The following is a 58174-nucleotide window of genomic DNA, read 5'->3' as shown; positions in this document are numbered from 1 at the left end:
AAACCTCCAGTAAACTCTGGAATTTGTGAAGTAGACGAGAGGACAACACTGAAAGAGAGGCTACTAGTAGTGGAGTCAGCAAAAGAAGTCTGGAATATTGAAAAAAAAATGAGAGGGTGAGTACAACTACTCAGGGAGCAGATAAATAAATAACAAAGGAGAACGGATAAGGTTTTGGTATTTAATAGTACAAATTTTGCTATATTAGAGTAGGTCAGCTGAATAAATATAATTTAATCCAAATCATGTAGCAGAGTTGAAATAATATTCATGTTGTAATAATATTGCTGAAATAAATATATTAAAATCATAAAATCTGCAATATCCTCATAAACTCGCAATATGTTTCCTATAGATAATGCAGGCATCTCAGGTGCAATAATAAACTCTGACAGTCTGAGAGCAATACTGACATCTTTGGCTCTGCAATGACATAACAATAACCCAAGAGCAAAAAAAAAATATTGGTCATACACATGTGCAGAGCTACCCCCAAAGGGTTATCACCTGATATACGCCCCAAAAGCTATGTGTATATCAAGTGTTGTACTAAAGATAGTATAAATATAAGTTGAGCGGAAAGTAATTCACTCGTCATCAATATGCTATCTATTCGGTGTATATATTGAGTGTATTCAGCCATTTATTCAGCTGTAATTATAAATCTCGTTCTAGTCAATGATAAAACATAAAATTACCATTCTTTATTCCCATTTTCATACTTAGAAATAATAATATAAATAATTTACATTTAATAAAATAATAGTATTATATATTTATCCACTCACCTGTACTGGAGATAAACTGAATCCTAGACTGTTGGAGCACCCCTAGTATCTATTACAGGAGCTGGATTCTCGCCTAAAGTTAAAAAGATAACAGTGCATCAAAAAAGAAATTTAAATCCTATATGAAATTGTAAAATATAGAATGCATGATTTATATACGAAAATTTTAAAAGAGAGCCGATAGTATCTCTTCATAACCTGATTGTTTCCCAAAATTTCAACAATCAAACTAATTCTAAACAAGTCACAACATATTACAAATAAATTTCAAATGTCCATTTGTGGCCTACACAAAATAATATAACAAATTTCACATTCTCTTTATTTATTTCTCCTTCTCCATTCAACATGTTTTTCTTTTCCTCTAGCATTTCATGCTTAAATTCCTTCCCCTTATTACATCAAAATTCTTCTTAGTTTAAATGCAATTAATATACACCAATAGTCCCAAAAATTAACCACATCCTATTTATTTTCTTCATTCTCAACCTAGCATTTAAGATATAAAACCTTGAATTCAATTCTCCCTTGTAACACCAACCTCCAATTTCACCCTTTTAAAGAAAGCACACTACTAGGTAGGAATTTTTTTTTCTTTCTTTTATTTTATTATTATTATTTTTTTTTTGCTATCATAAATAAAATAAATATTCATTAATAGCTCTAAAATCAACCTCATGGTACTTTAATTTTTTTTTTTAAACATTTAACTTAGAGGACTTAAATCAAATTCTCACAATCTTTTAATTTTCATCTCCTTAAAGAAACTTACCTAGCCAGAATCACCTCTTTACTAACCCAAGGAAATCTACTATTTCAAAATAAGACCCATCCTCTAATCTAATGTAAAACTTGTCTCTCTTATATCTTTATGCCACATAAATCACAATAAGGAAAATAGAATACCAACTTGAACTTTAATAAATACAAAAAAGAATAGAGGGAAAAACTTACCCATTTGAAGTAAAAGAAAAATTACAAGCTCTTTAGGTGAAAATAATGGGTTTGAGGTGAGAATTTTGGTTGAACTTGGTTTTTTAACTAAGTTTAAAAAAAAAAAAAAACTTAACATTCAACAACACAAAATCATGTTGTTGTTGAATGTGTGGTACCAAAAGTTAAAATAAAAAAAAAAAAAAAAACTCAACATTCAACAACATCACCATTTCTACTCCGAGAAGTCACAACACAAAACACAACCTTGTCATATTTGTCTTGTTTTTCTTTTTCCCCATCTCATCTCTTATGATATATTAATTATTCAAATAGTTGTTACTTATTTTAGTAACTGTTAACTATTTTATTAACGGTTAGTCGTAAATAGTTAAATGTAAAAATAATGATATCATCTTGTTAACCTTAATCAACACGCTCTATCAACTTATAAAAGATAAGAGTAACTTTTCATAAATTACTCCCTCAATTTGTAAATACTTATATAAATACTGTGTCACTTAATAAATAAAAGAATAATGTATTGACTGTAACTAAAACACTTGAAAAGCTATTAACAAACTAGACTTATACCTATCCATTTTTATGTGGATGTGCTCTTCCAACAGTGATATTGTTGAAGACAGCTCAAGATTTCACATTTTCTATAAAATTGATATATTTTAGTTTCTTCTATCTTGCTTTAAAAAAAATAATAATAAATAATGTAATTTTACCAAACCATATCCAATTTAAAAATTTGAAAGGATTTAAAAATTGATATGTGTTTACACTAATGGCGTGTTTATGGGTAGGATTATGTAGTATACAAGAATACTGCTGCCTAGTTTGGCACTATATATGTTTAATTAACCATTGACAACAGACAAAATGGATAATTCTATGAATGTTTGGTGCTGGATTTATCTCATAGTTAGATCATATATATGTTAATTATAATATTTTAATGTATTGAGATATGTGAGGCATCAAGTTTTCTTCCCCTAAAAATCTAGGTAATCTGGTTTTTTTTAGCAAATGTTAAGTTATATCTTTTGCACTTCTGACAGTCATAAATGTTCTTCTGTCTCAGGATTTGTTCTTTGCTGGATGGTCTTGAGCTAGGTGGTGAAGCTTTACCAAGGTTAAATTTTGGTGAAGAAGCAAATTTTTGAAATTCTTAATTTTAAAATCAGTAAAATAATTGAGTCTAAACTTTTAGGGTTTAATTGGATATGTGAAACCATTAATTGAGTCTAAACTTTTTTTAAAAGTTCTATTAATTACTATAATATATTTTAGAGGCTAATTTGAACCTTTAGTTAAAAAGAAAAATGCCACTAATTTTTTTTGCTATTTTAAATGCTAATTTTATTTATTTATTACTATTCCTCTCAATTCGACGCTGCCTAACACAACTGCTTTATGTCCACCCCTACTCAACTTGCCAACTTGCATATGCCCAGCATAACCTTTTTTCCTTCCTTGGACAATTTTTTTTTTTTTTATGGTTTTCTTTTCATATTTTCAATTAGAAATGAGAATGAGTAGAATTTTTTTAAATATTTAATTTAATTAAATTTTAATAAAATAAATTTAAATATTATATAATTAGATTTGAAATTTATTTAAATTTAAAAAATAATATTTATGATGAGTTCGAGTTTTACATATTTAATATTACTTGAATCTATTTATATAAATATTTAATTAAATATAAAATATATATTTTATAATAATATTTATAAATTTTTATATATTTTATTTTATATTTAGTGAAATTTAAATATTTTATAAAATTATTAAAATTTTAAAATGTAAATTATTAATTAAAATAATTTTTTATGTAAAATATTAATAAAAATATATAAAATTATATATATTTAAAATCTTTTTAAATAATAATAATTAAATTTAAATAATTAAGAATACATTTTAATTAAATTTAAAATAAATTTAAATTTTAATAATATTAATTAAAATAAAATTTAAATAAAAATAATTTTCGCGATTATCTCCCACTATCCTATGTATTTTCGATATATATCTTTTTTTTTTTTAAGGGAAATTTCAACATATCGATATAAAGAAACAAAGGATTGAAATCGGGCTGTCATTCATGCGATTTGACAGAACTTTTGTGCTGTCAATGTTGGACTAGCCGGGGAAAGAAGCTTCTTGATCTGCTTCCAAAATCCAAAATGGCTCGATTCTTATTCTTTTCTTGTTTTGGATAGTTTGTGAAGCTTCTTCTTAGTCGAATTATGAAGGATTAATTGTTAAAAAAAAATGTAAAAATAAAAATTATTTATAAATTTAACGTGAATGTAAAATTATTTATAAAAAATAATATTGATTTAAAAAAATGCTATCAAAAAATGTTTTTTTTAGTTAAATTAATTATTAAAAGAAAGAATACAAGTAATGAAGGAAATGATTGTGTATTTGTCTGTGTATTATTTACAGAGATATTACATCTATTTATACATGAGAATATGAGTTAATTTAGATAAGAATAGTAATTGCTATAATTATGCTATAAATATTTTTATAGATATTACATCTATTTATACATGAGAATATGAGCTAATTTAGACAAAAATAATAATTACTATAATTATGCTATAAATCTCCTATAATCATGCTAATTGTTGTAATTATGCTAACATTAATAATTTTTTTTAAGAAGTATAGTCATAGACCTTTAAAAAATAATATTTTCAGTGATATTTTCTTAACTATTTAGCTTATGTTTTTAAAAATATCACTTCTAATAAAATTTTTTTATTATTTAAAGATAACATTATTTCAAGATATGTAATTATTTTTTATAATTATATTTTTTATTTATTTTTATTTAATCATTTTCTTTTTTAATGAGAGCAAAATATATAATATGTTTATAATTAGTCTTAATGATATTTTCAGAAGCACTTTTGAAAGCGCTACTCTTGATGGAATTTTCAAAAGTATGTTATATATATATAATATCATTATTTAAATATAAATTTTAAATTTAAGATGTTATTTTTTTAATAAAACAAAACATCAAAACCTAATTGTTTCACGCTAAAATTAGAATTAAGAACATTTTGATTATTTTTAGCAAATCTACCAATTTATCAACAAAATAATGAGTGACAAAATAATTTATTTAATTTTTAAAATATAATGATTAAATTATTAATTTTATCAAATTTTAAATATTATATTAAAATTTACACTAAAAAAACATAAAACACATTATAAAAAGAATAAAAATTTCAATTTGTCCATTAGTTAGAGTTATTGCGATATTATAATTGCTTTTTTTATTTGATTTTAATTTTAAATAATTTTAAAATTGTAAAAATTATTTTATTTAAAGAATTTTAAAATATATTTTTATTATACACTTATTAAAAAAATAATCAAATAAAATAAAAAATATAAACAGAAATAATAATTATATATTTTTAAATATTTTTATTTTTTATATCACTTACTTCTCACAATGTCATTAAATGTGGAGCTTTCAAAAGTATATATTATATACTTTTAAAAATATCATTAAAAGTAATATTTTTATAAATATAAAACTACTTATTTTTAAAAATATAATTAAAAATAACATTTTTAAAATTATATAATTATACTTTTTAATAAAAAATAACTGATTTGACATATTAAAAAATTTCATTCTTAATAATATTTTTTTAAGTAAATATTATTTTTATAAATAATTTTAAAATTATATTATATTTACAAATATTTTTTATTTTTATATATTTTTAATAATTAATCCAATTAAGGAGACGAAAAAATTTCTGAATTTCGTCTCATTCTTAAATTACATTAACAACAATCAAAATAATTAATTAAGAATTAAACCACACAAATAATATACAAAAATGTGTACCTTTTCTTTTTTTTTTTTACTATGTTATTGTTTTACATATTTAATTTTTATTATTTAATCGAGCAGATCTCGAAATCAAGACTTGCCAGGCTTTAATTTCTCCGTCTAGACTGCCACTGTAGACTGAAACGACACCGTCGGTTTCTCCTTCCCATGCCGCGGCTAATGACTTCACCGGCTTGTTGTGCCCCTCCAAAACCGCCAAACAACAGTACTTTTCATCGGGGCACCGTTGCCAAATTCTCACCGTCCGATTGGCTGATCCACTCAATAGCAAATCGGAGACGTTGACTAAACTTAGAATGGCCTTGCCATGCCCTCTCAATGCTTCGGTCACTGCCATGTGATTGGTGCTATCTTCTCTCTCCCATACCAAAATGGAACGATCGCATGCCCCTGAAAACAATACCGACCCGTCGTCGTTCAGGGCCAAAGCATTTACCGCTGATTTGTGCTTCTCTAAGGTCGCTATCAGCACATGCCGCTTCTCGTTAAACGGTTTACCCCATACCCGGATTTTACAATCCCCTGACCCGGTGTAAACGGTTCCGTGACGGCGTTAACTGCGTCCTCGTGTGCTTTTATAGACTCTAAACACCGGAGATCAGATGCTCTCCGTATCTTCAAGTAACTGTCCCAAGAAACCGAATAGATTAAACCATTGTTAACGGCGAGGCCAGTTACTGCGTCGGCGTGTTCGATCCAGACAGCTTCTTGTGACGCCGGATTTTAACGTAGTTCTTCGGGAAAATGAAACGGCGTAAACGATCGTTAAGGGTGGGGAGAACGGTTACCAACTTATACTCTTTACTCGGAGACAGTTTCCAAATGCAGATCCTTGAGTCCTGATGAGCAGTGAAGATTTTTCCGTCCTAGAAGGAGACGGACTTTACAAAGCCGTAAGATGAATCATCGTCATTGAACGCATGGAGATGCGTGCAGCTGCTTCGATCGTCGACATTGATTTCATGAGAGGAAGCAGCGCAGAGGAGGTTACCGTGGACGGCGAGGCAAGTGACTGGGAGCTGTGGACGCGGCTGAGGAGAATTTGTACAGATAAAAGAGGTGAAAACGTTTAGAGTTTCGGAGGTTAGCCTTTGAAGGGAAGGGACAGAGGGAAGCGTCTGGAGGGAGAAGTTGCTCTGGAGGCTAACACAGTAACTGGCAGCGTCGCTCGTGGTTAAAGAAGAAGCGGCACTGCCAGGAGTATCGGCGACGCTACTGGTGTCGGAAACAAGATGTTTGGGAGAAGTTGTTTGTTCATCGGAGAAGAAAACGGCGACAGTGGAGCAGGTAGCCAGCAAGAAAGGAACTCTCATTTTTACCAGTTGGGCGTTTGGTAGGGAGGGAAATTATATAGACATGTCACAGTAGTGCCACGTGGAGGAAAGAATCGATATGATACGATGGATTAAGAAATTACATGGGAAAAAAAGCAGATCCTACGGCTATTAGTTGTGCGGTTTTTTCTAAGTTATATTTCAATTCCGAACCAACGCCTTACCGAATGTAGGATAGTATACGCGTGCAATGAGGTTGACTCTTTGATGGTAATGTCTGTTCGGAACATAGATCGGAGCAGGCAATTAGGTTGACAAAGGCAAGCATTTAAGAATGTATGAAGCCGACAATAAGGAAAATTCAACAATTAATATCCATTTTCTTCTTTTCTTGTATACGTATTTATATGACTGGTCTGATAAAACACATAAAAAATGCATCAAGAAACCATTTAGAGATAGAGGAACCCACTAGTAGGAGTGTGCATTCTGTTCAAATTGAATTGAATTGAATTAAATTATGAAAATTAAATTACATATTTTAAAAATCGAACTGAATCGAAATGGATAAAAATCGAATTGAATTGAATCATTTTATTTCAGTTCGGTTCGGTTCAAATCAATTGGTTTTGATTTTTTATTATTTTTTAATTTAGACTTAATTTTTAAGTTATTTGATCTAATTTTGACATTGATTTGAACATAATAATCATTAATCAATGAAATTAAATAATTTATATATATATAATTATATATAATTTATAAATTCCTCATAAAAACAAATCAATTCAAAAATAAATAAAACTATTCGGTTTGATTCGGTTTAATAGATTTTTTTTTCTTCGAAACTGAATCGAACTAAAATAATCAAAATTTTTATAATATAAAACCGAACAGAACCGAATTACAAAATTAAGGTAATTTCATTCGATTTAAATCGAATAATGCTCACCCCTACCAACTAGTACCGAACAAGGAAAGGAATGGACCACTTTCTATTTTAATCACACAAGGATCCAACTACTTCTTTAATTTACACATAGTGATCATTCCCTATCCATGAAAGGGATCAAACGAAATATCAGCATCAGTTAATCTTAATCATGAAGAGAAAATTAAATGCTTTCACCAAATCAGAATATTCAAAAATTTATATAATTTAGTAATTGAACCTAATATTTTCTTAAAAAATATTTTTTATGAAAAATAATTTTTACGTAAAACAAAACAAAGCCTCAATAATAAAATGTAAATTATAATCAAATTTAGGATTGATGCTAATTATATATTATATGAAATTAAATTCAAGTATCTTCAATTTCATCTTAACAAGTTGGGCACTGAAGCACAAGATCCTGTGCAATTTGTACACCAACATTTATAAAATTACAGGGGATTATGCCCACCTTGTAGCGTAATGAGAGAGTAGTAGGAGCCATGGCGTCCAATAGCTAGTAGTTCAGAATGTGATCCTCTTTCTACAATCTTTCCATTCTTTATCACAGCTATGGAGTCTGCTTTCTGTGTTGTAGACAACCGATGCGCGATTACAACACACGTTCTCCCAACCATCATCTTGTCTAACGCTTCTTGGACTAAATTTTCTGATACACTATCAAGTGCACTTGTTGCCTCATCCAAGAGAAGGATTTCTGGGTTCTTTAATATTGCCCTAGCCAGTGCTACTCTTTGCTTCTGCCCTCCTGATAGCTGCACTCCCCTTTCTCCACAATAGGTGTCATATCCATCTTTCATGGAACTGCAACATAAAGAAAAAAAAATAGTTTATTGAGTGGTCTTGCTGCAATTTCTTGAGTGAAATGGTTGATATAGTGTTATATGTATACCTGATAAATTCATGGGCATTGGCTAGCATTGCAGCTTTTCTTATTTCAGCTTCTGTAGCATCTTCTTTACCATAAACGATGTTTTGGTAGATAGTTCCTGCAAAAAGAGTGGGTTCCTGACTCACTAATGCAATATGTGACCTCAGTCTTCTCAAGTTGTAACTCTTGATGTCGCGTTCATCTATCAGTATTACTCCATTTTGCGGATCATAAAATCTTTCAATCAGTCCAATGATGGTGGATTTTCCTGAACCACTTTGTCCTACAAGTGCAAATGTTTTTCCTGCTTCAATTTTGAGGCTTAAGTCCTTGAAGATCATGTGATTAGGCCTGGCAGGGTAGGAGAAGAATATGTTCTTTAATTCTATGCAGCCGTTAATACTCCTTTTCACTTTAATTCCATTCGGATCATCTGGATCAATTTCACTTTCCCTGTCAAGAATTGCAAAAAGTGATCTGATTGCATTGTTGCCTTTAGCTAAATCAGAACTCATGCTTCCTGCGTCTGCAATGTTTTTACCTGTGCTCATCAAGAGGAAGAATACTTGAAAAAGGCGCTTCGATTCTATTTTTCCTTCAGACATTAACCTACCCCCATACCAAAATATCAAAGCTACAGATGCTGTTGTCAGGAGCTGAGAACTGAATAGACCAAATCCTGAAATCCATGATTGCTTTACTGTTTCCTTCTTGGGGCCTTTCATTGTTTGTCTGAAGAATCCCAATATCCTCTTTTGTGATGAAAATGCAGTGATAGTCCTGTGGTTAATGATAGCTTCACTAGCTAGTTGGCTTCCCTTACTTTGTGCTTTCTGAGCTCTTTCAGACAAAGTTTTCATTAGAATAGTTCTTGAATAGAAGCTCCCTATAATTAGTGGCTGGATGGCAATCATAACAATTGCTACTCTCCAAGAGACCAACAGAGCTAGCGCAAAGGCAATGGAAGCACTAAAGAAAACCTGAACCAGGAATGACATACGATCTGCAATCAGGGATCGAACCAGTTGGGCTTCGGTTGCCAGCCGTGCGCAAATGGCAGCGCTCGTATTCTCCTCTTCATCAAACCATCCAACCTCAAAGCTGAACACCTTATCAAGCATTTTTTCCCGCACCCTTTTGGTTAAGCGTTCTCCCATGATTGCAAAATTGTAATGCTGAAGGAGATTAGTAATGAAACTGAGAATTGCTAGTCCTAAAAAGATGAAGCAATAGGTTCTGGATTCTGATTTGATTTTGGAGTTGTCTGCAAGGAAGTACACTGAGACAATTGATCCTAGACAATAGGCATGACCAGGCTGAACTGCTCCAAAACCAGCAGCACCAAGGCAACCAAGTAATGCTCTCTTCCACTCAGGAGCATTCATTCTTAGCAAGCGCCTTTGAGAAGGGGAAGGATGGAGAGATTTCTTTAAGCTCTCACCATTTTGGTCATCATGTGAATGCACTTGGACTGAGGATGTCATACTGATGGAAAACACAGGGCTGAAGGCATAGGCTGGACTGCCTTGATAACTTGATCTCACACTGGTATGTACAGGAGTTTGGGCGCTTTGCATTATAAGGCGGCTTGTTCGGTGTGTTGGGTAATTGGGAGAGTACACAGCTCCTTCTTGTACTGCCGATTGCTGCAATTGCACCATTTTATAGTAAGCCCCAGCCCTACCTTCTCCATTGTTCACTTGCATCAGCTCATAGTGAGAACCTGATTCAACCACTCTCCCTGATTGAAGGACAGCTATCAAATCAGCCTCACGAATTGTCGACAGGCGATGTGCAACAATAATTGTTGTTCTTCCTACTGAAGCCTTGTCCAGGGCTTCTTGTACTATTCTTTCAGACTTTGCATCCAAAGCACTTGTGGCTTCATCAAGCAAAAGGATCTTCGGATCTCTGATTAAAGCCCTCGCTATGGCAATCCTTTGCTTCTGACCTCCAGACAACTGAACTCCAAATTGCCCTACCTGAGACATGTATAGAACTTTGCCAAGTTAAAATCCTGTGAAGATAAAACTTTCTAATTTAGTAAAGAAAGGAAATTCCTTACTTGTGTTTCATATCCATCAGGCAACTTAAGGATGAAGTCATGTGCATTTGCAGCTTTAGCTGCTCTCTCAACAAGTTCCATAGAAGCATCTTCCTTACCAAATAGAATGTTCTCCTTTATGGATGTTGCAAAGAGAACTGGTTCCTGATTAACCAGTCCCATGTGGGATCTCAACCATCGAAGCTGAAGTCTCTTTATTTTGTAGCCATCAAGGAGAATATTTCCGCTAATAGGATCATAGAATCTTTCAAGCAAAGCAATGACCGTGGACTTGCCAGAACCACTGCCTCCAACAAGACCTACTGTCTTACCTGCTTTCACTTTAAGATTGAATCCTTGCAGAATTGGGGTATCTGGTCTTGATGGGTAGCTGAAGTCTACCTCCTTAAATTCGATTTCTCCTCTCAAATATGAGAGTGTTCTCCCTTTTTCATCTTCAGAATCTATAACTGGAATCTGGTCAATCATCTCTTGAATTCTCGTGGCAGCAATTTTTGCTTCTGAGAGAAATGAAATATTTGGAAGTGCACTCATGATGGACCTGATGATACAAGATTTTGCAGTGGGTTAAGCATATTCTCAAGATCCTTTCAATTAGAAAATATTATTTGTTCTGCAAGTAAATAATGAATCTCATAGATTTCTAGTAGCACAAAAGGTTATTGTTCTATCAAGAAAATTTATACTCAATCTTAAAGTACATAAAGTTTCTTGACCAGAGCTGGGTTACATTTTTTTTATCCCTCAACTAAGATTTTTTTTTTTTTTTATGGTATCTTGAAGTTACTATTTTTTTTTCAGTTGAAACTATCAATGATTTAACTTACAAATGAATATATCCAAATGTATGATCTAAATAAGAGAAGAGTGAGAAAGGAAAAGCAGAATGAAGTACTTACACTCCTCCCAAGATGGTACAGATTCCAGACACAAAAACAGCACCACCTTTTTCTCCTTTTTCGGTAACAAGAACACTGCCAGCCCAAGCCAGAAAGCCCCAAACTGCAAAAATCATTCCCATGCTCCCTATCAACAATCCCTTTGCAAGCCCTTGCTTTATGCCAAGCTCCATACTCTTTTGGAGTGCATTTCCAAATCTTTCCAGAGTTTGATGCTCCCCCACATACGAGTAAACAGTACGAATCGATGAGATTGCCTGTTCTGCAATTCCTCCTGCCACTGCATAGGCTTCTTTCCCCATTGTCCCTATGTGCATTAGTAGCTTCCCAAAAACAACTCCAGGAATGATGAACATGAATGTGAATGGCAAGGTCGTCAATGCCAATCGCCAAGAAAGTTTAAAGGCTACTACTAAGGTAAAGATGAATGATGAGAGGTGAGCCAGACAATTGGGTATCTGCAGCAAAAAGAAAACTGAATAACTTCAGTGCACGAAAAACAAGAAGACGCCATGGTACTAAATCCAGCTTCAAAATAACCTTCTCAGCTATGGTGTCTTGAATTGAATTAGCATCAGAAGAGATGGCAGAGATGACTTGGAAGGTGCTGTTGGAAGTAGCTTGCTTGTCAAAGAAACCAACTTCTTGCCTTAGGACTGATTTTAGGTACTCCATTCTAATTCTAGATGCCTGTCTCTCTGCTGTTCGCGTCCAACAAATTCCTTCTGCATAAAAATGGATAGAGAGTTAAAACTTTGAAGTACTTAACTATAACAAAATTATTATCAACTTCTGTTCACCTAAAACGTTTTCATTTAAGTAGTATCAAGATTCTTCTTTAGTTCCCTTCTGATTTACCAAATTAGTGCTTGCAGACTCAAACAACCGATTTGCCTATGACATAAATCTAAAGCAAGAAAAATAAGATGTATTATGTGTACCTCCACCTAAACACAATCCAATCTAGTCGAGCAAATGAATTTTCATGAGTCACAGATATAACAAAACTTTGCATACCTAGGAAAGCAGAAGTTCCAACAAAAGTAGCAACATAGAGGAGCCTCAGAGAATACTGTTACAGGAAATGCAGGGTAAATCGTTAGCCATTTAGGAAATGAGAACCATGACCAAATGTGTTACAGGAGAAAAGAGTCTCACTATAAAACATAACCATGCATACCTTATCTACTACTTCAATGGAGAGAGATATACCAGTATCAGATTCAGAAGTTGCATAGTCATTAATTACACCACTTAAAGTGTACATGGTAAGTGGCGTCGATAACCCATCTCCCATGCTGCCCAAAATTCCAAAGAACATTAGCAGTTTGTCTATCCAATCAGCATAATGGAAGAGGCCGCCTTTAGTCTCCATATCAGTAGCTTCATGCAATGCCGACTCTGCTTCAGATCCTTTTCAACTTCAAGTTCTTCATTTTAAAATGTTATTCATTGCTAGAGGCTCACTAGAGGTTACCTCTCCTTTTATCGTCTGTCTTTCACTAGTTACTGATGCGAAATGAATAAGACCACATTTCAGATTGAGCCGGCATTTGGTAGGATACTAAATTCCTGTCTGGATGTTGTTTTCCATAATGCCAACTTGTCTTTGGATTTTTTTTTTTTTTTTTGTTTCAAGAATCCTTCATTTCAACATGGAAATGACTAATTCAAAGATCATGAATAATTAGTTCAGCAGAACATTCTTGAATTTGAATAATTAGCTAGAAACAGCTTAAGAATGAATTGGAGATGAGAAATAAATGAAAGAGAGCTTGTTGTGTTGTTTACTTTGCATCATCCTAGGGTAAATTATACAAATGGTATCTCAATTTAAGAGTGTGTAATAACAAGATACTTAAACTTTAATTTATAACACTCATAATCTTTAATTCAAGTAACATTAAAATTCCTATCAATATGTACAATTTAAATTGTTGAGACTGTGGATAGATAAAGAACAAAATTAAAATTTTTTTCCTAGATAAATATCAAGTTAACATAGATAAAATATTATTTTCAATTTGACAAGTATCATATCAACAAAAATAACCTAGAAATAGAATATTGAATACCATAAAAGTTTTATATTGCTTAAATTAAAGATTATGAGATTTTGTATTGTGAATTAAAGTTTAGTACTTTATTGTCACATACCCATAAGTTGATGTAATTTAACCTTACAACCCTAAGTTAAAGAAGTTGTAGAGATTGAGCTTCAACAAAATCCCTTCGCAATTCAGGCAATCTGTTTGTTAATAAGACAACATTGTTTAGGTCTTGAGGAGGTTTCAGGAGTCTGCCACCCTTTATTGTCGTTCCCCTTACAGATTTACTACAAGAACCAAAATTAGACTAATCACTCTATTTGTTTTATACGTTTTATCCTCCGGCTCAATGACAGAGCCAGCAATTGTTTTTAGCAATTTTATATATGTTTAAAAAATTTTTCATAAAAATAAGTGGGCCAAAAAAAATTTTTCACCAAGTTAGGGACATGGCACCCCTCAGACCCCCTTGGCTCCGTCAGTTCTCCGGCCATTTTTCAGGTTTTGCTGTTGTCCTAATCTTGGCGGAGGAGACAAAAATAGAATAACAAATACACCCTTGATTCAGCAGGGCTTAGAGAATCCAAGGTTGAACTTATTCCAAGCCAATGTGTGAGAAGGTGAAACAGGGAGCGCGTAAAAGCACTTGTATGAAACTTATCAGCATCTAATTTATGAATCTTCTGTGCATTCCTTGTTAATCTTAATATCTTGGCTTTTTTCTGTTGATTTAACGCCGTCGAGACTTTACAGCCTTGAAACGATTTTAATATCATTTAGTTAAAAGCCAAATCTTAGCCTTTTTAATTAAACTGTTTAAGCTGTAACCATGGAGTTCTCTTCTGGTTTATACTTCACTTTCAGTATCTTTTTTCTTCTATTGAAACTGTCATATTTCCATATTCCAAAATTTGTTGCTTGTACTTGGAATTTTTTCTTTTCTATGTGTTTGCTTGATTGAGTCAGTGTGACTGTTCTTGAAGTTGGGTCCAAAAAGATACTGAAAATAATTTCAGATGAATGAAAGAATATGATATTGACAAATAACGTAGCTTTTCTCTCAATATGCAGTTGGTTTTAGGCCATGTAATAATGTATTAAAGGTGTTGAAAATGCTCATCTTATACATATAAATTTTTAAATAAAAAAGAGTTCTGTCAAAATTTAAATTATGATTTCTTATATTATAAAATCTGCACTCAACTTATTAACCATGAAAAAAATATAAATATATATTTGATCATTTATACTTGTGTTAATTATTTTCTTAATTAAAGACTTGATGGGCAATATTAGCTATTTTAATTACTATTACTTAACAAATTAATGTCATGAACAGTAATATTAGTAGTTATCGATGGTTAGCTATTAGTATTTAGTTACTTACATAGTAATTTTAAATAAAAATATTCAGTAAAAATAGTTATTAGATTATTAACTGTTAAATGTAAAAATAATATATCATTTTATTGATAATAATCAAAACGCTCTTCTAATCTCTAAAAGTTATAAGGAATAAATTTTTATAAATTATTCTCTCAACTTTTAAATACAAGTACAAATACTATACCATTAAACAACATAAAAAAGAAAAATAATATTTTAATTAAGATTAAAACACTAAACACTAGTTTAAAAGATTTTACCGAACTGGGCTTAAATCCTAAATCTATAGTAAAAAAAACAAGAAAGAGGAGGATTATAATTTTTTTATAACTGAAATATTGAGTTAAAAAGACAAATGGGCATCAAGATTATAATAATTTCCTAAGGCATTATTACATAATTCTAATTGCAGCTATTTTTATTATATTTTACTACGGGTGTTCAGTTAGACTTGGTCTAAGGCAAAATTTGTTTATGATTTTAATTCAATAAATAGAAATTAAGTAAAATTTAATGAATTTTTCTGATAAATTTAATGAATTTCAGTAAAATCAAACCTTCCATACATTTTATGCATCATTATGAATAAAAATATTAATTTTTTCCATTTTTAATCAATAAAAATTATTTTATATTTAACAAATTCTCAATCAAAATTAAAAATAAATAATTTCATTATTAAACACAAATCCTCATCCCAGAGGATATAAGAAATCAAAATATTTATTTTCTAAAAGAAATAAAAATATTTCCTCTCCAAATCAATTATCTAGATAGAGGTAATAACTTTAGTTTCCCATACTCTGGTTTGGGACCAAATCATACCGAAATCGACCCGTTCAAAATCAAAACTGAAACTGATTAATAGTTTTTAAAATTGGACCAAATTGAAATTGAGAAGAGAGAGGGTCAATTTCATTTAAAAATTTTCCTTTTTCTCAGAATAAGTTTAAAATTTTCTTAAACCTTAGATCAGATCAGAAGTGTCAGTCCGATTATGCTTGAGTTCTATAAAAAAAGAAATACTTTTTTTAATAATTTTAATTTTTTTTAATTTTATTACAATAAATTTAATAGCATAAAAATATGCTATTAAAAATATATGAGAAATAACAGTCAACACCGAGTAATGTGTATAAATCCTGTATCCTACAATTTTTAATAAAGTAAAATACCTATTTAGACCGTTTAAGCACACCAAATAATTGTATAAGTTTTTTAAATGTTTTAAGATCTAATTAAACCATTCAAATTTAAAAGCAAAAAAAATTAAATAAGTCTTTTAAATTTTTAAAATAGATCAAATAAGTAATTGGACATAAATAAACTTTTTAATTTTTAAAATAGATAAAAAAAGATTAAAACATAATTTATCTCTAATATAAATATAGTCAAGTCTATACACGAAGGGCTTCTAGTACACAGAGTCTTCATAAATAATTATACATATCTAATTTACAATATTACTATAAATACCTGCTGCATACTAGAGTATATTAATGAGTTGTTTTTCATTGGATAATTAAAAAAGTTTTTATATAGAAATTAAGATGAAAATAACGAAACTAAAGAGAATTTCTTGAACCATCCAAAAAAAATTTATCAATTAGTTTCAAGATGCCGCAAATATTTATTGAAATATTGTAAATATGATTATCGATGAGATCCATGCATTAGAATATTTTCGTGCATAATTTTAGTTAGATTTATATTAAAAGTAAATTATAGTTCAATATTTTTTAATCTATTTATAAAAAAATTAACAAGTTTATTTATCTCAAAATAATAAAATGCTTATTTGATTTATTTTTAAAATTTGAAAATTTTATTTAATCTTTTTTAAATTTAAAGTACTTATTTGGAAAACTTATACTTTAAAAGTCAAAATAGGTCTTTTGCCTTTTAATAATATTTTCACACTAATTTACATAATTATGCATGATTTTGTATTATATTATTTATTATTTTATATGTCATCTTAATGTTTATATATCATTTTGATATTATTTATTAATTTAACATTATGTACAAAATGATGTTAAAAAAATTATTAAATCTTAAATTTATTGCAGTATTTTAATCAATTAAGGCAATTATCTCTCTTTAAATTAAGAACATTATTTAATTATTTTTCATTTAGAAATGCATATGTTAGTTGACTTTTTTAAAAAATAAAAATATTAAATAAATTTAAGTTTTAATGGGATGAGTGAATTAGGATTTCTATAGTGTATTTTGAAAATTTGAAATTTTGTTTAGTTGTTGGATATTGGGTTTTAAGTTGCAGATTTTATACAGTTTGTTTAATATGCTATTAGAGCTTTTTTTAAAAAAATATATATTATTGCTATTATTTAGAAACGTATTTTTTAAAAATATATTAAAAATTAATTATAAAAAAATATTAAATCAATAAGTTAATTTTTTAAATTAATTTTTTTTACACTTGAATTTCATTGTCAAAGAGGTTGGAGGATTTTTTTTATTATTTTAATTAATTATATAAATATTAGAAAATAATATTTAATTTTTAATAAAAAAAGATTTAAATAACTTTAAAATAAAGGTTATGGATTTATTGGAAATAATATTTTAATTTCAGTTTAATTAAACTTTCTCTAAAAGTTCAGGGTAAATAATTGACAAATCAGTAAATTCCAAAATTTCAACAGGCTGTAGTCAAAGGAAGAAGATTAAGAAGAAGAGGAAAATGGAGAAGGAAGGAGAGATCAATAGATTCAGAGAAGAGCTGCTCTTATATATATAGTTTCAATTAAAATTTAAATTTAAAATCTCACAGCTCTATAAATAACTATAATACTTTTAAACTAAAGCTCATTAGTATAAAAATTATTATTATTATTATCATAATAATGTGTTTGACATAACATTAATACCTCTCTCGATCTTATTACTATAATTTTCATTAGTTTATATTTTCTTTTAACCCCTTACTTGGAATGTAAAATTTTATAAGAATTTAATTCAATTAATTTTTTTTATTAATTCTTATATTTTGATGAAAAAATTTAATTTTTTTTAATTTAAAAAATTTTTCATTTTAAAAAATTTAAAATATATGTATTTATGAAATTTTTTTTAATTTTTTTTCTTACAAATAATTTATTAGAGATACTATATAATGCTATATCATTGTAATTAGAACAAGAAGTTGGCCCTCAAAATAAAATAATAGACTTTTGTTTTTAGGATTTCCACAAACACACAACAAAGGAAATTAATAAAAAAAATTTAAAAAAACATATAAACACGCATTTGTAAATTTAAATTATAATTTTGTCTTTGTGTTTAGGCAATATTAACTTAAGTAATTAATTCATCTAATTTCATAGTTAGTAGAATTTTTTTTTTATTAAATGCACACGACAAGTTATTATAATTAAATAAACATGAAAAAATATATTTATCTTTAATTAAATTATTATTTAGTTTGAAGTTTGACAAAATTAGTAAGTAAATCATTATTTTTTTTTCAACGATTTTTTTAATAAAAAAAATTTCAAATAAAAGTTTTTCAAGGAAAAAGAAAAATTTGGAAAAGAAAAAAAAATGCATTTAAAATGTCACGATGCGTATTTATATTTCAAACAAAATATTTTTCTTTGAAATTTTTTATGAAAGTCTTTTCTTGAAAATAATTTTTTAATTTTTTTCTTTCAAAATGTTATTTATGTGAAAATGAATTTCAAAAATATTTTTGGGAAGAATTTTTTTTTTTAGAAAAGAATATTTTTATTAATAGATAATATTTTAAAAAAATACTTTTGTAAACTTTAACTACTAAAAAAGTATAAAAATCAAACGGATGAACTAAAATGACAATAGAATTACATATTAAAAATTAATTAATTAATTTATTTTTTTATAAAAAAATTATTCATTAGAAAAAGAGTATTGAAAAAGTACAATTATATTTTTGTATAAAATTAACTATTTATATAAAAAATAATATAAAAAATTTAAAAATTTTATTAATATTGATGAAGTATGTACGATAGATTGATTCATAAACAAGTTATGTACTTCACTTTTTGATTCCATAATCATTTTATGCTTATTATCATATAATAGTTAAAGTTAGATCTCTCTGCACCGTATATAATATTGTTCTTTAAAAAAAATCACAAAAATACATAATAATTCCATAAAAGTATGGAAAACACTCAAAAAACTCAGTATCAAAGGATTAATTATGTGGTTGAATTATATATATATATATATTATATGGATGAATCGAATTATTGTAAGCTGTAAATCGATTCACCGCTTTCAATTGTTTGGTTATGATTTTGAAAATTTTCATACTTATCCTGTGTTAGAAAAAATGGCAAATCAGTTAGTTATTACATATCCTCAAACCTCAATGACACTGTTTACTACATAATCAGTTATCATCTTCTTCTTAAAAAAAACTACCAATTCGTCACCTTCTTGGCTTTGAACAAACAAGTTATAGCACAAGCAACGTGGGCTGGCATGTTGATTCTTGAATGGACCCAAGATTAGCAACCCTCATCTCTGGAAACAGACAAGTAACCATCAAAAAGACTACCTCCTTTTCTCTTCTTTTCTTTATTAAAGCTGTAAATGACTTCCTCACACTCCACCACTTCATCACCTTGATTATGTATAGACACGTTTTCTTTCTGTTGATGCCTGCAAAGATGATTCTTATAGCGGCTCTTATCCTTGACCTTTTCTGCTTTATTCTATGAGCCTACAACTTCACTATGAGTGTATAAATAGGATCAAGCAACTTCGCCAATAGCACCCACAAGATAATTAATCTCATGATAACCCTTTTCTTTTCTTGATTAATTTATATTATCTTGTTTCGTATCTATGGGTTCAAGAAAGTTCATCCTGGTTGCACTTTCACTAGCGCTGGTTTTGAAGGTGTCTCAGTGTTTTGAATACCGCGAGGAGGACCTCATTGCAGAAGAGAGTCTCTGGAATTTATATGAGCGATGGAGGAGCCACCACACAGTTTCTCGCAGCTTGACCGATAAACAGCAGCGTTTCAATGTGTTCAAGGAAAACTTGAGGCATATCCACGAGGTGAACCAAAAGGATAAGCCTTACAAACTGAAATTGAATAAGTATGCTGATATGACTAACCATGAATTCATGAAACACTATGGAGGCTCGAAGGTTAGCCACTACAGGTCACTCCATGGATCCAGGCTACAAACTGGGTTCAGATATGAGAACACTGATCTCCCACCATCAGTTGATTGGAGGAAGAAAGGAGCAGTCACTGGCGTCAAGGACCAAGGCCATTGTGGTAAGTCATTGATTAATATCATGTTAATATCCCATTGGTTATTGCTGAATATTCTCTCAAAAAGATTTATTATGTTACTGCAGGTAGCTGTTGGGCATTTTCAAGTGTAGCTGCAGTGGAGGGTATTAACAAAATCAAAACAGGAGAATTAGTGTCTCTATCTGAGCAGGAGCTAGTTGATTGCAACTCTGTTAACCATGGTTGTAACGGAGGATTAATGGAAGTGGCATTCAAGTTTATTGAGAAAAATGGTGGCTTAACAACGGAGAATAACTATCCTTACATCGCAAGAAATGGATCTTGTGACTCAAACAAGGTTAGTTATATTTTACTAAATATGATTCATATGCAACTTAACCATTAGCAATAGCATACATGTGTTTATGCACATTGGATCAAATGAGTATATACCTTTTCTGGTGCTCCTGCAGATGAATAGTCCTATGGTGACCATTGATGGGTATGAAATGGTACCGGAAAACGATGAGAATGCATTGATGAAAGCTGTTGCAAACCAACCTATAGCAATTGCAATGGATGCTGATGGCAACGATATTCAGTTCTATTCTGAGGCAAGTTTCTTGTTATTAACCATAAACCTATTTAACACTTAGTAATACAAAAGTTATCTTCAAAATCATGAAGTCACAAGTTTAAACTCCAGTTGAATTCAAACAAAAGAAAAAAAATTCGTACTTAGAAATTGATATTCTTGTTATTATAGGGAGTATTCACTGGACACTGTGGGAGGGAGCTAAACCATGGAGTGGCACTTGTGGGATATGGAGCAACTCGAGATGGGACAAAGTACTGGATAGTGAAGAATTCATGGGGACCTGAATGGGGAGAAAATGGATACATCAGGATGCAACGAGGGATTGAAGCAGAGGAGGGATTGTGTGGTATAACATTGGAGGCCTCCTACCCTATCAAGCAGCAGTCAGACAATAAACAGAAAGCAACCTCTCATCGTAGGGATGAACTTTAGTTCATCAGCATAGATACATGTCCAAATAATAATAGATCACAAAAACATAAGTTTCTTAAATTATATTATGTTTGTTTTTAAGTTGAGAGTTGGAGTTGGATTTGTTTGTCATGTTTGTGTCTTAGCTAAGATCAAAGTGCTCTTAAACTAGGGATGAACTTTAGTTCATCAGCGTAGCTAGATACATGTCCAAATAATAGATCAACAAAACATAAGTTTCTTAAATTATTTTATGTTTGCTTTTAAGTTGAGAGTTGAAGTTGGATTTCTTTGTCATGTTTGTGTGTTAGCTAAGATCAAAGTGCTCATATACATGAGAAGATCAAAGTGCTCATATATATGAGAACCTCTAATGTTCGAATCATAATAAAAGTTTCTTTTTTTTTTCTATCTATTAATTATTGCAGTAAACAATCATTGCAATTAATATATATGTCTAGCCTAACTTGATTTAGTAGATGAACACATATCACACATTAGATAGTGTCACGACCCAAAATTTTGTATCTTGACCAGTGCATAATTTAAGTATTCTTAAATCATGCAAGCCTGAGGAGGATCCGATCATCATGGCTCATCAAGGTCCAATAACTAGAGTAATGGCTAAGAAGCTTCAAGGCTTGATACATGAGCACATCACAAAGTCCAACCTGTTGCAAGCATTCGATTTGGACTTGGAGGAGAAAAGCCAACCTTGCTATACATTCATCAGTATATTTGAGGAGCTAAGAGACCAAGTGGCATTCGTCCAAGGTGGCATACATGTGGCAGCCATGCCAACAGCCACGTAAGCATGTTCATCCTAGTTGGCATCTGATGTGGCATCAAGGTGGAGTGCCTAAGTGGAGGCACAATTGGCAGCAACTCCACCAACCTTTTGAAGATGTTTTTATCCATTTTGCAAAAATCGGGAACCATAACTTTGCACAAGAGTCCCAGCCATGCTCCAACCATTTATAGGAAAAGCAAAGTTTCTACTTTCAACTTCAAGACAAAACACTTCTTTTCACTCCTTTTCAGCTTGTCTTTCATGTGTGTCTTGCTTAATCAGAACATACTATTTATGTTTGAATTTTATATACATTAAAGGGAGAGTGTGGGGTATTAACCAAGCTTGCAATTGTCCTTTGCCCATTAAGGAAGCTTGGCCAAATACTCACTCCAGCAGATATAGCTGCTCTTGTTTTCATTTTTTGGCTTTAGATTTCATATTGTAATTGAGAGGTAGAGAGAGCCTTCCATGGCTGTAATGCTCTAAGGAGCTTTGTTCTTGTATGAACTTTATTTACAACTTTTGCAAGGTTTGTTCTCTTGTAAGTTTTAAATGAAATTCAAGGGTATTTCTTCTGGAAAGAATTGTTCTTGGATTAAACAGCATCTTGCAATTATCTTCTGGTTCTCTTCACATTGGATATTGAGGGTCGGGAAAGAGTGGAAGATCACTTAGTCTTGATTAGAGGGACAGTCCAATAGCTGCCAAAACAAGAGTGACTATTTCTTTGAAATTTATCAAGGGAGCTTGTATCATTTGGTATCAGAGCCTGGTTCTCCAAATTAGGTCACTATCATTTTCTTCTTGTGTTTTCTTTGTATTATCTTTGTGTTTGAGTTGAGTTCTCTTTTTCTATTTTTCTGTTGTTTTCTTCACACTTTCCTTGCATATAAGGTTTAGTAGTAAGGTTAACACCAGGAACTACTAACCCTCATATGTGTTTGTGTCTTTTCCCCCTTTGTATTTGTTTGAGTTTTTTTTTTTTTTTATAATGTGGTTCCATTTCTGCTGTGTGCTTTCCTTGTGAAACTGAAAAATTTTCTTGCTTCTTTTCCACATTTGGAGCGTATTTGGAGTTTTTGTGTTGTTGGAAGAGTAGTCAAAGTGTTGGAACTATTTACAAGTTAGTGTATGTGTGTTGGAGTGCTTGAGTTTCATTATTGTTGACTTGAATAAAAATCTGCCTATTTGAACCTTAGGATTTTGGCCAGCAAAAAAAAAAAAACGAAAAAAAGAAAAGAAAATAAAAGAAAGGAAAAAGAGAAGAGAAAAAAAAAACCAAAGAAAAGAACAAAATTTGTATAGTTGGCCAAGTGTTGTGAATTTTCTGATTTTTGTTGTTCTAGGGCCTGGGTTGAAGCACCCTTGAGCAAACCAACCCAGAACTTGTTCAAACTTTTTGGGTCTGTTATTGACCTTATATTCAGCCAACATATCAAATTTGGTACATAGATTCTACCATTTACTTGGTGATTAAAGGACTACACTCAATAGAATCAAAAAGGCTATGGATGAGATGTTCGAAAAGGAAGCCATAATAAGGAAAGAAAGAGAGGAGAAGAGAGGGAAAAAATAGAGAAAGCAAAAAGATTTCAAGTAATTGAGGGAAGTTCAAGTACAAAAGAAAGTGAGGAAAAGAAGAGTGAAAAACCATTGACTAGCTAGAGTAAGACATGTCAGGAGTGCTTTTTATGCCAATAGGTATATGCTTCTCCTTGTTGACAAGAGAGCCTATTCAGCCTTAACTGACCATGACACTTCTATTCCTTCTAGTGCTATACCTCTTTTGCAGGAGTACCAAGATTTCTTCCCAGAAGAGATTCCTAGTGGGTTGCCACCCATTAGAGGAATTGAGCACCAAATTGACTTTGTTCCAGGAGTCATGATCCCAAATTGACTTGCCTATAGGACAAGCTCGGAGGAGGCTAAGGAACTTCAAAAGCAAGTGGAAGAGTTGCTTGCAAAGGACCATATTCGGGAGAGTATGAGTCCATGTGCTGTGCCAGTTTTTTTGGTGCCAAAGAAGGATGGTTCCATGCGCATATGTGTGGATTGTTGTGCCATAAACAAAGTCACTGTAAAGTATAGACATCCTATCCCTCGACTTGATGACATGCTTGATGAGTTACATGGCTCATGCATATTTTCCAAGATTGATCTAAAAAGTGGTTATCATCAAATTAGAATGAAATTAGGGGATGAATTGGAAAACTGCTTTTAAGACCAAATATGGATTGTATGAATGGTTGGTTATGCCATTTGGGTTGACTAACGCACCTAGTACATTTATGAGGTTGATGAACCATGTCTTGGGTGTATACTTAAGAAAATTTATTGTTGTGTACTTTGATGACATTCTAGTGTATAGTAGGAACATGGGAGATCATTTGCACCATTTGAAATTGGTATTTGATGTGCTTAGAAAGGAGCAATTATATGCTAACTTGAGAAAGTGTGCATTTTGCATGGATACAGTTATCTTTTTGGGGTATGTTGTGAGTGGAAATGGTATTGAAGTAGATGAGGAAAAGATTAAGGCTATTCAAGATTGGCCTACACCTAGGACTGTGAGTGAGGTTAGGAGCTTTCATGGTTTGGCCAGTTTTCTATAGGAGGTTTGTGAGAGACTTCAGTACCATAGCTGCACCTCTTAATGAAGTAGTTAAGAAAAATGTGGGTTTTAAGTGGGTGGTTGAGCAAGAGCATGCATTTAATTTGTTGAAAGAAAAGTTATGTTCTGCTCCTTTACTTGCATTGCCTAATTTTTCTAAAACATTTGAAGTTGAATATGATGCCCCTGGAGTGGGTATAAGTGCTGCTTTGATGCAGGAAAGGAGACCTATTGCCTATTTCAGTGAGAAGTTGAGTGGTGCCTCCTTGAATTACTCCACCTATGACAAAGAAATGTATGCATTGGTGAGAGCATTGGAGACTTGGCAACACTACTTGTGGCCGAAGGAATTTGTAATCCATAGTGACCGTGAGTCACGCAAGTATTTGAAGGGCCAAAACAAGTTGAGCAAGCGCCATGTTAGATGGGGCGAGTTCATTGAAAGCTTTCCGTATGTGATTCAATACAAACAAGGTAAAGAAAATGTTGTTGCAGATGCCTTATCTAGGAGGTACACACTTCTTTCCCTACTTGATGCCAAAATGTTAGGATTTGAGCTTGTGAAAGAACTATAAGCAAATGATGTTGATTTTGCCGAATTGTATGCTAAATGTGAGAATTTTGCATATGAGAAATTCTATAAGCATGATGGATTCTTGTTTAGAGATAAAAGGTTGTGTGTGCCTAGGTGTTCCATTAGAGACTTGTTAGTTAAAAAATCACATCGGGGAGGTTTAATGGGGCATTTTGGTGTAACAAAAATGTTAGACATTTTGAAAGAGAATTTGTATTGGCCACACATGAGCAAGGATGTAGAAAAAGTGTGTGCCAAATGTGTGCTGTGCATGCAAGCAAAATCCAAACTGAAACCGCCTGGGTTATACATGCCCTTGAGTGTGCCTAGTGAGCCTTGGGTAGATTTGTCTATGGATTTTGTGTTGGGGTTGCCTAAGACTAAAACAGGGTATGATTGCATTTTTGTGGTGGTTGACCGATTTTCCAAGATGGCTCATTTTATTCCTTGTCACAAAATTGATGATGCATCTTACATTGCAAGTTTATTTTTCAAAGAAGTAGTACGATTGCATGGCATTCCAAGAATAATTGTTAGTGATAGGGATATTAAATTTTTGAGTCATTTTTGGAAGGTACTTTGGGCCAAGTTAGGCACCAAGTTGTGTTTCTCCACTACTTGCCATCCACAATCAGATGGCCAAACTGAAGTGGTCAATAGGACTTTAGGAACTATGTTGAGGGCCATGATCAAACAAAATCTTAAGGCTTGGGAAGATTGCGTACCATTTGTAGAATTTGCATATAATAGGTCATTACATTCTTCTACTGGTTATTCTCCATTTGAATTGGTTTATGGTTTTAATCCTCTCACTCCACTTGATTTGCTTCCATTGTGTACTAATGAGTTGTCAAGTGTAGATGGAAAGAAGAAGGCCGAACTTGTAAAATCCATGCATCAAAGGGCCAAACAAAACATGGAGAGGATCAATGCAAGGAGAGCCAACCAAGTCAATAAAGGCCGAAAACATATTGAGTTCCAACCAGGTGATTTGGTATGGGTGCACTTTAGGAAAGAACAGTTTCCTTCCAAACGAAAATCAAAGATTCAACCAAGAGGAGAGGGACCATTTGAGGTTCTTGAGAAGATAAATGACAATGCATACCGCATTGATCTACTCGGTGAGTATAATGTAAGTGCTATGTTTAATGTCACTGATCTTTCTCCTTATTATGCAGATCATGAAAATTCGAGGTCGAATTCTTTTGAAGAGGGAGAGGATGATGAGGATCCAGTCATCATGGCTCATTAAGATCCAATAACTAGAGCAATGGCTAAGAAGCTTCAAGACTTGGTACATGAGCACATCACAAAGTCCAACCTATTGCAAGCATTCGATTTGGACTTGGAGGAGGAAAGCCAACCTTACTGTACATTCTTCAGTATATTTGAAGAGCTAAGAGATCAAGTGGCATTCGTCCAAGGTGGCATACATATGGCAGCCACGTCAGCAAGTCCATCCTAGTTGGCGTCCAATGTGGCATTAAGGTGGAGTGCCTATGTGGAGGCACAATTGGCTGCAACTCCACCAACCTTTTAAAGATGAATAGTCCAAGGTTAGTTATATTTTACTAAAACAATATAATTCATATGCAACTTAACCATTAGCAATAGCATACATGTGTTTATGCACATTGGATCAAATGAGTATATACCTTTTCTAGTGCTACTGTAGATGAATAGTCCTATGGTGACCATTGATGGGTATGAAATGGTACCGGAAAACGATGAGAATGCATTGATGAAAGCTGTTGCAAACCAACCTGTAGCAATTGCAATGGATGCTGATGGCAATGATATTCAGTTCTATTATGAGGCAAGTTTCTTGTTATTAACCGTAAACCTATTTAACACTTAGTAATACAAAAGTTATCTTCAAAATCATGAAGTCACAAGTTTAAACTCCAGTTGAATTCAAACAAAAGAAAAAAAATTCGTACTTAGAAATTGATATTCTTGTTATTGTAGGGAGTATTCACTGGACACTGTGGGAGGGAGCTAAACCATGGAGTGGCACTTGTGGGATATGGAGCAACTCGAGATGGGACAAAGTACTGGATAGTGAAGAATTCATGGGGACCTGAATGGGGAGAAAATGGATACATCAGGATGCAACGAGGGATTGAAGCAGATGAGGGATTGTGTGGTATAACATTGGAGGCCTCCTACCCTATCAAGCAGCAGTCATACTACAAACAGAAAGCAATCTCTCATCGTAGGGATGAACTTTAGTTCATCAGCATAGATACATGTCCAAATAATAATAGATCACAAAACATAAGTTTCTTAAATTATATTATGTTTGTTTTTAAGTTGAGAGTTGGAGTTGGATTTGTTTGTCATGTTTGTGTCTTAGCTAATATCAAAGTGCTCATAAACTAGGGATGAACTTTAGTTCATCAGCGTAGCTAGATACATGTCCAAATAATAGATCAATAAAACATAAGTTTCTTAAATTATTTTATGTTTGCTTTTAAGTTGAGAGTTGAAGTTGGATTTCTTTATCATGTTTGTGTGTTAGCTAAGATCAAAGTGCTCATATACATGAGAAGATCAAAGTGCTCATATATATGAGAACCTCCAATGTTCGAATCATAATAAAAGCTTCCTTTTTTTCTATCTATTAATTATTGCAGTAAACAATCATTGCAATTAATATATATGTCTAGCCTAACTTTATTTAGTAGCTGAACACATATCACACATTAGATAGTGTCACGACCCAAAATTTTATGTCATGACCAGTTCATAATTTAAGTATTCTTAAATCATGCAAGCTTGATGAGGATCCGATCATCATGGCTCATCAAGGTCCAATAACTAGAGCAATGGCTAAGAAGCTTCAAGGCTTGATACATGAGCACATCACAAAGTCCAACCTATTGCAAGCATTCGATTTGGACTTAGAGGAGGAAAGCCAACGTTGTTATACATTCCTCAGTATATTTGAGGAGCCAAGAGACCAAGTGCCATTCGTCCAAGGTGGCATACATGTGGCAGCCATGTCAACAGCCACGTAAGCAAGTCCATCCTAGTTGGCATCCGATGTGGCATCAAGGTGGAGTGCCTAGGTGGAGGCACAATTGGCAGTAACTCCACCAACCTTTTGAAGATGTTTTTGTCCATTTTGCAAAAAATCGGGAACCATAACTTTGACAAGAGTCCTAGCCATGCTCCAACTATTTATAGGAAAAGCAAAGTTTCTACTTTCAACTTCAAGACAAAACACTTCTTTTCACTCCTTTTCAGCTTGTCTTTCATGTGTGTCTTGCTTAATCAGAACATACTATTAATGTTTGAATTTTATATACATTAAAGGGAGAGTGTGGGGTATTAACCAAGCTTGCAATTGTCCTTTGGCCATTAGGGAAGCTTGGCCAAATACCCACTCCAGCAGATATAGCTGCTCTTGTTTTCATTTTTTGGCTTCATATTTCATATTGTAATTGAGAGGTAGAGAGAGCCTTCCATGGCTATAATGCTCTAAGGAGCTTTGTTCTTGTATGAACTTTATTTACAACTCTTGCAAGGTTTGTTCTCTTGTAAGTTTTAATTGAAATTCAAGGGTATTTCTTCTAGAAAGAATTGTTCCTGGATTGAACAGCATCTTGCAATTATTTTATGGTTCTCTTCACATTGGATGTTGAGGGTTGGGAAAGAGTGGAAGATCACTTAGTCTTGATTGGAGGGACGGTCCAATAGCTGCCAAAACAAGAGTGGCTGTTCCTTTGAAATTTATCAAGGGAGCTTGTATCATAGCCTTATCAGAGTATATTGAATAAATATATTGTCACTTACTAATCCCAAAAATAGATTAAATCCAAATAAACAAAACACTGAATAAACAACATAAATATCTCATAAGTAAACTGCGGATTCTCTATAGATTTCAAATTAAAACTTAAACTATTCAATAAACTAAACTAATTATTAGCCCGAGGAAACATAAATTCGGGCATACCATGAGAACAAATCAAAGATTTTCCCTCTTCAGAAAATGGACTGAATATTTGGATCAACTGTGGAATTCTAATGATCTGAAAAAGATAACAGACAAAGAAAACGTGGTTTGAGCTAATGCTCAATGAATGATAATTATAGCACACAACGGAACAGGAACAGGCAGGCGCTTGATTAATTTCATAATAAATTTTCTATTTAATAAAATCATGCTCATGCTATCAAAATCATTAATAAGATAATTTCATAAAACATATATATGAAAGAAATTCATTCAATAAAATTTTATGGTACAGTACACTAGGGTGATGATACCCCACATCACCAAAGGCTAAATGGTAAGCAAGCCACCAGATATTAGATACCTTCCTCCTTCACAGATATTAATGCACATGATACTAATGCAAACCATAAATTGCAATGATGCATGACTCAATAATGCAACTTAATACCGTGATAGTCTACACGATGGAGCCAGATAACAGATACAGATACTGGGCGCAGGTACCAATTCAAAACAGAAAATCAATTTGTACAAATCAATCAAAATCAACAAAAAAATTTCAGATAGGAAATAATAACTGATAGTGCAATTCTAACAGTTTGTTTAAATAATTTCAGAAAGTCAATAAGATCAAATCAATCTCAAATCAATTCAGTGTAACACATCGGTAAATTTTATAGTAAGATATCAATCAATATAAAGACATTAAAGGCCTATTCCAGGAATCCTAATGGCTCTAATACAGAGATAATTGACAAAATTAATTATTTAATCAAAATTACAATAAAATTCAATAATAAAATAAAGCTATAGAAAATCAAATATAAAATAATTGTTAAAATATTGATTTAATATTTCATTTAATAACAAATTTAATGATAAGAAATTTTAAAAGGAACTAAAATGGTATCATTTACTATAATTACCACTCACCTGAAACCTCCAAAACAATAGCTATATTCAATGAAAGGGAGACAATTTCAGCTGACAGATTAAATAGTCGAATCTCCTACATACCCAAAATATAATAAAATTTGATCAACTAAACTAATATGATAGATCCATAAAATATATATAAAAAATTTATTTTGAAACTAAAGTCGATGATGATAATAATAATAATAATAATAATAATAATAATAATAATAATAATAATAATAAAATGAAATTAGTAAAAATAGGTCAATTTAAGAAATATATAAAAATAAATTAAGGAAAAAGAAAGATAAAATTAATATAATAATAATAACTTTAACAATATATATATATATATATATATATATATAATCTAAATTCAAGATTATTGTCCCACAGTAATCATGATCAACCCAATTCAATATCAATGGTCAAAGAAAAAAAAAAAAGAATTTTCATAGTATAGTTGTAACAATTCAAGGAAGAAAAATAAAATCAAATTCACACATTATTGAACAAAGAAAGGGAATTTTTATCTTGAAAATGGAATCTAAGGTAATGAATAGAAAATGAAGAATTTATGGATTCTCTGCGCACATCAGATTATAAATTATAAATTTTTGTATATTTATATGTATATATACACATATAACAATAATAAAAGATGATGAAAATTCCTGTTGAGAGTATTTAATAGAAAAAGGAGGTGACAAACAGGCTTTTAGAGAAAAGTTTAGCAGAAAGAAATGATTAGGGTATATATATTTCAAGAGTTCTATTAAGTATAGAATATGATAAGAATTATTATTGAACTAGATTGTTCAGATTACAGATATATATTTAATTTCAAAAATAATATATATATATATATATATATATATATATATATATTAAATAAACAGGTCATCCAATAAAATAGTTCTCTTTTTTTAGATAAATATATTAAATTATTATTAGCTAATTAAAACAAATAAATAAATAAAATATTGGGTTTCCACATACTTATCCCCTTAAAAGAAATTTGGTCCCCGAATTTAAACAGACAAAATTCTAACCTGAAGAATCAAATAAGTGAGGATATTTGACTCGCATTTCAGATTTTGCCTCCCATATGGCCTCACTACTTGAGTAATTATGCCACAAGACTTTGACCAAAGCCACTCCCTTAGACCGGAGTTTTCTAATTTGTCGATCTAAAATCTTTACCGGTTACTCTTCATATGACATATCATCTCTAAATTGTATGGTCTGAGGTTGCAAAACATGAGATGGATCTAGTACATACTTCCTAAGCATAGAAATATGGAAAACTGGATGTACATATACAAAACCAGGTGGAAGGACTAAACGGTAAGTAACTGCTCTAATTCTCACCAAAATTTCAAATGGACCAACAAAACGAGGGCTAAGCTTCCCTTTCTTCCCAAACCTCATGATTTCTTTCATAGGAGAAACTCTCAAAAATACATGATCACCAACCATAAACTCTACATCTTTACGCTTAGAGTCAGCATAACTTCTCTGTCGACTTTAAGCAGTCAAAAGTCTATCATGAATTAGTTGAACCTTCTCTGAAGTTAACTGTATCAACTCTGGTCAAGTAAGCCTTCTTTCTCCAACTTCATCCCAACAAATTGGTGACCTACACCTTCGACCATATAATGCCTCGTATGGAGCCATCTCTATACTTGCCTGATAACTATTATTATAAGTAAACTCCACTAAAGGCAAATGATGATCCCAACAACCACCAAAATCTATAACACATGCACGAAGCATGTCCTCCAACGTCTGTATAATCCTTTCTGACTATCCATCTATCTGAGGGTGAAAAGCAGTACTAAAGTCTACTCGTGTTCCCAAAGCTTCTTGGAATTTCTTCTAAAATCGAGAAGTAAACTGAGTACCACAATAAGAGACAATGGAAATTGGAACACCATGAAGACTAACAATCTTGTCTATATACAATTGTGCAAGTTTAGCAAAATCATATGTAGTCTTCACAAGAAGGAAATGAGTAGATTTTGTCAATCTGTCCACTATCACCCAAATTGCATTGTAACCACCTCGTGTAATAGGTAAACCCACAACAAAGTCCATGGCAATGTGCTCCCACTTCCACTCGGGAATAGGTAATGGGTGAAGTAGCCCAGATGGTCTCTGATGTTCTGCCTTAACCTACTGACAAGTCAAACATTTAGAAACAAAGTCTGCAACATCCCTCTTCATGCCACCCCATCAATAATACTCCCTTAAATCACGGTACATCTTAGTTGAACCTAGGTGTACTGTGTAAGCAGAATGGTGTGCCTCCTCTATGATTTCTCTTCTCAACTCAACAACACTAGGGACATAAAGTCTAGCGCTATAACGAAGAACTCCATCATCATTTAACATGAACCCTTGAGCTTGGCCTTGATGGATACTATCTATAATCTTACACAACTGAGAATCTCTCTTCTGGGCAGTCTTAATTCGATCAATCAAGATAGGCCTAACTAAAAAATGTGCTAAGAATGATCCAGATACAATTTCAAATTCTACTCCTTGATCTAGCAACTCATGTAATTCACCAATCAGAGGCCTCCTCTTGGTAGATATGTGGGCTAAACTACCAGAAGACTTCATGCTTAGGGCATCAGCCACCACATTAGCTTTTCCAGGGTGATACTGTATGGTGCAATCATAATCCTTCAGCAATTCTACCCATCTCCTTTGCCTAAGATTAATATCACATTGGTCAAAGATATATTTAAGCCTTTTGTGGTCAGTGAAGATCTCACAAGTCTCACCATACAAATAGTGCCTCCAGATTTTCAAAGCAAAAATTACTGCAGCCATTTCCAAATCATGAGTTGGATAATTCTGCTCGTATCTTTTGATGCGTATTCGGCAAATATACGGGTCATTCAAGTAGTAAAGAAAAGATATCGTCCCACAGAGATTTTTTGTTTGAGTACTAAACTATAAAAGTCACGATTATTTGGGCTATCAATAGTTTATGCCAAAAATAGAGTAAGAGATGCAGCAAATTAAATTTGAAAAATAAGGAAATTATAATAAATTAGGCAATTAAATTTTTAATCACTATATTAATTTACTAAAATTTCAGCAAGTAATTAATGATTTAATTAATTAATGGTAAAAATTGATTCTAGAGTTGAGGTTCATGAAGTAAATTTCATTGGGATTTTAATAAGCAAAACCACGATCAAGGGAAATACAAGTTTGAAGAAAGTTAATTTTGATTTCCCTTGATTTCTCTTTTGAGCAAACTAAAGAGTGTTTTAAAAGAAACTAAACTACATTCTCATGTGATGTTTAATTATCCAAAACCCTTTAAGCACTTTAATCAACTTGAAATTCCTCTTAACCCACTAGTTTATTTCTAACACTAGGTGATTAAGTTCATTATCTTGATTATCTATCATAGATTTTCAGCTCTCGGTCCTTCAATCTAAGATTAAGAACAAAATCTAAAAGGTTCCAACAATAGGTATGTAAATAAGCGCACAAGATAAGAATCAAAACTTATATATATTAAAATCTGGCTAAAACCAGTCCAAATCCATAAATAAAACTTAAATTATTACACCCAACTCTGAAATCCTAAGTATCTACTCACTCATGCTTGTATTTACAAGTAGAAAATATGATATAGAGCAAGAAAACATGAAAATAAGACTAAAAATAAAAGAACCCAAAAGAAAAGAATCTAAATCTCTGAAAATGGAAGCTGGAAACGTCACTCTGCAGGTGTCATTCCTCCAGAAAATGGCTTGGTTCCTTCTTTCCTTCCTCTTTTGATTTTTCTCTCTCTTTCTCCTTACGGTAAAAATGAGAATATGATACTTATATATCCCCTCAAACTTTACCCTAAAAATGGTCTCTAAAGGGATGAAGACAAAAGGTGTAAAAGGTGTGAAAAGAGAAAATTTTTTCATGTCAGTAAATCTGTCTGCATTATCTCACATGCCTCATGTGGATTTAAGTTATTTTTGACATGCCTCATGTTGATTCGGAGGAGGAGCCTTTAGATTCTACACAACCAGCTACACGGGGCATGTTGAAGGCCCTGAAACTTTTGGCAGATTTTGTTCCAAAATCTCCGTCTACACAACCCAGAGTTAAATCTACATGCCTCATGTGAATTCCTAATAGCTGACTCTTATCTTCACATGACCTTCAACACGGGGCATGTTGAAGCCCTTAAAAATCTTGGCTGGTCTTCTTCCTTAGGCAAATTTTCTTCAATTTTCACATTACTTTAAGCTTCCAAATCACTTTGAATTTCTTCTATATGGACCTTTTTGCCTTTAAACCTTATTAAGACCTATCAAAAACATTAAAATTCTAAAAATCAAATATAATGAAACTAAAATTAACAAATTAACTAAAATAAGCATTGAAAGCATAAAATTACTAAACTAAAAAGGACAAAATTGATGCAAAACTACCCTAAAATATCTACATAAAATGGGTTTATCATCTTTTCAACTGACGAGAACCATAAGCAATAATCCATCCAAGCTGCATCAAAACACATCCTAAACCAATCCTAGAAGCATCACAATACACTGCATAACCCCTTGATATAGATGAAAGAGCTAACAATGGTGTTGTAGTCAAACGAGTCTTAAGCTCTTGAAAACTTTTTTCACAAGTCTCAGACCATTGAAATTTTACATTCTTCTGTGTCAACTTAATTAAAGGTGCTACAATATGAGAGAAGTCTTGAACAAACCGTCTATAATACCCTGCTAAACTCAAGAAACTATGAATCTCTGACACAGTTGTTGGTCTAGGCCAATGAAGTACTGCCTCAACTTTCTTCTTATCAACACACACCCCATCCTTAGACACTGTATGGCCTAGGAAAGCCACACTATCTAACCAGAACTCACATTTTGAGAACTTGGCATATAGCTTGTGTTCCCATAAGGTCTGAAGGACAATTCTCAAATGCTGTTCATGCTCCTCTTTACTCTTTGAGTACACTAGAATTTCATCGATGAACACTATAACAAATTGATCTAAGAAAGGTTTGAAAACTCTATTCATGAGATCCATAAAAGTGATTGGAGCATTGGTAAGACCAAAAGGCATTACAAGAAATTCATAGCATCCATACCTAGTCCTAAAAGCAGTCTTGAGTATATCTTCTTTCTTGACCCTCAATTGATGATACCCAAATCGAAGATCAATTTTAGAAAAGCACCTTGCACCTTGAAGTTGGTCAAACCGGTCATCTATGCGTGGAAGAGGATACTTGTTATGCACAGTCACCTTATTCAATTGCCTATAATCAATGTATATTCTCAAAGACCCATCCTTGTTCCGCAAAAAAAACACAGGTGCACCTCATGGAGAAATACTAGGGCGAATAAACCCCTTATCTTATAGGTCTTGTAACTGCTCCTTTAACTCCTTAAGTTCTGCAGGTGCCATATGATAAGGTGGCATAGATATGGACTCATTTCCAGGAACTAAGTTTATACTAAACTCTACCTCTCTCTCCGGGGGTAAACCTGATAAATCTTCTGGAAACACATCAGGAAACTCCTTAACCACTTCAATATTCTCCAAACTAGCACCTTCTACCTGAACGTCTCTAACATAAGCTAGATACCCCTTACACCTCTTTCGCAACAATCATATAGCACTCACTGTTGAAATAAGATTACTAGAGGCTATACTGCGATCTCCCTGAAATTGAAATTCTACCTCCCCAGGAATTTTAAAGAATATAACTTTATTATGGCAATCCAATGAAACGTGATAAGTGGCTAACTAGTCCATGCCTAAAATCGCATCAAACTCAAACATATCCAAAGAAACAAGATCTACAGCTAATTCCCTATCTCCAATGTGAACTATACATCCCCTACACACCATATCAGTGTCTATTGCATTCCCCATAGGTGTTGATACAGATAAAGGGTACTCTAACAAAGTAGGTGGTGTACTAAATCTCATGGAAAAGTATAGAGAAACAAAAGAATGAGTGGAACAGGGATCAAACAGTACTCTAGCATCAAATGAATGAATAGAAAGTGTACCTGTCACTACTGCATTAGATGCCTGAGCATCCTGCTAAGTCAAAGCAAAAACCTTAGCTTGACCTCTACCACTAGTTGTCTGTCCCTGAGTTTGAGCAAATCCTCTACCACCAGAACCTCTACCACCCTGACCACGACCACCAGAACCTTGACTTCTACCACTATACTGTGAAATTGGCTGAACCTGAGAGGGAGCAAAATGTGTTGCCTGACCAGCACCCTGAGTTATCCCACTAGTAGGATAGTCTTGTCTATGGTGTCCCAGCTATCTGTTAGTAGTATGCCCTAAAACATATCATTTAGTATGTATCTTCTACATGTTTTATTAATAAAAGGCATTTTCACTTTTCCATTTACATAATATATTTATGTGTAATAGAAAAGGTCCATTGATATTTTGTTAGAAATATTATTCTTAAATTGTTAAGAATATGAGTGACATTATTTCTAGCACAAGGTATTATAAATAGGTTCACAATCGAGGATACTTTACAATAAGGACATGACTTATCCAGAAAGATTGTAATCATGTTTGTTCCCAAGTTATTTATATGAGATGTAAATAAGATGGAATGGTGAGTCTCATGCCATATAACAAACATGATAGGCACTTATACATGATAAGTAGGCCGAACTAGTGACATTTATGACAAGCATATGGAGTTTACTCTTGTCAATGCATTGTCATAAATCATACCAGTGCATATAATCTTTAGACCTGAGATAGCACAGTCATCTTGTATATAGGTGGTTTGAGTTTGATACTGCTTTCACACTTGTACTGCGTATGGGTATATGGGTATGTGTTGGCTCCTACTAGTTATATATGGAGGTAGGTGTTGATCAAGATGGAATCTGTTCCTCTAAGTAAATAGGGATAAAATCCTATGTTCATTTAATTGTTCTTGATGTTTCAAGTTCCTGGCCAGGACAAATAGATTTATTCAGAAAAGAGTTTCTGATGAGAAAATCTTTTAATCAAGAACTAGAATTAAAAGAGAACATAATATTCATAGCAAATGGGGTTTGACATAAACCATGACTCTAGCTTGAATTGGGATTTTGTAACAGAGAGATTCTAGTGCATGGTAACATATGATTATAGGTTCATTTAAGGTAAACCTTATTACTGATTGGATGGCCATGGCATGCTATGCTAGGTGTTAACCATGGTCTATGAGGTGCATAAAATGATTTAGAGAAATCATTTATGGTAAGAAAGAGTTCTGATGATATTAAGAGTTGATATCATGTCTCATTGCCAATTAGTGATGAGCCTAGTAAGTCACATACATACACAAGTAATCACTAAATTAAATATGATTTAATTAATTAATTAAAGAATTTAATTGATTAATTAAATAGATTTGGTTTGCAATTAGATTGCAAAGTCCCTATCATGGCTTGAAATCAAATCTAGGTTATTGGATGTATAGTATAAGTTAAATTTATATTTAAAGTGTTTAAATATAAATTTAATTAATGAGAAATTAATTAATAAAGATTAATTAATTGATTTATATTTGATATAAATTGATTAGAAGAAGAGAAATAATTATTTTGGGTTGAGAACTAAAAATTAAGATATAGGAGTATTTTGGTCATTTCAGAGGGTGACATGTGGCACCATGAGATGGTGACACATGGCACTACACATAAGCTTGTCAAATGTCTTTTAATCATGTAAGATGATTAAAATTAAGATTAAATATAAGTTTGACACTTGGCACAATGTGATTAGGTCAATTAAACCTAGAGCTAATCAAAAGGTGACATGTGGCAAGGGTTTTAAGTAGTGACCTAGCTATATAAGGAATAGGATGAAAAGAAAAAATACAAGCTGCCATTCATCTATTTTGTGCCGCCACCCCTTGGCTGCCTCTCCCTCTCTTCTTCTTCATCTCTCATCAATTCAAAGAGATTAACAAACAATCTCTTGAATTAAAAATACTAGAAATCGTTTCTAGTGTCCTGTTTATATCTGTAATCTCTCAAAAGGCAAAACTTGATTTTCTAATTCATAGAAAAAGCTTTAAAAGCTGTTCAAGGGCTACCATTGGTGATCTTAATGTGGACAAGCTAGAGGGACAACATCTGGTGCCCTAGACGCATCCCAAAGGTGCCAAACACACTACAGTGCATCAAAAAGGTTCTGCACTTATTCTTGATCTAATCTAGGGTTCTAATGAATTAATCTGTTAATTCTAAAATCTTAAATGACAAATGTAGATCAATAAACATATTAAAAGAGTTTTAATATGCTGTTTATCATTGAAATCAAATAGATAAAAATAAATCTTGCATGATGCATGTGACCCTACATGAAAAATTTTGAATTTTAATGATCTAAACTTATGTTTTTCATGCTTATGCTCCTTCACTGTCCACAACTAAAGCATGCTCCAGTGACCTAATGATAAGAGCCCTTATGTAGCTTACCACAATGCTGACAAGGAGTGAAAATAGGCTCAGTGCTAATCTGACTATACTGAGTATTCCTTGCATGAGTCCTCTGCTCACGTCCCTGACCAACTTCAGATTGATGTGCCCTATTGTCAACTGTAGACTGAGAACCCTGTTTATTACCCTGATTAGATGTCACACCCCTATTTGTATAGCCTGGTATATTTTACTGTTCCGGTGACCGATGTCGGTCCGGACAATTAAGGGGATTAGAACCATACTTAAGACAACTAGAGAAGCCATAAACACAAATAATTAGTAATATTTAATTAGTTAACTATAAATAAGAAAAACAGAACATAAGAGGTTAAACGAGTCACAATGATGAGTGACCTCCTCGAACGATCAAGTCGTTTTAAACTCAAATTAAAGTGACGTCCTTAGGACCCTTATGAACACAATGGAAAAGAGAAAATCATGAAAAAGAATAAGTCAGTCAAATAATTAGGTCGAGGCGGAAGAAATATGGAATTATTTGCAAACCGATGAGGCAATTTGGTCAATTGACCCCGAGTGACTCGACCTAATCACAAATAAAATCGGAGAAAAGAAAATTTCGGAATCGAGAATTAAATTAAAGAACTAATAGAAAAAAATAAATAGAAAAAAAAAAGATGGAAAAGTCAAAGGTGATGACATCATGAATGATGTCATAAAGAAATTAATTAGTTGAATTATTAATTTGGGATGTGTGGTCTTCCATAAGATAAAGATAAGAAAAGAAAAAAAAATTAAAAACCTCATTCCCTTCTTCCATTGTGCCGCCCCATTTTCTTCCCAAAAACCTCCATGAATTCTCTTCATCTTAGCTTACATCTAAGCTTGAATTCCTTCACCCAATTTACATAACTTCCCTAAAAACTCTACTAAAGTTTGTTATTACTACTTAAGAAGGAGATTACAAGAAAAAAGAAGAGCAAAAGTTAGGGTTTTGAAGATTTAAGAAAGGTTAGTGTGCTAACTTATTATTTTACTTCTTTAAATGCATATGCAATGGTTGAAATGAACTTAGGATTAAGGAAATGAAATAAAAATATGGGGGAAGGAAAAACTGAATTTTTGGCCAGCTTGAAGGGAGTATGAATTGCATGAATTTAAAGGATTTGAATGAGTATAAAAACCTTAATTAGTTGAATGATGATAGTTTAGAACTTTGAAATTGTTAATGGTAACAAAGTTGTGAGTTTAGGGTTTGAATGTTAGGGTTTGTGAACCAAATTTTGGAGAAATGCATAAATGATATCTTTGACCAATTGTGGACTGAAAAATGGTCAATAATGACCAAAGGAAATGTATGGGAATTGTTAGAATGGAAGACAAATTCGTAGGTTAATTGAAGCATGACCAAACCAACTTTGAAGGACCAAAACGGAAATTTTACAAGTCAAATTGATATGCCACCAATTGGGGATGAAAATAGACATATAAGGGCACAATTTTCATTAAGGAACCATGCCCAAAAACTGACCAAAACTGGGTGAACCAATTGACCAAAGTGAAATGAGAGCAGATTGCACCAAATGAACAGTAACTGTTTATTTGGTCATAACTCGAGCTAGGAAGGTCAAATTGACCTGAAATTTTACCAGAAATTAGATAAGATATAGAACTAAAACTTTCACGAAGAACACCATCCCAAATTATGCCATTAACCTAGTCAAATTATTAAGCAAAGTGGAGTTACTCTACCTGTGATTCTGCAGAATTGCCATTGAGCAGTAAAGTTCCAATGGCTATAACTCTCTCTAGAAAACTCCGATTTAGGCAATTCTTAAACCAATGGAAACCTAAGACATAGTAGAACATTTCATATGAAGAAAGTTAGACCAAATTATGAACCTAACTTGATCAAATTACTGAACAAAATTGGACCAAAAATCTGCTAGAACCAAAATCTCAGCATGAGCGATTGCGTGAATTATTTTGGCTATAACTTGAGCTAAAAAACTCCGATTGGGGTGATCCAAAAATGAGTATACACTTAAGACAATAAGGAACATTTTCTATGAATGAAGTTTTGCCAAATTCTAACAGTAGATTGACCAATGGAACAGTGCAAATTCGGAGCACCAAAACCGAAAATTGGCAATTTTGCCTAAAAGACCTAAGCTTTGAGAAAATGGCCAAATCCAACAAGTTTAATGACCAAAATGTGGTATGTGGGTGAAGTTGGAATTCCCATACATATTAAACCTTAGAAAGTCAACTATTTGACTTGAATAGTATAATGAATAGTAACCCGAAACACAAAATTTAAAGAACGTCGAATTTATCACGTTAGAGTTAGGTAATTGTGAAGCTAAATTTATTTTGGATTTATGTTAAGTTCTAGTACTGAAACATTGTAAAATTGTGTGTTTCAGTTGAAAATAATATCGGGAAGGAACCCGAGGAACCGAGTCGAGGCTAAGGGATGACTCGTTTGAGGTTTATGCACAATAAATTTATGTAATTATTTTCCAATTGAAAATTTGAATTGCTATACTTTATGAAGTCGCTGTGTTATTTATGAATTGTGTTGCCACTTTGTGACTACAAAAATGACTTTGAAAATTGTTTGGGATCTCTCATAAATTATTGAAAATAATTGTTTTAAATTGATTTTGGATTCACACTTAGCATGATAATATCACATTTCCTCCTCCATTTATGGGGTTGAGATCGTTTATTTTCCTCCCTCTCTGGCTTGCCAGTTGAGGTTGTAGATCGGATGAGTACTCATTAGCTAGCTAGCCACCTCCCTCATTGATTTCGATTAATGGGGTTGAGATTGCTTTGTCGTGGTGTACAACGCGGCATTGATCGGAAATTTTGTGTCATTGCTTAAGTTGTGTATGACTTTGGCAACACTGTGTTTATGAAATTGTTTGACTAAAATGTGTTTAATAGATTATTTGACAAAATGATGTTATTATGAACTTTAATATTTGTGAAATGTGAATGAGAAACATTTAAATTATGTTTGGCAATGAATGATTTATTTATTGCATTTTAAATTTTTATTGTGCGCCACTGAGTATTTTTATACTCAGCGATAGCTTATTTTGCTGTCGCAGATAAGAGCAAGGAGAAAGCGAGTGAGCTAAATCGAGGACTACTCTGATCATTTTGTACGGGTATTATTTTATACCCTTGTAGATAATCTTAATGTAAATATAGAAATGTTATTTGTATCAATGTAGTTGAGCAGTTGTAAATAAATTGTAATAATATTATTTTGGATTCTCTTCTGTAAATTTAATATTTGTATATATGGATTTTCTGCTTTATGCTTGGTGAATAGAAATTTTAAATATTTTGAGATGAGAAAACTTGATTTGTATTGTGAAATTATTTTGAAGTGCATTGAATTGAGATAATGGAGTTATTGAAGGTTGGGAGTTATGAAATATTTTTGGAAGTGCTTTTTACAGGTTTTTGAAGAACTGGTTTCTCAAAATACAGAGGAAACTCTGTCAAAATTTTTATAAAATTTGCGGAAAAATTAAAATGGACAAAAATTTTTACTAATATTTAAACTTTGAATAAATGGTTTTTAATTCCTACCAAAATGCTCACCACTTCCAAAATGTAAAAAAATCGTTTTAAAATCTCTTGTAGGGTACTTAATGAGTTATCGGTAGGGGAAGTTCGGTAGTTCATTAAGTATTCTACGGGATCATGTTATGCCTTGCGGAGGGGTAAGGTGTGACATTAGAACCCTGATGGCTCTGTCTTCTGTTAAATTGATTACCCTGACCATCTTTCTTAAACCGCTTGCGCTGTTCACGAGCCCAACGTTCATCATCATACATCTCCATCTGTATAGCTCAATCAACCACCTTCTCATATTTAGGTAGTTGTAAAGGAGCTACACAATCAATTAGCCTGTTTCGTAAGCATCTTTCAAACCTGCGAGCCTTCTTCTCTTCATTTGGCATCAAGTGTTTACCAAAGTGGGATAATTTGGTAAACTGCATCTCATACTCTGTAACTATCATGTTGCCTTGCTTTAAGGTTTGAAACTCCAAAGCCTTAGCCTCTTGAACACTAAGAGGGAGAAATCGCTCTAAGAAGAGAGAGTGAAACTCAAGCCAAAGGATAGAACCTTCAGGTCGCCCATTCTTTTTAGAGAGATACCACTCACGAGCAACTCCCTTAAGCTGATTTCCTGCCAACATCACCATCCTAGCACTACTGCAACCCATAGTGTCAGAACACCTCTCCATGTCATCTAGAAAATCTAAGGGATCAGCTAATGCGTCCTCTCTAGTAAACTCCTTTCGTTTTAGCTTAGAAAGTCTATGGAGTCAAGAAATCGAGCCCTATCTTGAGCTCGTAATGAAATAGGGCCAACCGCCGGTTGCTGTTGTTGAGTTGTAAGTTACTCAGTTATAGTATTAACAACACAATTCACTGCATGCAATCCCATTGTCAGATCTGCTAAAGTAACCTGATCAACTCTAGGTGCTTGAGCTACAGTAGCTAATTGGAATGGTTGTGTCCCAGTCTTAGCCATAGGCGTCTGTTCAGATGTCTGACTAATAGTTTGAGGTGGTACCTCCCCTGTTAGATCTAGGTTTGCACCATTAAGACCCTTGGCCCTAGTTCTCCTCTTACGTCTAACAGACCCAAGCACCTATTTATTTTAATAAACAAGCATTAAATCTAAAAATGTGAGCCAAAGTAAGACAGGTGAAAAAGTACGAAGGACGCAGATTTCTAAAGCAATAATAAACTGAAAAGACATTAAGGATCTTATGCTCCGCAAGTTTACTAGACCTTAACCGGGCTCTAATACCAACTTTGTCATTACCCAAAATTTTATATTGTGACCGGCACATAATTTAAATATTCTTAAATTATGTAAGCCTTATCAGAGTATCTTAAATAAATATATTTTCACTTACTAATCCCAAAAATGGATTAAATCTAAATAAACAAAATACTGAATAAACAATAAAAATATCTCATAAGTAAACTGTGGAGTCTACAGATTTCAAATAAAAACTTAAACTGTTCAATAAACTAAACTAATTATTAGCCCGAGGAAACATGAATTCGGGCATACCATGAGAACAAATCAAAGATTTTCCCTCTCCAGAAAATGGACTGAATATTTGAATTAGTCAGCAATTCTACCGATCCAAATAGATAATGCATGAGAAAACGTGGTTTGAGCTAATGCTCAATGAATGATAATTATAGCACACAACGGAACAGGAACAGGCAGATGCTTGATTAATTTCACAATAAATTTTTTTATTCAATAAAATCAAGCTCATACTATCAAAATCATTAATAAAATAATTTCATAAAACATATATATAAAAGAAACTTATTCAATAAAATTTTATGGTACAGTACACCAGGGTGATAATACCTCACATCACCAAAGGCCATATGGTAAGCACGTTACCAGATATTAGATACCTTCCTCTTCCTTCACATATATCAATGCATATGATACCAATGCAAATCATAAATTGCAATGATGTATGACTCAACAATGCAACCTAATACCGTGATAGTCCACATGGAGGGGTCAGATAACAGATACAGATACTGGACACAGGTACCAATTTAAAACAAAAAATCAATTTGTACAAATCAATCAAAAAATTTTAGATAGCAAATAATAACTAATAATGCAATTCCAACAGTTTATTTCAATAATTTCAGAGAGTCAAAAAGATCAAATCAATCTCAAATTAATTCAGTGTAACACATCGGTAAATTTTATAGTTAGATATCAATCAATATAAAGACATTAAAAGCCTGTTCTCGGAATCATAATGGCTCTAATACAGAGATAATTGATAAAATCAATTATTTAATTAAAATCGGAATAAAATTCAATAATAAAATAAAACTCTAGAAAATCACATAAAAAATAATTATTAAAATATTAATTTAAAATTTCATTTAATAACAAATTTAATACTAAGAAATTTTGAAAGGGACTAAAACGGTGCTATTTACTATAATTAGCACTCACCTGGAACCTCTAAAACAATAGCTATATTCAATGAAAGAGAGATAAATTTAACTGATAGATTAAATAGTTGAATCTCCTACATACTCAAAATATAGTAAAATTTGATCAACTAAACTAATATGACAAACCCATTTAATATATATAAAAATTTTATTTTGAAACTAAAGTTGATAATAATAATAATAATAATAATAATAATAATAATAATAATAATAATAATAATGAAATTAGTAAAAATAGGTCAATTTAAGAAATATACAAAAAATAAATTAAGGAAAAAGAAAGATAAAAAAATTAATATAATAATAATAACTTTAACAATAAACTATTTATATATATATATATATATAATCTAAATTTAATATTATTGTCTCATAGTAATCATGATCAACCCAATTCAATACCAATGATGAAAGAAAGAAAAAAAATGAATTTCTATGGTATAATTGTAACAATTCAAAGAAGGAAAATAATATCAAATTTACCCATTGTTAAACAAAGAAAATGAATTGTTATCTTGAAAATAGAATTTAAGGTGATTAATAGAAAAGTAAAAATTTATGAATTATCTGCGCACATCAGATTATTATATATATATATATATATAATAATGAAAGATGATAAAAATACCTGTTGAGAGTATTTGATAAAAAAATAAGGTGATAAATAGGCTTTGAATGCAGAGTTTAGCAGAAAGAGATAATTATAGTATATATATTTCAAGAGTTCTATTATGTATAAAATGGAATAAGAGTTATTATTGAACTGAATTGTTCAGATTAAAGATATATATTTAATTTCAAAAATAATATATATATATATATATATATATATATATATATATATATATATATATATATAAGTAGACCATTCAATAAAATGTCTTTTTTTTAGATAAATATATTAAATTATTATTAGCTAATTAAAATAAATAAATAAATAAAATATTGAATTTCAACAGATAGACTCAAGTTGGAGTCTCTACTCTTAAAAATGATAATAAATTTAGTTTTTGCGGATACCCGATTTGACCAAATCCTAATAGGAAAGATTTGGATAATATATATTTGAGTTTATGTAGTATATAATTGAGTTTAAAATAGGTTCAGATTTGAAAAATAATATTTATGACAAGTTTGGGTTGAATTCATATTTTTTACATTTTGATTATTTATTATCCGAACCCGTTAATATAAATAATTAATTAAATATAAAATATATATATATTTTTTGTAATAATATTTATAAATTTTTATATATTTTATTTTATATAAAATGAAATTTAAATATTTTATGAAATTAGTAAATTTTTAAAATATAAATTATTAATTAAAATAATTTTTTATGTAAATTATTAATTAAAATATATAAATTAAATATATTTAAATTTTTTTCACATAATAATAATTAAATTTAAAATAAATTTAAATAATTATATATTTAAATTTTAAAAATATTAATTAAATTTAAATTTAGATAAAATGATAATTATCGTACTCTGCCAATTGTCATCTCCATTTACTCTCTCTCTCTATTCCCCTGTTAAAAAGATAAATAAATAAAAGGTAACATATGTACATACCCAATTGCATTAATAAAAGCATCACACCATCCTCGACCGTAGAAGATCATTTGTTGGGCCATTCATCATTCCAGCCCAAATTAAAATCTGATAAGATTCTATAGCAAGCACAGCCCAAGTGCCGAAATCATTGTATAATAGTATAATATTTTTAATTCAAAACTGGTTCCATAAATTGAATAATGATATATATATATTATGAAATAATCACTTGTATTAACAATTAACTTTAAATTATAATTTTAATCTGACTTTTCATAAAAGTAATTGTATAAATTTGTTTTAAGAATTGAAATTATACTAAATCTAATTCATGTCAAACTAAAACTTAAGTATTAAGAACCAATCAAATAAGAATTGAAATATCAAATAATTCAAATAAAATTATATTAAAATGTCAATTTAATTTTAATTTTAATTTTAATCTTTAATTATACCCAATTAAAATTGAAATCATACACAACAATAATTTGGATTTGAGTTGAGTTTCAGTCTTAGTTGGGGTTTCATTCTTATATGGGCTAGGTTTGAGACTATTAGTTAGAATTTGGGATAATAACAAGTAAGATATCCATGATCCTATCTAAATTTAAATTTAATTAGTATTCTTAATATTAAAATTTATTATTAAAATTTATTTTTAACTATCTAAAATTGTATCAAACTCCATTATTATTATTAGTCATAAAATATCCAAAAGCATTTAATTTTATATATTTTAATTAATAATTTATATAAATATATTTTTATTAATAATTTATATTTTAAAAATTTAATTTCTATAAAATATTTAAAGTTTATTTATTTAAAATATAATAAATAAAAATTTACAAATATTATTATAAAAATTATATATTTTATATTTAATTAAATTATTTATATAAATAAATATCCAACATTCAAAATAAAATTTAAAATGAATATTATTCCTAAAATTTAAATCTGTTTTTACGTAATCATGTATTTCAATGGAATCTACTTTTAAATTAATATATATATATATATATATATATATATATATATATAATCAACGTTCAGTTATGGTTGAGCATTTGAATTGAATCAAATCGAAACATTAAAATTAAAATAATTTAATTATTATATTTTAAAAATTAAATTAAATTGAGATAATTAAAAAATTAAATTAAATTAAATAATTTTATTTTTATTTGATTCAACTTGAATTTATTGATTTTAAATTTTAATAAACTTTTTAATTTAAATTTAATTTTAAAATTATTAATATAATTTTGACATTAATTTAAATTTAATAATCATTATTAATAAAATTAAATTATATATATATTTTATAAAAATAAATTAATTTAAACATTAATAAAATAATTCAATTTAATTTAATATATATTTTTTTAACATCAAATTAAATTAAAATAATAAAAATTTTTAATATTAAAAATTAAATTAAATTATTTAATTAAAATAATATAGTTTAATTTATATAATTTAAATTAAATAATACTCACTCTTATATACAGTAAAAAAAAGCGCAGCCCAAAAGAGGACAAGGAGCCGTACAAGTAGGAGTGGTTTTTCCAATGAAGTGAGGATTTTGATGTGATAATAAAATAACAGATAAGATGGGTCCGACGCGCTGGCCAACCGTACGTGTGGCCTTCATCCATCACTTCTCCCCACCCAATATTTCTTCTCTGGTAGTTTTTTTTTTTAATACCTACATGTCTAAAAAAAAAAAAAAAAAGGTAAATGATAGATTTTAATAATTATAAAATCTAGCATTTGATTCTCAATTTAAATTAAATAATAATAAAATTAACCAATTAAATATAAAAGTGTTTACTTTTTCACTCTATTTTAAATTTTTTTTAAAAATTTTATGTAAAAATTAAAAAAAATAATTGAACAATTTTATTTTTATAAAAATATGAATGCATTGCATATAATAAACAAGGATAAAGTTAAAAAAAATTAATTAATATTTTTTTAATTTTTAAAAAATAAATAAAATAAAAAAAAATTTAAAAACATTAAAAAAATAATTAAATAAATTATAAGATTTTTTATGAGAATTAAAAAAATAATTAAATCACTTAAATTATAATAAAATTTTTCATAATTTAATTATTATTTATCTCATCTAATTAAAAAAAAGGTGAGGGAGATAACAAAATGAATTACAAAAAAATTATAAAAATAATTATTATATTTAAAACAGATATAAGTAAAATTAGAAAAAAAATTAATTAATATACTTTAATTTTTTTTAAAGTGATAATAATTTTTAAAAAATTATAAATAAAAGTAATCAAAAGTAGTATTTAATTTAACAATTACTGAAGATTGAATTCATTAGTGAAATAAAAAAATTGTGAGTTAATTAGATGTTTATTTAATTAAGTGATTTATAATTCAACTTGCAGAGAGAGGAAGAAAAGAAAAAGGTGGTGAAGAGAAGATACAAGTTTTGAGAAGGATGAATGGAATAAACAGGTTATCTAAAAGGAGAATGCAAATTGAACGAATAAGTGAAAACAGAAAAAGAGTACTAAAAATGGATTTTCTTTTATTATGTAAGAGACAGACATAAATAATCACGTACGACGATGTGCATGCTTTTAGATTTTTGTCTTTGCATGGCATTTGGTCTAAATTCTGTCAACCACCCTCGCCATTTTTGATAGCAACTATACGAGGTTCTTACAGATTTTTATTGTCATTGCATTACATGCTTTGATCTTCGATTTCCACGTGTCAATTCCCCGTTATATCAATGTAAAAATCATGGAATTAAATGATTTTTGTCGATTGTCAATTTTTATACTCTCTTCCCGCCTATTTTATTTGATTTTTTTTTAATTTTTATTGCATTTAAAAATTAAGAAAAATTAAGTATTTTTTTAATTTTACTCTTTAGTTCTATTATATATAATAAATATTTTATACAGTGAGATAATGAAAAACTAAATTTTTTTAATTTTACTTTTTAAATATAATAAATAACTAAATGAAACAAAAAATAATATTTTAATTTTAAAATTAACTTTTTTAATTTTATCTTTTATCTCTATTAAATATAATAAATATTTATATAATAAATAATTAAGTGAAATAAAAAATAATTTACATAAAATAAACAACTTAAATATATTTTATGTATTTTATTTTTAAAAAATTAATAAAATAAAATAATTTTATTTATAAAATAATTAATAAATTAATATAAAAATATTTATTTTTTTATTATAGTAATTGTTATAAAATTAAATTAAAATCTAATAAATTTTATAAAAAATATGAAAATTTAATGATTTTTTTTAAATAATAAAATTAAGTGAATGCACAAAATACTTTAAATAAAAAGGACAAGAGCATCCAATGATATGGGAGAAAGAGAAAGGAAAGGGAGAGGGCTTTTTGTATAAGCAGTGTGTGTCAGCACCTTGGGCTACCTGTGGCTATATAATTACCATAATATAAATACTACGGATCAAAGTCAAAAGACTCCTTGGCCAGTAGTGATGCCACGTCATCTAATTGTCATACGTGGCATTAGATTTTTAATCTTACCTGCCAGCAATCACGTGCCTCTTTCCTGTCCTCCTTACCTGGGCGTAGCTAGATATCCGAGCCTAAACTTTCACCATCCTCATCAATCTATTTTAATTTCTATTATAAAAATTATTAAATTTTTAATTTAATTAACACTAATATTTTTATAATTTGATGCCATTAATTTGTATGTTAATTATTTCCAAATACCCAAAATATTTCTTTTCTACTAAGTGTCTTCATTGACCCAAGTTTTTTAAAAAATAATTATAGTAAAAATTATAAATGCAAAATAAGTTAAAAATGAACTAGTTAAAATATAATTATTTAGATTTTTTTCGTAAATTCTATCTATTATAAATTTAAAATACACAATATATAATATAATTCATCTGTTAAATATATAAATCATACATATTTATATCTTAAATTTATGATAAATTAAATTTAGTTAGAAATTTTTCATAATTGCTTTTAATAATTTGAAACACTCAAGTTCAAAGTTTATTCTCATTTCCCTCTCATATAAAATTATCTACTTTATTCTAAAGTACCTCAAAATGTATATCCATTTTTGTAAAATTAAAAACAAAATCAATGCCCATAATTAATTCAACAAAAATATAATATTAGTTATAATTTTATATATTTTAAGGGTAAACAACTCCAAAATAAAAAAAAAAGAAAATAATAAAAATATTTTAAAAGGTAATAAGAATTATACAGAATAAAAAAATAAAATGAAAATATGAGTTTGCATAATATTAATTATATTTTCTGTTTCTTTAATTGTGTGATATAAATGAAGGTGACGATATTTTTTAAACAGAAAAAATATAAAAAAATTATTATTACATTAATTAATGTAATAATCAAACATTTATAACTTTTAGATTTATTATATATAGAGGCAAGAGTTAAAAAAAATCTAATATTGTTTAATGATAAATTTTTGCTCAAATCTAATTTATTATAAATTTAAGATATTAATATGTGAAATTTATTTTAATATATATTTTATGACTTAAATTTATAATTAATTAAATTTAAATTGAAAAAATTCCTTACTTAAAAACCAAATGCGTACAATATTAGAGACAAGAGGCATAAAATAGTTGAAAAGGAAATTTCATGGGACGAAAAGGTAAGCCTACATCTCCTGCTTCTGTGCCCTAATTACGAACTGTACCCATTTATGTTTCTGGCCACAATTATACATGCAAATTGCAAACGCATCTTAAATTTCAATTCATGACATGTTATTTTCACAGTTTTTTTCAAAAAATTATTGTCCTAATACATGTTATATTCAACATCTCGATACTACAGTGGAGGCCGCCTCCTCCACCCGACAATGGGTTTCTTTCCTCCTCTTACTGGGTTGGATTGCGTACATGGTTTTTAATTTGTTCATTTTGCAAGTCCGGTGATTTATTGGAGAGGGTTTTCGTCTGATCTGAGTTTTTCGTTTTACATGCCCTCTCGCCACTGCCGTGTGCCCGCAATTTGTCGGCCGTAGCAGCCCTTTATCCATTGGTTTCTTCTCTTTCCCTCCCATATCTCTCCTTTGAGAGTTCAAATTAGCCGAATGTATATACTCGTACTAAAAAATTAAAAGTTCCTCTTTCCAGTTAGGACTCGGCTTAGTGGAGAAAAATCTGTGTACAAAAATATATAAATGAGGATAATTTTATAAATTTAGTTAATTAATCAATTATGATGTAATTTAGTATAGTTATTTAATTTATGATTTAAATTAATTATGATTTATTTGATTAATTGATAAAATATTTGATAATACTTAATTATAATATAATTGATCATAATTACTTAATTTAAAATATAATTGATTATGATTTGTTTGATTAATTGATAAAATATATGATAGAACTCTATTATAATCTAATTGATTATAGTTAGTTGATTTAAATTCTAATTGATTAATAATTACTTGATTAATTGTTTTAATTAATTATGATGTAATTGACCATAATTATTTAATTTATTATCTAATTGATTAATAGTTACTTGATTGATTAATCTAATTGTTAATAATTACTTGATTAATTGATTTAATTAATAGTTATATGATTTATGATCTAATTGATTAGGTGATTCGATTTTCAAAATAGGGAAGAAAAAAAAATATTATGTTACCTCCAAAACCAAACCAAATAAAACAAAAAATTCAAAAGTAAAAATTGAACAAAATCGAATTTCTACAAAAATCGAATCGAATTTATGAATTAATTCGGTTTGATTAGTTATTTTCTGTCTAAAATGAATAATGCTCACCTTTGTTTAATTAATTAATTAATTACAATATAGTTGATCATAATTACTTAATTTATAATTTAATTGATTGTGATCCACTTAATTAATTGATAAAATAACCTAATTGTAATTTATTATAATGTAATTTATCATAGTTACTTGATTTATAATATAATTAATTATGATCTATTTGATTAATTGATAAAATAAAAGAATAGTACTTTTATTATATTGTTTTTTTATATTACTTGATTTTTTTTATAATTTTTTATGATACATTTTTTTTTTGATTAAAATTTGATTAATTGATAAAATACACTATTGTTATTGATTATAATGCAATTGGTAGTAATTACATGATTTATAGATGTTATAATTGATTATATGATCTAATTTTTTTTGATATTAATTGATAAAAGTATTTGATTATGATTTAATCGATCATAATTATTTGATTTAAAATCTAATTGATTAATGATTACTTGATTAATTGATTATAATGTTATTAATCATAGTTACTTAATTAATTAATATAATGTTAATAGTTACTTGATCAATTAATCTAATTGCTATGTTCTAATTGATCATAATGATTTGATTTAAGATCTAATTGGTTCACCGGTTACTTAGACGGTTTGGACAAGTCAACTATAGTTTGTTGAACAAAGAAGTTGTAACTTGAACAAAACTAGTCAAACTGAACCAATCATTATTTTGATTGATTAAACTAGTTCAACTCATTTGATCCAGTCCGATTCAATTCCACCAATACTATATGAAATCAATTGTAATTAATTAAATTTTTGATGTGATTAAATATGTCAGTTAAATTTTAAATGAACTATATTAGTTGAGAGATTAATGAAATATATTGATTGATTAAAGATTGATAATATGTAATTGATTAAAAGATTAATAAAAACTACTTGATTAAAAATTTAGTGATATGTTATTAGAGAGAGATTTGTAATAGCTTATTAGTTAAAGAAAGTGAAGACAATAATTGATTAAATTTGAAAGGAACATAATTTGAAGAGAAAACAAACCAATTTGACTATAAAAATGTTTCACCAGACTTACACATTTTTCGTAAATATTTTTTTGTAGCCAATCATTTTTCCTTCCTATTAATGCATACGTGCACGGAAAGTTTTTTCACTTTTTTAATTGAAAAATGGACCCAAAAAATACAGAAATCTTCAGAATTAAAATTTCTTCATGTTACAACATCACTACAAGTCTACATCATATCATAACCATGAAAAAGAAGGGGGGAGAAAAAAGAAAAACGTTACAATTTTCTTTGTCAATAGCGTAGCTAAAGAGAGTTAATGGAGGAGGTGATGGTGGTCAGGTCAGGTCAGGTCAGATGACTGGACCTGAGGACCATACCAGGATATGGCAGGAAGCCGCAGTAGGCTGTGGTGAAAGGCATGATATGGCAGGATGCTCGTAGCTCAACAAGAACTTCATTGGGTGGCTGCAATTATTCGTAATTTCATATAGCAGGTACTGATGGATACAGGGGTTGGCTGAAGTAACTCTATATAAATGATATGATATTTCACATCTTCCCACTTCCCAGATACAATATCACAAAACCCTCGCTATAGCTCTATCTCTTCTTCTTAGTTCAAATTTCAGGCCCACCCATTTCTCAGCTGCCACCGCTGCTCTCTGTCATAATGACCCATGTCGCTGCCGTTTCGGCTGCGGCTGCTGTTGTATCTTCTTCCTCTTCTTCTTCTTGGTCAGTGTCACCGTTGTTGCTGTCGCTGTTTTTGAGGCTATCTCCACCGTTGTTCTTACTCTCATGTTCGGTGGATTTCATGGGAAGACCAAGAATCATGGGGTGCTGTTGCTTCTGGCCAACAATGGGTTGAGGCTCCGTCAGTTGCCTCCCGTCTCGAGCAGGTGAAAACATCACTGGCAAGTAGTGGTCCATCTCACACGGGAACTTCGACTTCTTGAAGTGCTCCTTTAAAGCTTCCAATCCCTTCATTTAATTTTGTTTTCCACAAAATACCATACCAATCGATCAGAAGCGGATACTTTAGGCCACTATTCACTAATGTTAGTAAAAGAAATGAAGTAAAAATACCTGGACTCTAGCGTAAGTGACTTCACAAATTTTCCTCGAGTTAAAAACTTCCCAATGTTGATGGTGAAAAGCCTTATATAGCCTCCACGTTGCCTGTGGGGACGTCATGTTCACGAACCCATATCCCACATTGCACTTGTTACTGTTTTCAATCACAAATTAACCCATCAAGGCGGGCAAGGCAACTATATATATAAATAAAATAAAATGTAGAAAAGGAAAAGAAAGAAAATCACTTGAAATCAATAGGAAGATAGACAAAATCGTAGGAAGACAAGGGCTGGTCTTCGCCGTTGGTAATCTGCTCGTTGCAGTGGATGCAGTGACTGTCTAACATGTTTAAGAGCAGCTTCTGACTGCAATTATTCAAATATGAAAACCAAAAAATAGTCCCAAATAGTAAGGAATTTTTTACAAAGAAGTTACCCATCAGTGCAAAAGGGGAGGAGCGAGAGCAGAAGCGAAACACCAACCTGTACTTGTTGGGTATGTTCTTGATCATGACAGTGGTCTTAGAATCACTGGAATTTGACTCCACCATAGCATCTTCATTTATGAGAAAACGGGTGTCAAACTTCTTTGCCTGTCTGCTCTTCCATGGCCAACTTCTATGTTGCTGCTTTGTAGATGTAGCACAAGACTCGTTTTGGTTTTTCTTTGCATTTCTCTTCACAGGCCCATCACCAACCTTTTCTGCAACTCCATCTTCGCCTCCACCATTTACCCACAAACCACCCATGGACGATTCCAATGAACCCTTGTTGATGTTGTTTACATTCTCATTAGGGTTTCCCTTGTTAAAATTAGAGGCTTTCTTCGTGGAGGAGGATTCAGTTTGAGCCAGAAAAACACGCGGAGGAATATTAGGAGCAGAACGGCTAGAAAATTTACGAGGCAATGGTGGTGAAGTTGGTGGGGGAAGTGGAGGGGGAAGAGGAGGCGCTTGTGGTGGTGCATACCTTGAAATTTTCGCATTAATGAATGCATTGCTAATAGAAGTGGCCTTAGAGGTGGTGGTGGTAGTGGTGGAGGCATTGAAAAATTTTCTGCCATAGCCACCAGGTCTACTAAACTCAATAACAACCTGCTTTCCATGAATTTCCTTTCCATTCATCTCCCTAAGAGCTTTAGCTGCATCTCTTACGTCATAGAACTCCACAAATCTTTGCTGCATCTTTAATGGAGTCTCCCTCAATTCCTTAACAGAACCTGCAACACCCAAGAGAACAAAAAAAAATGACAAAAATGGAGAAAACCCATAATAATAATAATTGAACTCGCACAGAAAATAACAAAATTAAACTATGATGAAATTATTTTTTGTTGCTTTCTCGTGGAAAGATATCAATTGTGGAGGCAGATAAAAGAGCAGGGAAGAGACCGGAGAAAGAGACCCATCGCATTGAACAAACTGACAAATCCATCCAAAAGTAATAATCAAACACCTGCAGATCTTTTAAGCCTATAGCCAAACCGAAATAAACTAAAATGCATAAAAATCAGAGACACTAAAACCTCCATAAAACCCAGAGAAGAAGAAACTAGAAAGAAACCCATGTGATTTTACCTAAAGCTTGGAAAATTTCCTTGAGGGACGAGGTGGAAACATTCGGGTCTAAATTGAAAACTACTATGGTCCCTTGGTTATGCCCTTCAGGGACAGCGTTACACGAAGGAATAATGAACTGGGCCCACACGGCGCAACCGGCAATGAGCCCACGCGCCGCTGGAGGCGGTGGTGCAAGCAAGTTCTCTACCAGTCCCAGAAAACCATAACTTCGCTCTAAGGCAGCGAAGAGGTTTCTTAACCTGCTTTGCTGCTGCATGTGTTGTTCTCGTATCTCCTTCAAGGCTTTCTCTGCATGTCTCAGATCGTAGAAATGGACAGTCACGATCCCATCACAAATTCTGTCCATCTCAACCCCTCTCACTTCTCCAAACACCTCCAATTCTCTCCTAATCATCCACTCGCTAACATCAGTAGGCACAGAACTTAACACCAGCGTCCGCGTTGGCGCAGCCGACTGTGGCGGTAGAGGCATGACGGTGCCAGCGTACGCAACTGGGGATGGTGCAGCAGGGTACTGCAGATAGCCTACAACTCCTCCGCCATCATTAAAAGGCACAGCTTGAGGAGAATACGGATAGTAGACTTGATGCAGTGGAGTCAGCGGCGGAGGTCCAAAGAGGGGCATTTGTTGGGTGAAGTTGACGTTGTTAGGGTTATTTCTTGGCCTGAACTCTTGCGCTCTAGGGTCTAGGCTCCCCGGAAACCGGACAATACCGGTTTCTCCCATGGTGGTGGGTTCCCAAGTTTCTTGAACTGCTCGCGAAGCCGATTAAAAAACGGTGGACAAACACGGTTTCCGGCGAACCTCTGGCTAGCAAGTAATACTCTAATTAGGACATTCGCTTCTCTCTCTCTCTCTCTCTGTAATCTCCCTGAAGAGAGAAAGTATCTTGACTGGAAAAAGCAAAAATAGAGAGATTTCCTCTTTTTCCTTCTGCTTTTTTATCAATGACAAAGTTGCCAAAAATGTCCTTTCCATTGCATTTGTGTTTAAAAAGTAAAAAGACGAAAATGCCCTTGAATGGGGGTTTTGAAACTGCAACTCTTTTCGAGTTGATTTGATATGGGTGGTGGGAGGTGAAGGAAGAGGCGGTGATGGTTTGAGAAAGGGGGTGGAGCGTACACGTGGCGGTGAAGCGGAATGTCGTAGTTGGACAAAAATTGGAAAGCCAAAAGGTCGGCCAAAAACTGAAGGATAATAATGGGGCTCGTGGATTATAGATGTGGGTACTTTGACCACTCTTAATGCTTTGTTTGTGCACCTTACTAAAGGAACGTGATGTTATTGATAAATATAAATATATATATATATATATATTAATTAAATATATTAAAATAAAATAATATCAGTTTTAAATCAAATAGAATATTAACACATTATTTTAAAAAAATAGTAAAAATTATTTTCTCTATATTTATTATTAATATAATAAAAATAACCGAATATATTTAAAATTAGGAAATAAAACATAAAAGAATTAAATCTAAAATGGGGGATTTTATTATAGTCAAATTCAATTCCAAGTTTTACTAAAAATCAATCGAATCAAATGGTGGACAGCCTTGATTATTAGGGCAGGGTGCGGAGATTCATCATTGCTTAGGTTGAATTAGTAGAACAAGGACAATAAGTGTACATGCCAACTAAACTTGGACTTGCCTGATTTGGCATCAACTTGAAATGCGAATTTGGAGTTGCTTCCCAATAGCTACTTAGTTTTTATGTTTTATTTTTCTCTTTACTTATTTGTAATATGCAAATATAGCAGTGAAACACTCAGGTTGTGAGTTTGTTATTAAATTACGAAAGGATGAAGACCTTTCTATTGATAGTATCTTGTTGTGTCCAAATAGTAGACTCATTAGGCGAGAGTGAAACTCCGATGATCCCCGTCACATGGTCCAGTGCACCTTCATCTTCTATTGACTATGGTGTTGATCTGTTACTTCCTCTATTTTCTTGGCTCAGTGTCTGTAACACAGCTACATCGCCTCTTCTTAGGATACGATTTGTGGAGTTACTAATGCTTCTTCAAAGAGAACTATATGCAGATTCTAATTTGATGTTACTTATGTGCTACTTTTTATTTGTTTTCTCCTTTATTTTCTGGGAGGCTTCCTTCTCTGTGTAAGAGGCGGTGACGCCTTCTTGCACTATCTACTTTTGTTATTCGAAAGTTTATTTGTGTTAGACTTCGAGCTTTATTATAGGTTCTTTTTTTTTCGAGCTAAAGTCTCTATGTAATAGAGTTAGACCTTAATCTGACTATACTATATCTAGCTTTTTGGCCAATTAATGAAATTTCATATATTTAAAAAAAAATTCTCAATTAAGCCTAGCTAGCTAAAATTTACCAATTTACTGTTT

The 58174-nt window shown here is 31.2% G+C and overlaps 4 protein-coding genes across 4 annotated transcripts; 2 read left to right on the top strand and 2 right to left on the bottom strand.

The window, feature by feature from the left end:
• Nucleotides 1–6177: 6177 nt before the first annotated feature.
• LOC110649494 (ABC transporter B family member 15-like) lies at nt 6178–13064 on the bottom strand. Its single transcript, XM_021804080.2, has 8 exons — nt 12870–13064; nt 12707–12761; nt 12230–12414; nt 11690–12147; nt 10791–11331; nt 8747–10707; nt 8308–8658; nt 6178–6664 (listed from the first exon to the last, which is right to left on the bottom strand). The coding sequence occupies exons 1-8, from the start codon at nt 13062–13064 to the stop codon at nt 6613–6615; spliced, it is 3798 nt and encodes a 1265-aa protein (XP_021659772.2). The 3' UTR covers nt 6178–6612.
• A 6805-nt stretch (nt 13065–19869) lies between these two features.
• On the top strand, nt 19870–21802 carry LOC110652708 (vignain-like). The gene is made up of 4 exons (XM_021808330.2): nt 19870–20428; nt 20512–20744; nt 20860–21000; nt 21153–21802. The coding sequence occupies exons 1-4, from the start codon at nt 19987–19989 to the stop codon at nt 21414–21416; spliced, it is 1080 nt and encodes a 359-aa protein (XP_021664022.2). The 5' UTR covers nt 19870–19986; the 3' UTR covers nt 21417–21802.
• Nucleotides 21803–27048: 5246 nt separating this feature from the next.
• LOC110645699 (vignain-like) lies at nt 27049–27945 on the top strand. The gene is made up of 2 exons (XM_021798929.2): nt 27049–27189; nt 27342–27945. The coding sequence occupies exons 1-2, from the start codon at nt 27049–27051 to the stop codon at nt 27603–27605; spliced, it is 405 nt and encodes a 134-aa protein (XP_021654621.1). The 3' UTR covers nt 27606–27945.
• Nucleotides 27946–53323: 25378 nt separating this feature from the next.
• Nucleotides 53324–56798, bottom strand: LOC110652572 (protein terminal ear1). Its single transcript, XM_021808187.2, is given in 6 exon segments — nt 53324–53867; nt 53870–54131; nt 54237–54378; nt 54473–54592; nt 54710–55445; nt 55804–56798. Coding segments are annotated over 6 exon segments (2082 nt in total). The 5' UTR covers nt 56534–56798; the 3' UTR covers nt 53324–53775.
• Nucleotides 56799–58174: the final 1376 nt, after the last annotated feature.

The sequence above is a fragment of the Hevea brasiliensis genome, chromosome 10, assembly GCF_030052815.1.
Source record: "Hevea brasiliensis isolate MT/VB/25A 57/8 chromosome 10, ASM3005281v1, whole genome shotgun sequence".
Classification (NCBI taxonomy): domain Eukaryota; kingdom Viridiplantae; phylum Streptophyta; class Magnoliopsida; order Malpighiales; family Euphorbiaceae; genus Hevea; species Hevea brasiliensis.
This window is presented reverse-complemented; position numbering and strand designations above follow the sequence as displayed.

Excerpts from the sequence above, each read along its gene's own strand:
- LOC110649494 (XM_021804080.2), bottom strand. The coding sequence starts at position 13,064 with ATGGAGACTAAAGGCGGCCTCTTCCATTATGCTGATTGGATAGACAAA. Across the intron at positions 8,659-8,746 it reads AATGCCCATGAATTTATCAG|TTCCATGAAAGATGGATATG; the intron begins GTATACATATAA and ends TTTATGTTGCAG. Across the intron at positions 6,665-8,307 it reads TACTCTCTCATTACGCTACA|CTCCTCAGCCGCGTCCACAG; the intron begins AGGTGGGCATAA and ends TCTGTACAAATT.
- LOC110652708 (XM_021808330.2), top strand. The coding sequence starts at position 19,987 with ATGGGTTCAAGAAAGTTCATCCTGGTTGCACTTTCACTAGCGCTGGTT. Across the intron at positions 20,429-20,511 it reads CAAGGACCAAGGCCATTGTG|GTAGCTGTTGGGCATTTTCA; the intron begins GTAAGTCATTGA and ends ATGTTACTGCAG. Across the intron at positions 21,001-21,152 it reads ATATTCAGTTCTATTCTGAG|GGAGTATTCACTGGACACTG; the intron begins GCAAGTTTCTTG and ends TTGTTATTATAG.
- LOC110645699 (XM_021798929.2), top strand. The coding sequence starts at position 27,049 with ATGAATAGTCCTATGGTGACCATTGATGGGTATGAAATGGTACCGGAA. Across the intron at positions 27,190-27,341 it reads ATATTCAGTTCTATTATGAG|GGAGTATTCACTGGACACTG; the intron begins GCAAGTTTCTTG and ends TTGTTATTGTAG.